Source organism: Kryptolebias marmoratus, linkage group LG21, assembly GCF_001649575.2.
Source record: "Kryptolebias marmoratus isolate JLee-2015 linkage group LG21, ASM164957v2, whole genome shotgun sequence".
Classification (NCBI taxonomy): Eukaryota; Metazoa; Chordata; class Actinopteri; order Cyprinodontiformes; family Rivulidae; genus Kryptolebias; species Kryptolebias marmoratus.
In genome coordinates, this window is record NC_051450.1 from 12,106,427 (window position 1) to 12,175,131 (window position 68,705).

At 37.3% G+C, this 68,705-nt stretch overlaps 2 protein-coding genes across 6 annotated transcripts in view; one reads left to right on the plus strand and one right to left on the minus strand.

Annotated features, from left to right (window-relative positions):
* cdh7a (cadherin 7a) overlaps nt 1-8,936 on the plus strand; it is a 134,913-nt gene extending 125,977 nt beyond the window's left edge. The window contains exon 12 of one of the 2 annotated variants that reach the window (XM_017406800.3): nt 7,045-7,559. In XM_017406800.3, coding sequence (XP_017262289.1) covers nt 7,045-7,559 — 515 coding nt within the window. Of the gene's footprint in view, nt 1-7,044 lie in introns of both variants that reach the window. The other variant, XM_025003884.2, reaches the window with a different exon arrangement.
* Nucleotides 8,937-33,774: 24,838 nt separating this feature from the next.
* Nucleotides 33,775-60,650, minus strand: cdh19 (cadherin 19, type 2). 4 transcript variants are annotated; one of them, XM_017406781.3, is made up of 13 exons: nt 60,383-60,650; nt 53,201-53,577; nt 52,779-53,073; nt 50,671-50,790; nt 48,420-48,587; nt 47,277-47,467; nt 42,999-43,252; nt 41,069-41,205; nt 39,513-39,634; nt 39,075-39,192; nt 36,475-36,726; nt 35,930-35,969; nt 35,193-35,327 (listed from the first exon to the last, which is right to left on the minus strand). In XM_017406781.3, exons 2-12 carry the CDS (start codon nt 53,444-53,446, stop codon nt 35,944-35,946), a joined length of 1,929 nt encoding a protein of 642 aa, XP_017262270.1. In that variant the 5' UTR covers nt 53,447-53,577; nt 60,383-60,650; the 3' UTR covers nt 35,193-35,327; nt 35,930-35,943. The 4 variants fall into 4 exon arrangements, with proteins under 4 accessions (XP_017262268.1, XP_037829183.1, XP_017262270.1 ...); XM_017406780.3 differs by having other exon boundaries at nt 35,930-35,972; XM_017406779.3 differs by lacking the exon at nt 35,930-35,969 and having other exon boundaries at nt 33,775-35,327; nt 60,383-60,647.
* Between the last annotated feature and the right edge of the window lie 8,055 nt (nt 60,651-68,705).

The following is a 68,705-nucleotide window of genomic DNA, read 5'->3' on the forward strand; positions in this document are numbered from 1 at the left end:
AATCTGTTAAATTACAGTTTCTAAATGCCTATAATTCACTCTACACTCTTTTGTCATGTTCTCATTCCTCTGTCCAGATATTTGAACACTATACATGCAGCTAAGCTTTTTTGAAATGGTGGGGGCTGTGCTGTCTGTTGAGTGGGCTATTAGGAGAGTATGAGAGAAACTAAACTCCTGGGAATTAGATGCAGGCAGCTAAAACACTTAAATTAAAATTCATACTCAGTGTTCACTACATCTTATGTGGAAAGACAAGCAATACACTGAGTATATTTAGTATGTCAATATTTTGTCCAAATTTACAATTTAGAATTTTGTTATATTTTAAATGTGGTAAAAGTCGATTCATGAGAAAGTTTTATTCTAAAAGTAAAACTGAAACCAACTGATCATTTTAAACATTTCTCTCACAGCATTTTGATTGGTTGTTGGTCTCCATGAGCCCGCCCTCAGCTCCTCACAAAAGCAGTTCTTTGTTCTGGCCCAGCAAAGAGTTGGTGCTGAGCTCACATTGTTTATTTGGTGCTAGAGCCGGAGCTTACATTGGTGGAAATTTAAAGAGCTGGTGCTAAGTGAGCTCTGGCTTTGGTTTAGCACTGAAACCTATTTGGTGGGAAAGAAAAAAACCCTAAGCCACTAATCCTGGTTGATAGTCTCGGCCCCTGAGCAGATGTTCTGTCAACAGTGTGAAGGATACCGACACAGACATCAAGAAGCTATCTGAATCCTGCAGGAAGCTTCCGGAACCACAGCTAAAGAACAACTTAAATCCAGTAAAACATTGGTTATATGTGAGCTGATTGTGATTGTCTCTTGCAATTCATTGTATTGTCCATTTGCTGCAGCAGACAATGACGTCCCCCGACGAGAGTATTATCTGTCAGGACACCTTCATGTGACCAGACACCTTTGTTTTTTTGCTCACTCGTTTCCAAGTGTATTGTTTTTTGCTCTTCTTGTTGCAAGACATAATTCAGGTTAAATCATAGCTCTTTCAGAAAGTTTGATTTTAACCACTTTAACTTTACAGCAAACAAAGCTGAATGTGTGGATGGGAGGCAGTCGGGGGATTAAAACCTTCACTGTTGATTAGATCAACCAAACTTTCCTCCAATAGTCCAAATGTAAGACTTGTTGTCGCTCTACTAGCTAAACAAACCATTTCCTTAATGGTAAAATGCAGTTGATTTTTATATGCTGAATGGGGTAAGTTGGTTGTTCTATTTCACCATTTGATTTTAAACATTTTTGTCCTAAAAAAAAAAAAGCAAAATACGTTGAGAGGGGTAATTGAAGGTGTGGATGCAGGTGAGTAAATGAGAAAGACAGAACAGGAAGTGAGATGATGCTGGGGCAGATTCTCAGTCATCCAGGATATAGCAAATCCACAAAATAAAATAAACAAAACAACTGGATTTCTATTCTTCAGTTGAAGACTGTTTTTCTTCCCATCTGGGGAGCTTTCTTAAATCAAACTGGAGCATGTGGAGTGCCAAGCTTTAAACTGCATGAGACTCTCCATTTCTTATGTTTCTCAGTTTGAGAGGGGGCTGAAGGAAGCCATTTATGTACGTCAAATGAGGAAAAAACAACTTTAAACAGAGTAAGAGGTCTCAGAAGGTTTCAGTTTTCTAAAACTTAGAATGAAGCTTTACCCAGTCATTTTCTAACTAATTCTCACCTTCATGCATGTGATTAAAATATTTTTTGTGAGCCAGGCAAAGAAAAACCCAAACAACTCTCTGGTGGAAGGAGAGTTAGATTAATCTGCATGTGAATTTTGCTTCCATAAATGCAGCATCTATTGCGGTTTAAATCTTGAAACTCCACACTTTATAGTTTTAAATTTTCAAATTGAGAAAGCTCCACAAATGGGAAGTACAACATCTTCAGCTACAGAATAGAAGTCCAGTCTTTTGTATTTTTTTTTTGTGTGTGTGTATGTGTTTTAGAGGTGACGTGACAAAGTGGAGTCAATATAAGAATAACTGAGAATGTCGAGGGTAAGTGATGAACAACAAGAGAACAGACAAAGAAACTAAAGATGGAAAAAAAACTCTTTGAGATGAAAGGGCACTCAAAAAGCAGCAAATCAAATATAAAACGGGACTGAAACAAATAGAGGAATCAAAGCAAAGGAGACACTCAGCGCAAGTTTAACACATAATTGAAAGTACAAGAAAACATCAGGAAATGAACAAAACATAACTTCAGAACCTATAATGTATGACATAAACAGCCTGCATGGACAAGCATTTTGCTGGTGTTATTATTTTTAGCATGTAAAGAGGAATATATGACCAGAAACACAAACAATTTAATTTAATTTTAACTGCATAAAACAAACAAAATAAAAAAACAAAAATGTTTTTAGTTCTAACCCAAATATATAAAATTATCAAGAAAAAGTTGTTTTGAATATGTTAATTGACTATATCAAATATTTACAAAAAAGTTATTTGCCAAACACATTTTTAAAAAAATTCAATTTGTGTTTTGGCACCAAACATTTGCTTAAAAAACATTTACAAGTTAAAAATGGATCATTTATAACTCATTATTTATATTCATATGCATATTTATACTTGGTCTGACTAGTTCTATACCACCCAAAACTTGAAAACATATAATCATTTAAAACTCTTCTTTTTTTCTTTTTTTGGTTGTTTGATTTTTCTGTTTTTATTATAATCTGTATCACTGGTATTTCAATCAATCAAACTGGCAGGTGCCTGAGCAACAGTTTTATTTGGATGACATTTTAATTTAGCTGTGACAAAAATTTGTTTTATGCAAACATGTGACACCAGAACAGACATCAAAACAAAATACTGTCCGAAAATCATGTTTTACGTTGTACCTTATTAAAATCAGTTGGATAAATAAAAGAAGTCTCCAGGGCTTTTAAAAGCATGAGGGGTTCTTCCTTACTACAAATATGCTCTTCTTCCAATAATTACTATTTAGAACAGCTTTTAAAGTAGTGCGTGGGATTGGTGTGCAAAATGTCAAGATTTTGATTTCTGCTCTCTTGTAAACAAATTAGAGCATCCACATTGGATGTAACCTTAACTTTAGACTTGTAGCCAATTTTTTTTTAAATGTAAGCATTGGTGAAGTGGTTCTTTTCAGAAATTATCCTGAAATATTTTTTTAACTAAAGGGATACATATTGGTAAATGGACTGTACTTATAAAGCGCCTTTCTAGGCCACTCAAAGCGCTTTACAACATAACCTGTGCCCTCATTTACCCATCTACACACATTCATACAGCACTCTACTACATCTCTACAAAGCTAATCTGAATTAATCATTCTATAGAGTCTAATCAGTACTTTAGATCACATTCATACACCAATGGGGCACACATCACAGGCAGTGAGGTTTTCAGTGTTTTGCCCAGGGACACTTTGACATGTGGCATTCTGGTGGAATCAAACCTCTAACTGTCTCATTGGAGAACGACTGCTTTAACTACTGAGCCACAGCCATCCCCCATACTCCCCACCACCTTTTATGGCAAAGTTTTAAATGAAGTTAGAGTTGTATTTTGCTCAAATCTTGTAATCTTGTAACATTGTGAGATTTCATGAGATATATATTAGCACTCCTTTCCATGACCGAGGTATGTGTTGAGGGTGACTCGCAGCTTCTACCTCATCAAACTTTAGCTTAATAGCTGTAAATTTAATTACAATTTAGCCATTTTTTGTGTTGGTTAAGCTCAGTTTGTTATGGTACAATCAGATGGTATCTTGAATTACTCCAAAAGTTACTGAAAGTTTCTTTAAATCAATCCAGTGGTCCATGACATACTTCACTAAGAGACACAGCATTATATCCCACAGGTATTGCTGAAGTTTGGCCAAAATGATTGTAACTCTGTTATTTTTCATCAGGAGATGATCTTAGTTTAAAACTATGGCAATATGTATTCCTTCAAGGAATGCTAGGCCATCAATTTGTCTTCAGTTTTCAAACCATATCAACCATATCAACTATGAACTTCAAATTTTTCTAAGGAACAAAAACAAACCATATAGAAGCTTGCAGTAGCAACAGAAACTTTAGCAGTCTGAGTAAACACAGTCAGCTGCGAGGCAACAGTTCGGTAATGCAACACCAGGCTGAATGTGAGAAACCTTCATAAAGGCCTCCTTCCAGATCAGAGTGTGTCAAAGCTGCTGATTAAAACATCTTTATTAAACTGCACTGCAGCACAGAGACACAGAGGGGGGAGGTGGTTACAAAGTGAGTAAATAATCAGCCCCATGTTCCCCCCACCCACCCTCCAAATCACACGGCACATATAGAAATACTCTAATGAGAAAGTGATGCCTGCTGGTAAGAAAAGGGCAGTAGAGAAAATTCACCTTGTTCACTATTGATTGTGTGGGGTAGATCATTTAAACAATTCAATTACAGCAAAAGCCTTTGTAGCACTGAATTGATCTCCTTTTCTTCTGCTGTTCGTCTGGTTTACATCTTCAGTACATTTGCTCTGGAGTGAAGTGTGGGCTCCTGTCGTGCCGTGGTTGCATTTGCTAAACGGCCAAGGCCGGAAATCATGTCTTACAAAAACCCCCGATACCTGACAGACGCTATTTGTATGCTCGGGCGTCCACCTGCTCAACCTGGAAGGTCGTAACTGGATGTTGTTGGCCCATTTCCAGTCCCTGACGCATTGTGGCTGCCTTCTAGGCATTAAACCCTAAAGAGCTTTGCTGGAATGCATGAGGAATATTCTATTTGGATGTGCCACTTTGTAATTCATTTTGAGAAGCCTTGCTGAATTGAATAGAATTTAGAATGACTAAGGATCCTAAAGTAAAAGGAAACAATCTCCCACAGAAATATTTGGCGTTCTGTCTCATAGCCTTAAAAGTGTTGAGGCTTTCGGGAGTGTCATTAGACTAAAGGGGACCATTCTGGGTTTTTGACAAAAACTGGTGAGTCGTGATATTAGATCTGCTTTTGGACGACGCAAGCAGTCGCCAAACAGCTAACAGAGGCCTGCCCATTCATCTCCTGCAGTTCTTCCATGTGACAGTCTTCTCCCTTCCTTCTCCCCTATTTGCTCCCTTATTAGAGAGTGTGAAGTAGTGTTTGAATTTGGTTCCTGGGCCTCTTTCTCAGCAACCAGCAGTAGCTCAATGAGGAGCAGGAAAAGAAATATGGACCCACGGAACAATATTTCACTGGCACTGGCTTGACATTGATGGATAGAGAATCATTAGACATTTGCCAGTTTGCTTGGGCGTAGAGTTATTTTCAGCAATAATGTATGGGAGAGGGAGCAGAGGCTGGAGGAGGGCTTCTGGTACGATCTCAGAGGCCCATGGATTCCACTTTGGTGGGGTTGTGTACAGATGTAGAAGCAAAACGTGGGCGATGAAAAACACAGGAAGGCACATGACAGTGTATTAGAGCAAAGACTTTTCTTTTCACATTGAGTTTAATTACAAAATTGTTTATGACTTTCAGCATCTGTTTCAACCATTAATCTTTTTGGCATCTGGTTCATTCATTTCAACAACTTAGTTTTAGCTTTTTACATGTTTGTTAATTGATTTTACACAAACTACTTTAGCATCTGGTTCACAGTTAAAACAAATCTACAATCAAAAGCGATTCTTGTTTTATTTTCTTGGAAGGATAATTCAGAGCTTTTGAAGTGGGGTTTGTGGAAAGATTAAAATAGTATTTCACTGGGTGTGTCTGCATTTTGAGCAACCGGTTTTTGAAAATCACAGCTTTAGGCCATGGGCATTATTTTGTTACTCTCGGCCCACATCATAACCACCTCGACTCACTTTGTAGCTACTTTGGCAGCCGCCCCCTTATTTAGGATTTTATCTACTGGTGTATACTTCTAAATTGAAGATAGGACGATTTGGAGCAGTTTGTTTATAGTTAATTTTCATCATTTGTGTTGTTTTTAAACTTGGGCGTTAACCTTGGATGTACAGCCCTTGTGATGGTTTGGAGACATCCGCAACAAAACTGAGATTGGTTCAAGGCAGGTTCTAGATGCCTGTGACAATCATTTTGAGAGAAATTTTGTTGCACAAATGTTTTTAATATGTTCAAAACCTAAAAGACAAGACTGTAAGTATCTGCGGCTCACATGAGGAAATTGAGAACCCCCGCAAACATTTTGAGACATTTTGGAGATTCTTTTGTAAATACATTTCACCAACTCGTTGCCAGTTGTTGTTGCAACCCAGTGAGTTACTATGACCTTTAAGAATAATTATTTACAAATTGTAGACAGCTCTTTGAACAACCTCAGTTTGTAGGAATAAAGTTTATTTCTGACTGGATTGCTGAGTTATTGGCCAAACTGAGTGGGACATCAAAATGGATAACTGTCATCTTAAAACAACTTAATTCTTGTAAATTTCATAATAGTTTGTGCGAAAGCTATTTTATTAATCTTAAACCTTTACTTGGTAATATTGTACTATTTCTGCCCAAATAACTATGTAATGTAAACGTAATGTCAGTGCAACAGTTTATTAAATAGCTTTAGCATAAACCACTATAAAATCTTTGAGATTTGAGTTGTTTTAAGACCAATCCAGTTGGGCTCACTCAGACTAGCTTTTAGTTCGTCAGAATTTCTCCAAACTGAGGTTGTTCAAAAAGCTATTTAAGACATGTAAGATATTAATTATTTATTTCCTGTCTATAGAATCCCTTTTAAAAAGATCTAAGTTTGTGCTTCAAATGGTAATGTTGCCCGAGTTGTAAAAAAACAAAAAGACGTTGCAGACATTTCATAAGCTTCCGTCTAATTCTGAATTGCAAGGATTTGTTTAAACATTTTAAAGCTGAAACCATCCTTTGTTTAAGATTACCATTTTGTGATTTAACTTGTTTTTTTTACTTGAACTCTTTAGAAAAAGAGCTTACTACAAGTATCAATTAGTCCATTACTGTGTTTTCAGCTCTTCCTGCATCATTTCAGCTGACAACACACACAGGGAGTGAACATCATCCATCAGTATTGACTCACGGATCTCTCCCTTTCTCTGCAGTGATGGTTCTGCTAATTGTGACGATGCGCCGGAGAAGGAAGCAGCCCCTCATTCTCGAGGAGGAGAGGGACATCAGAGAGAACATTGTTCGCTACGACGACGAGGGAGGGGGAGAGGAGGACACGGAGGCCTTTGACATGGTCACCCTACGCAACCTCAACGTCGTCAGAGACCCCAGTGTGCGGCGAGACGTCACACCGGACACTCCCACTTACTTTCATTACACCTCAGCTTCTCGCCCGCCTTACAAGTCCCTGCCTGATAACGTGGTGTTTCGGGAGTTTATCTGGGAGCGACTGAAAGATGCTGATGTGGATCCGACAGCTCCCCCGTATGACTCTCTGCAGACGTATGCCTTTGAAGGCAGCGGTTCTGTGGCCGAGTCGCTAAGTTCACTGGAGTCATTAAGTACAGACTCGGATCAGAACTATGACTATCTCAGCAACTGGGGGCCACGCTTTAAAAAGCTGGCCGATCTGTACGGCAACAGTGACAGCAGCAGCGTATTCTCATAGCCCCTAAATGTTTCTCCTAACAATCCTTGAACTTCAAAATACCCGAGTAATGTATTGTCAGAGAAAATGATTTGGTCCGCCTTAGTGCATTGGCGGAAAAAAGATTCAAAGACAACACAAGAGATTGAATGGAAAAACTCTTTGACTTCAAAGATTTTTGGTTTGTTTACCTCCCTGTATGGATTTTCAAAAGCGTGCCATGGTGAGTTTTGACACAGACTTCAAATGTGGCTCGACTGAGGAGGAAGCCTTGTGTGCAAAAGACATTAAAGGTTTCACATTTTGGGCTCGAGTCCAGCCGTTGACTGCAGAATGCATTACATGTTGAAGCTTTTTTTTAATATTATTTTTTATGGCAAGGCACCTGTCCTTTCATTCCAGTGATGGGCACGGGCCCAACACTCTTGCTTTGATGCATTCCTTTGCTATCTTTGTGCTGAAGAACATAAAAAGTTTCTCATGAAATGCTGTCCCTCTGGCAGCTAATCGGTAGTCACTCGGCTGCATATATGAAGTGTAAGAACAATTTATGTTTCTTTTGTTTCTTTCTTTACCTTTTCGGAACAAGGGTAACAACGGGCTGTATTTTCTAAACTTTTACATCCAGAGCCACATTACCCACAGACTCAGTCATACCTCTGAACACTATGTGACGTACACACATAGTGCAGTATAAACAAGTAGTCAGTGTGCAAAGGAAGTGACGTGACTAAAAAAAAAAAAAAAAAACGTTTGACACTCTTTAGTTTGATGTATCTACAGGGTGAAACAAGAAAAAGTATAATTTCTGTTCTTCTCCTAACAACACATTTTGGAGATGTTGCAATGTAGTGCGTGTCTCAGTCTGTTTCTACTTCTGCCTTTCTATTGCCAAGTCCGATGTATCATTTCTCAGCTATAAACTGTCAAGATTTAGTTGTTCTGCTTTTGTAAGAGGCCGGTGGCTCTGCGAACCTGTGCTGCATCAGAAAGCTGCACCGATGGATCTGTCCTTGTTGTGCTGGAGATTCACGCCACTCAGACTCAAGAAAAAAAAAAGAAATATTTGTTTTGTAGGTGGCAGACATTACCGGGGTGAAGTCGCAGTTTGTAAGTAAATTAATTTTTGCTTCTGTAGTTTGCAAAGTCAAGCTTATATTGTAAATTAAAATACAAATAAAACAATGTATGGTTTGAATATTGATGGTAAAAGGACACACTGTATGATAATCATATTGTGGCGATTTTTAAAATGTTTGTTTCTCAGCTTCAAGAAATTATGTTACAGTTGGGTGTGCACATGTGCGACCGACACGTTTTATTATTTATTTTAAAGAGGCAGAACTGTGCAAATGATGTTTTTATCTTTTTGCTGAAAATAAAATTGACATTCAGTTACTTTAAAGGCTGAGGGCTTTTATTTCAGGTAATGTGAACATTACCAAAGAGATGTATGAACAATGTCATATCGAACCACTAACTACAACCAACTTCTACTGTTTACAATCAGTAATCGTATAATTCATAGTACTTTTTATTTATTTATATTCTCATTAGGACAGCTTAAGAAGCCAGAGAAGAAAAGAGGGGCCTTCTGTAGTTAAAAGGCCTGATAAAGACAAAGTGTTTACACTCCGCTGAGGCTCGTGTGGTCATTGCAAGGCTCCATTCGTGGAGTCTTTCGCAAATTAATAGCAGTGTGCAGAAAAAGGAAGCTCCAGTATAGGTTTAAAAACTGCATTTCCTCCATGACTGATCTCCAGCCCCCCAAAATCGATTTTTTGTTTTGTTTTGTTTTGTTTTGAACCATTAGTTATAGTACATGTATATATCACTGTTGTTCACATCTTTACATTCAACAGAGCTTTCAGAGATGATAGACATCTTGGCTTTGGTGTGTATATAGTATCTAAATGCTTGTCTACATTTATTGTTCTCAAACTGTAAAACCCTCTTGTAACATACCTCGAAATTCTGACAAAATCCGAGTCAGTTTACGTCTTAAGCAGTATAAACCAGACATGGATAGAGAAAAGTTAAATCAGGAGTTTGGATCTGTGTTTATAATTGGGTTCTGTGGAAAATATGCAAAAAATAAAGTCTTACCTGTTGTATATAACTGTTTGAACATCCCCAGTTTGGGGAACTAGAGTTTATTTCTGACAGGACTGGTGAGCTAGCTGATTTAAGTGCCTAAGACCAAATTGAATTGCTGCTGTCTTAAAACACCTCTAATCTCCAAAATTTCCTAGTGCATTAGGCAAACACTTTAATGAATCTTTACAGCACAGCTATTTCACATTATTCAGTTTTTTTATAGAGAATTTTGAAGTTGTTTCAAGCACAAAATGCAGCAGCTGCTGTGTTCGCATGAACTATGAATGTTCTGGATTAAAGTTGTTTTAAAATTGTAGCGATCGACTTCCATATTGATTAGTTTTTAGCTCAAAACCTGATTAGAATTATCATGTAATATCTTACATGTTGTAGAGCTATCTACAACATGTGAGATATTAATTCTTCTTTACTTTTTCACATAATCCCTTTTTTATTTCTGAATGGTTGTTTCAAGGCTACTAAATGGAACAAAATGAAACATTGGATGTGTAATTACCCAGTATTAGACAAATACTGCTAATTACTGTGTGTGGTTATTAAAGTGTGATTTTTATTTTTATTTTTTGGGGGTTTTGTTTTCAGTGTTTCCACCATGCAGCAGTACTGAAAACCAAACATTGTTCATAGCAGATTTGCACATCAGCATGAAGAGATTTGTAGCCCAGTCCTGCAGTCAGAACAGCTTGAACTCTGGGTTGAGGTTTAGTTTTGTCTTAATAAATGCTCCACGTTGGTCCTTCGGCAATATTTTTGTTGGAAAATTATCAAGACCCAGCTACTCCAGAACATTACCTTTGTTTCCTTTAGCAGTCCTTTGGAAGAACCCCTCATGGGCTGATGGAAGTTGATGAAAGTTGTGCTCTTTCTTGAGGTTCAGTACACAGAATCCAGACATTATTTTCTTCTTGAACTTACTGGTTTAACTCACAATTTGTTGTTTCATCAATGCTGGCCAGCCATTCTCTTCAAAATGTATTTATGCAGACCCAAGCCATTATATTTCCATTTCTTTTTTCCCCTCAATATTTAGCTTTAAGTGTTTTCCATTTGGAGCAAAGAGCAGGATTGCCATCAATTTACCAGAAAAAGCTTGACTGTAATTTATTTAACTTTATGATAAATGTTAATTAAAGTTGCTCACATATTTTTTCAACACACACCTGTTTAATAATGGATTATTTTGTGGAAAATGTGATTTGTTTTTGGTTAAGTGGCAGAAAAGTTTAATTTTCAAGCAGCAAAGCATCCAGCCACCAACTAATGACAAACACATAGAAATACAATCTTAAAAATGTTATATTAATGTTACAGCATTTATATTCCAAAGAGTTTTGTTTTTACATTTAAAGTTCCAAATTTACAGCCATAAAGCAGAATCTTTAAAGTCATTACATGCTATTTTCAGCTGTGAGAAGAACAAGGGCTCCTATAACATATGGTGTGGCCCTGATCTGAACATCACAGACTCCGTGTGGGATTACACGAGGAGGCAGACACAGCAGATATGATCTAAATCCACAGAAGAATCATGGCTGCTGTTTTCCAGATGTTTGAGAAACTGCAAGTGAACCACCAACAACTGTATATCTGATCGCATTTTATTTATTTATTTTTGTCCTTTTGTTTTTTTGATTTACCAACATGCAAAGTGATCACCAAAAGCTATTCCTGGCATATATTTCTGGTGCCTAAAACACTAGTTTACAGATGGCCCAAAATAAATAATCACAGCTTTTGTATTTCCATCGTGTCCTTTTTTTTTTTTTTCCTTTTCAAGGCTTTTGACAGCTTTTTTTTTTTTTTCATGGCTTGCACAGAAAAGTGGTGTCAGAAAGAAAACAGCTTGCGTCCTGTGCAGTTCTAAGGTTCGTGAATACAACAGACAGTATAATTTACAGTGATGCAAGAGATTGCAATGGACTTGTTTTGCATTTCTGCTTGGTAAATATTCGACTTCATACAGGTAATGACACAGTTTCCGACGCTTTGAACCCAACACAGACAAAACATCGAGGAAAAAAAAAACTTCTTTTTGTGACCAAGGCCATCATGTGCGATGTTCATGAGCAGTTCACTCAAAACTGCAGTATATATTCAATTCTTCTGTATATTAGGGTTATTATACATCACAGCTATCTGTAAAACATATTCAAAATAATTATTTGTAATAACTAAAAGTTCTTGTAGTTCTAATCCAAAAATGGCAATGCTTAAAGTATTCTTATCTAGATACTTAAAGTTAATTTGGACTATAGATCAGTGATTAGAGCAGTGGTCCTCAAATGAGAGAGTTAGAGGTTTGATTCCTCCAGTATGGAGTCACATGTCGAAGTGTCCCTGGGCAAAACACTGAATCCCTTACTGGCTCTGATGTGTGCCCCGTCGGTGGATGAATGCGATTTAAAGCACTGATTAGACTCTATAGAATGATTTATTCAGATTAGCTTTGTAGAGATGTAGAAGAGGACTGCATGAATGTGTGTGTGGATAGGTAAATGAGGGCACAAATTGTGTTGCAAAGTGTTTTGAATAGCCTGGTTGGCTTGAAAGGCGCAATAAAAGTACAGTCCATTTACCTCATTTTGCTTAGAAAACAGATTCTAGAGGGTTAATTATGTTGTTAATTTGCCACAAAAAGCTAGTTTTCTTGTAATAATTAGGTTATTTACTATGCCTTTACACAACCAAAACCTGACATTTCAAGACATCCATAAATTCTTTTTTTTTTTTTAACCGCTTTCTTCTTTCCAGGTAGTAAGAAGAGCTGGTGCCTATCTCCGGTGGTCACTGTGTGAGAGGCCGGGTACACCCTGGACAGGTCGCAAGTCCTTCACAGGGCCCATTTTAGGACAACAGAAGTAATCTAATACCTCAATGAAAACTTTTTTCAATAAAACATAAATAAAAAGAAATACTAAAATATGGACAAAGACATTCTCTACCTCAGTGGGAAGTTAAAGGTAAGCACTGCAAACGATGAAATCAAACATAAAATTATCTTGTGCTCCATCAAATTGTGCAGTTTGAAAGAGTTTGCTCCAGTAGTTTTCCAAAAGTATTGATATGCAATTCTGAAATGCGGATCCACACTCAATGTAAACAAAGCTCTTGGCTAAATCTGCTGAAAACCATGTGGAAGCTTGAGTCACGTGATTGACGTGTAGACTGGCTGTAGTCTTGTGAGGGTTAACAAATATAATGAAATCAGACAAGCATAGACTCTTGGAGAAGAAGTTTAGGTGTAAATATAAGTGTGAATCTGCTGCTAGAAAGAAGAGAAAATAAAAAGGAAAGAAAAAGATTGAATAAGACAAGCTGTCAAGAATAAATAAACTTTTCATTTATTTAATCTTTTTTTTTCTTCAAACATCATCATAAGCATAAGCTTTATTTCACTTTCTATGCCAAGCCTATGTGTGCATTTTTCAACATTCAGATTGTGGGCAACAAACTAAAGTGAAGGCTTTCTTATCATTTTTTCCCCCATCGTCTTTACCTTAGCAATTTTGTTCACATGCTGGTTTTAAAATGAAAAGCAACAAGTCTTGAATGTAGTGACTTTTTGAAAAAAAAAAAAAAAAAAGAAAACCCATGGCCACCACTCTCTCAAGAGAATTGTCATAACACGGCAAGCACTCAATTTTTTTTTAAGCACTGCTGTCTTCTCTGCAGGGAAACGGCAGCTCAAAGGAACAGTGCACACAAACCAACTTCTTTACGAGATACACAGAATTACTGAAACAAATGACCTGTTTGTTAGTTGAAAAAGTTATAAAAACAAAATTTGTACAAATGGGAATTTATATGCCTTAGAAATGTGAACTGAAACTTTAATTAAAAGCAAAGGACCTAGTGGTACATTTACGTTGTGTATTTCTAAGTACATCAAAGCCTGCAAGTTTAACTCATAAATAGGTAGATTCTCACATAAAGTTTCATTGTTTGTAATAGCAAAATATACTTTATTTTTAGAAGTGAGGTTTATCTTTCACTTTTATTCATTTAATATGTATTTATTGGTGCAATACTTTGTGCAAAGTCAAGAAAATCTGGACTTGCATGTATGCTATTTACCTTTTCCCTAGTTATGAATGTATGATCCATTGAGCAAGATCTAAGAAACCCAAAATTACACACATCCAAACTTCATCAGCCATAGTTCCCTAATTCAAAGTACCTGCGGAAGTTGTTTTAGCAAATTACATTTTTTTCATAGTGTGACTAATCTTAATTTTTAGAAGCTGAAGGACTCAACCCATTGAGCTTTGAGGGGCTTCAAAGCCCCTCAAAGCTCAATGGGTTGTACTAGTGTAGCTTTTAACATTGTGTCATATTAAGCAACATCAAGTGCACCTGGATCAGGAACGTTATACATATAGTGTTGGATCAAATCTTCTAAAAATTAGAACAACTAAGCCTTTAATGCAGGTGGATATACTTCTCCAACATCAAAGTTTTTGTTTTTTGTTTACAAAGGCGACAATGGAGGGAATTTTAATAAAGATTTTAGTGATCATATAGTGGGTTGGGTGTGGTAGATCACTCATTTCCTTCATCGAAGTAGAAAGACAGCAGCTCAATCGCAGACCTTTGATGTAAACTTCACCACTGAGAGCATCTGTGACCAAAAGTTGATTCTGATTGACCAGCTGTCAATCAAAATCAGCAGTGAGTGTCTTAAACGCCAGCTGTCTGGTGCACTTACAAGCAATCAGGGACATTCTGTTATCAGGCGCTCGATCTGGACCTCGGCTGATTGCTTGTGTTGGCCCCGGCGCCTCAACTGTGGAGGCCCCAGCCGGCTCCGAACACTTCACTCAATTCTTATCATAACTGTGAATCATCAACAAATTGCCCTGACAAAGAGGGAGCCATTTTCAGAGACTCTTAGCGAGATGAGGAACACGCTTTCCCTTAGATTGCCTCCTGGAACATCACTAATAGAGTTTGACCTCCTGGCTGCATGTTAAAGAAATCGTTCCCTGCAGTTTTTTTTTCTTCTTCTTTTCTTTTCTTTTTCCACATGCAATGCAGACTTCTCAGATCATTTTTCATGCAGTTACTTTATTCTATAACACATTTCCTGTTGCTAACAGCACAGTTTCTTTAATTACATTTTTCTGCAGTTATAAACTTTGAGGAAGTAATTAAGATAACAAATAATGGGATAAACAACAGTAAACAGTCATACATTTTAGCAGGTTTTATGAAACATATAAAATACTCTCCTTTTTAGTGCAGAGGCAGAAAAATCTATTGAAATATGGGCTTATCTTTGCGCTGAAGGGAAACTAGGTCTTTGCATATTTATGGTTTTGGGTGAATATTCATTTCTGCAATTGCCCAGAATGAAACAAAACTCCAAAGAAAGTCAGGGCAAAACTAAATAATCTGCAATCTGTCCATCCAGAAGTGCTGGTTAGTGGTTAAAATATGTGGCTCCAGGTCCGTCATCAACTGGATGACTCTTCAATGGTTCTTTGAAAATAAGAAATAAAAAAAGAGGGGATGAGAGGAGGATCAAAGGTTGTTGCAACACCATGTTTTATTCTCTGTCTCTCTCTGCAGCTCTCACGGTTTTTCCTGCCTTCAGCAAAAGAAATGTCAGACCTCAGGTTTGTGTACTCCAAAGTTTCACTAAAATTAGACTGGTCCCAGACCTGGGCAATATAAATAATTCTCTTGAGAGGTTTGGTGTGAGTGGGAGTGCAACAACTTGCTCCTCGAGCGCCTGGGGAACAGGAAGGAGGGGAGAAAGTAGGTCACAGTGGCAAGATTATGGTAATATAGAAAAAAAGAGAACTGTAGAGAAAAAAAAAGTCATTGTATAATGATTCAAAATTGTTGTGTAATGTGACCGATACATTAAAATAGGTGTTCAGAACTAGGCAAAGTTGTGCAAAGGCAAGGGAGAAAAAGTGAAACACTATTAACAATCAATGCTTTGTTTTTTTAAAGGTCAAGCACAAAAAGATATTTGTAACAATCCAACTCTTGGTCTTCATAATCCCATCTGGTCTTGTGTGAAATACTAAGCAGTCTAGCTGTGCAGATGGACACAAAATGTGCAGCTTTCTTCTGACACCCAGCTCTATCTTCAGAGTCATGGATTTCACTGAGGTTTTTTTTTATGTCTGCAGCACATTTGTGTCTCTTTCGTAAGCGGGTGGACTGACTGTTATTGCCCACACTTAGATAACTGATTTTTTTTTTTTTTTTCATTAAGGTGAGAAAATAGGTGCCTTTTTTTCCCTTAGGTTAATAAGTGACATGTTTGTAAAGATGTGTACTTTTTTGTGTTGTAAAACAGAATTTTTATGTTTCTCTCCTATGTATTTTCCATCATTGTTGTAAAAGCTGACCAAGTACCGGTGCTGGAGTTACAGATAGTGTTTTGTCTACCAAAGGGATTCTAGTGCAAAAACAGAGTTGCTGCTAGAGAGAGTTATGACTGGTTTCACCAAAAAGAAAGAAAATTAATAAAATTATATTTTACACAGCTAGCAAGTATTTGTCCAATCATTCTTGCAAACAAATGTCTAAAGCCAGTACCTCACTGGGCTGCGACCGATGGCAACTAGGAAGTGGACAGCCCTTGTGAAAGTCTACAAAATGTCTTGAAAGGTTCCAGGGATTTGTAGTTTCTTTGCCTGTGTCACTGAGAGAGCAATCCTGTCATTTGAGGTTTCCAAAATAATTTAAAAATTTGAGTAAGAAATTTTCTCTCAAAGTAGTCACAGAGTCGTCTCAATTTTGTCATGGGCAACTTAAGAGTGTGTAAAGGTAGTGTAGCCAAAAGGGTCAAAAGGTGAACAGAAAAATCATCATCATCATCATTATCATCATCATCAGCCATCCATTTCAGTTTCTTGTCATGCTTTTAATTTGTTCTTCTGACAAACTTCTCTCCCCGGCTTCTTCTTCTTCTGTGATGTTTTATGGCGGTTGGCAAACAACGGAAGGTGTGCATTACCGCCACCTACTGATATGGAGTGTGGTTCGTGATGGTCTATATATTCTCTCCCCGGCTTCCAAAACACACCGTTTTTATAGCCACCTGTGCTTGAGTGGACTAAGCCACAATGAAACAGGTCAAGCAACAAACATCTCAACAGAAAAACAAGAATAAAATATTTAATCTAATTTACAAACTCATCAACATAATGAAATGGTCTGCAAAATAAACTATGTAATACAAGATAAAGAAAAACAAAGCAATACTCAAAAGAAAACCCTCTAATTGGTAGAACCCAGCCAGGTAATCAATGACATCATCCAGCCATTTAAGCAGGAAATACTGGGCCGGCCCCTCCCATACTCCTGCCCTGCTGCAGATCTACAAGGACAAACAATGGTGAGTAAAAGGAAAAACAAATACCATAAATATACTTTGAAACAAAAGGAACAAATTCAACCAATGGTCCAGAAGTAATAGCTTTAACCTAAACATAAATAGATGGAAACTGCAACATAATGCTAACACAAACAAACCCGGGATAGTAAGTGAAGCAAAATTGCAAAATAATGTTTAAATCTAAGCATTCTAACCAACTAGAGAAAGTAAGTGAATCATAAATAAAAATAAGGGACAAGTTATAAACACAAACTGAACCACTTGTCACAGTATGCTAGAGCTGGATTTTGACACCTGCACAGGAGCCCAAAAAAAGAAGATCAATAATAAATAATTAAAAACTTGCCAAATCTGACTATCTTTATTTTAAAAATTTACTCCGGGCAATTGTAAATTCGAAAAAAGAAGAAAAGAAACTGGTGGTGATATTTGATTCGAATTTTAACCTTGAGAAACAGATTAGTTCAGTAGTAAAGAATTCCTCTTTTTAAATTGAAGCTTTTATCTAAACTGAAATCATTTTTATCATTTAATGACTTTGAACGGCTGATTCACATGTTTATTACATCCCAGCTGGATTACTGTAACTCTCTGTATGTTAGTGTTTGCCAAGCTGGCCTCTCACGGCTGCAGTTAGTTCTGCAGTTCATCTTTAAACACAAACAAAACAGCCTGAATTTCTCTCCCCGGTGCTGGCTTCCATTCATTGGCTCCCTGGTCGTTTTAGAATTGATTTTAAAGTTTTATTGATGGCCTATAAGGCCCGGAATGGGCAGCTGCTGTATACCTGTCTGACCTCCTGCAGCCTTATGTGCCCTCAAGGTCCCTTAGATCTAATGATCATTAGCTTTTAGTTGTCCTGAGGTCCAGGCTGGTCCACAGAGGTGATCAGGTCTTTAGTTGCCTCCCATGGTCCAGGCTGGTCCACAGAGAGGATTGGGTCTTTTTAGTTGTAACTCATAAACTATGGAACCAGCTCCCTCTTTATACCAGACAGGCATCAAATCTTGGTGTTTTTAAGTCTCATCTTAAACCACATCTGTACTCACTGGCTTTTAATTCAGCATAAGAGCTGAGATTTTATCAGTTTTATTTTATGATTTGTCCTAATTGTATTGTTTTTAATTTTTCTGCTTGTTTTTTTTTTTGTTTTGTGGATTCTTGTGTTTGTTTCTTTGCTGTTTTGTGGGCAGCACTGTGGCCAACAGCAGTTTTTTTTTAAATGTGCAATATAAATAAATTTGATCTGATTTGATTTTGATTTCACAGGTTAAATCAAAATAAGGGCTAAATGTAAGATAGCAACAATATAGAAAGAACCCCACAGAGCACTTTATTTTATTTATTTTATTCATTTTTTTAATTTTCTGTCTTCTTGTAGCCACGGTGACTTCAAATAGCAAAAACTTGTAGATAATTTTTTTTCATAGAATCTCACATCTATTGCAGTCCACTTTTCCCCAATAGGCTTTAACACTTATAAAGAATTAGTCTTTTTAGATGCCTAAGTCTAAAAAAAACAAACACTGAGTAATTGCAAGAGTAAAAATGGGGTGGATTCTATAATTGACAAATACTTCTTAACATACAACCCTCCCCATCCCAAAAAAAAAAAAAACAACAACAACTGGACATTCAATTTTTATAAAGATCCAGCCTGTTTTCATGTATTTCCGGTCATTTTTACCAAAACTCCCCGTTAAACAAGCAACTGTGGAACCGATGCAAATAAGCATCAGTACCCTGATGAATTAAAGTAATTAGAAAATGATGCACTGAAGCCCTCTCTGGTGATGATTGGCATAAACATGTCAGGGTACCATCAGCATTAATGAGCCATAATCGACACAGGCCTAATTAGCAGCGCTTTGTACTTTTACGTAGGTTTATCATCATTAGCCAAGCCTGGCTTGATATAGCTCTGAAAATGTGGGGAGCATAAATGTTTGTTCGACATGTAGACATGGAAAATAGTTACATGCTACAACTGCCTCAGTGGTGAAGTGTTTCTCCAGGCCTACACCTCCCATCAGCAGGGGCCTCGGGGCTAATTAGATCTCAAAAGACTCTGGAACATGTAGAAGGGAATATACATATTTAAATAAACATCACTGTGGGTTTGGGAGGTAACTTAGCTCATTTACACATTCAAATCGGGATGAGTCATAAATCATCTATCAATGGGACCATTACAGCCCATCAACAGTGTTTTATCACCAATTCTGCACATATTAGTACCATCAGTGTTTACATCTGTCAGTCTAATTTTATTGAATTGTTTGCAAAACAGTATCTGAGACATGTTTCTATTCACCGCAGGTAATTTTTTATTTTTTTAAAGTTTGGTATTTTTTCCATGCCGATTCAAAGATGTTTGTCTAACATTATTCTCAGAAATATTCATCGATCATGTCTACTGCTCTCCTCCAATTTGCATTATTTAGCCAAGATAACCTAAGCACACAGTCAACCTTCTGCTTAATAATTCACAGGCTGATTTCTCTTTGTATTATGGAGGCGGAAGCACACAGGGTTTGTTTTCCCAATAAAACCAAATGGCATAATGAGATGATGGAATTATCCTGGTTGTATTTAATTGAGTTTGACCAGATCCTTGCTAGGTGTCTGTCTAATCTCCCCTCAGCACTGTAGTCTCACTCCCAGGGAAACGGGGAGGCCGATAAACTTTGAAGCTTACGCCGCTGCACCCTTTGCATTATGCATGAGGCAGGGACTAGAGCATCTTCAAATGGCTTGTCATTTCCTTTTACCCTCCATCACAATGGCCATATGCTGCACATACTATAGAGGGGAGGATGGGGGGAAAGCAATCTGCAGGTAAATCTACCCAAACAGGAACACATACATACTAAGAGATACATTCACACTGTAAACCCACTCAAGGGGATTTGTACAAGAGGGAAAGCATTGGAATTTAAAAACCTGCAGTGGCATATTTCTTTTTTTTTTTCTTCCATTCAAGACCAACTTCCTCCCACAGTTTTCACCCCACACAGCTACAGCTGAAGGTAGCCCCGTTGTCTTTCCGAAGTCCTTTGAAAAGTTGTGAAAAGACAAAGCAAAGGGGAACAATCAAAAGGTTTTTTTTGGAAAAGGTAACGATTGCACTTAGTTTTCACGGGGAACATGAGACGGCAAACTCTTCCAGTGAAGTGCAGTTAATTTTTACTACTTCTCAAAACAAAGTGTGGAGGCGTGATCATTGTTCGAGTGTATGTTGCATGGTTTTCAGCTCCTCGGTTCTTCTCTCTGATCCATGACGTTTTGTCAGCTCACCCCAGAGTCCTCTCAACCAGTGTTCCACAAGATATTTGTGTTTACAGAGTTTGTTTGCGTGACAAAACCACACAAGGCACGTCCCTCGAAGGTAATTGGGATTGCCGTCATTTGGCCTCCCTAATGTGTGCCATTCAGCATTAACATATCATTAGCTCTTTCTGGGACCATTCAGTCAGAAAATTAGAGGTCTCTGAAGACCCACGGCTCCATCAGTAAGGCAAAACTGGTTGACACCTTCACTTTGTAGTTCTCAGGAGGGAGAAGTAGAATAAAGATATGCGTGGGTGTAAGAATGGGATTTCTTGATTGTATTAATTTCTAAAACATTGGGCTTGATGGAATGAAATTCTTAGCAAATACAGCTGACATTTATTTGTTGACCTTCACCTTGAAGTAAAAAGATGGTGCCGACAGATTGTGGAACGTGATAAAATTACACAAATGGTTCCTGAGGGCAGAGATGGATTCTCCAACAACAACATCAGCCTTAAAATGATTCATTAAAGGCTGTTGTACAAAGCCTGTCCTTGTGGAATGGTTGGGATGAACGCCACTGACTTGATATCTAATGACAAAACATCTGGCAGATAGTTCCAACACTGTGATGGAATTACTGAAGCTAAAGCATTTAGTCTTCGTAATACCTTGTTTTGACACCTATAATGGCATGAAGTCTAGCTTTCATTTGTTGTTCATGCAAAAACACTAAATAGTAAGCTGCTTTAGAGTAAAGCACCTCCTCTCCAGGGTAATTAGAGGTTAAAATAAGATCTAAATAGAGATACAAGTGTAAAGCAACACAAATAACTCTCCAGCTGTTTTCCTCTCATCTTCTTCATACACACGATACACATTTGAAAGATGAAAACTGAAAATAGTCTAGCTTCAGAGTTCTTGGCTTCACTTTTCATTTGCAAATGAGAGTTTTCTGCCATAATTAGCAAGCTTGGAAAGTATTACATCACTGTTTGCAAGAAAGTTTCATTTGTTTCCATATATATGCCCTATGCATGATTTTATCTACATTTTTGGCTGAAATTAAAAATAAAACAAGATAATTTAGATATAATTTGCATTCATGTTATTGCATGTGCCTTTTTTAGTAAAATTTTCAGAAAGAAATTATTTGGTATACATCTGTAACTGATTGATAAATGTAAATATATATATATGAAATTGACAACTCTTCGTTTCACCTCAAACTTGCATTGTGGCTTTGATTTAATACATATGTTCATATAAAAACAAAAGAAAACTTTCTGTCACACCAACAAATAACATTTCCAGAAATCTTTTATTGAGACACATAAAACATAGATTCCTTTGTTTTGTAACAAATCACGCACATGCACAAACAAAAGAAATTGCAGTTATCCTTCTTTGTAATGGTGCACAGGTTTGGCATTAGTCTCTGTTAGAGCTCTGTTAAACTGTTTTAAAACCGCACAAACACAAACCCAAAGGCACTAGATGGTATTCATGAGCTTGGTGCTCCATAAAAACACCAACTGTAAATGCAGAATGCCTGAAAATCCACATCCCCAAACATTACTAATGCACCATTTTGGTGCAGACTCTTGAAGCGTGCAATCCGTTCAAAAACACATTTGAAGAAAATCTTCATAAAATAAAATAATAAAAAGCCATAAGGATTCTTCACCGGAGGTGATAAAATCTCACCAAAAACACAACTTTCCCTGCTAGGTAAGCTGCTGGTGCAAATAAAGCATTACTGTCCTTCTCCCTCAGTGCCAGGAAACTACAGCACATAAAACAGCAGATGTACTGTCGCTGAACTACTACTGAATCATGTGGCTTTAGCTTTTATATTGCTTATGTGAGTTTGTCTTATTTAAAACACTTGAGAACAACAATTTTGAAATCTCAACAAAGTGTTTAAAATATGGATAGACAGAAAAATCTCTTAAAGACAGTCTGATAATTGGTTTGCTGTAGTGCTGCAACTACTTAACCAGACCGTGATGATAACAGGAAAAGCACCGGAAAATATCCACATAATCTTTGACAACTGACAAAGTTTAGATTGTTGACATTAAATATCATATAAATACAGTAAATGGAGCATTATTCAGTAATATTATTCTGGCAGCCTCCGTGTTTTTATTATCGTCTTGCATTATTGATAACACCTTTACCCCCTCCCCCATCCAAACAAAAAAAAAACCCAAAACAAAACAAAACAAAAGAAGCTACACAGGGTTTCTCATAAAAACCAACCATTAAAAAAAAACATTAAAGTTGCCGCATGGCTAGCAGCTAAATAAAGCAGTCTGTCCAAGGGGGACAAGTGTGTGTCCCTGATGGGCATATCGACACGAACAAACAGTAAATATTTTCTAATAGATGGACATTAAAAAGTCACTGTTCATTGGTAAAGGCTGTCTAAACCTCGGTGGTGTGTGTTTCAAATTCAGCAGACAGAGAGAAGCCGATCCAATTCCCTGCGTCCTGCAGGACACAGATCTGCATTTCCTCTGCACTTTGATGAAGCAGCAGCCAAGCTGTCCGCCTCCATTAACAGTGCCTCTGATTTTTACACCACGCTCTGACAACCCAGTGCGTCTGTGTGTGTGTGTGTGTGTCTGTGGGTGCATATTGTAAATATGCTTTAGCCCATGTGCCTGTTGTGCAGGTCTTGGAATGCTGATATTTCTTTGTGGCATGGAGCTTCAGGTATCACCAGAAAAGTCTGTGTTTATTTTTACAGTCTGTGGGCAGTTTTAGCTCTTAAAGGTTAGGGAGAAAAAAATATGTGCATCCGACTCAGTTACTGTCAGCAGTAATTCTAACATATACACAGTGTATTTAAAGATCCTGGTTGTGACATGTTTTGAAATCTGCTCTATATCTTCTGGAACACGTTACTAAAGTTTCACATGCTTTACTTTATTTCCAGGACTATTCTAAGCATTTGTCAGACATATCACTGTATGCCTCTATAACTAATTAACTTTTAGAGTCAACCCAGTTCAAGATGGCCACCACAGCTAAGTGTTGTTTTTCTTTTGGCTGTGGGGGACCACAGCCAGTGAACTAGCACAAGTGATTTACTAATTGTTTTACACTGGATGCTGTTCTTGACACGACCTGGGCTCGACCCACAGCCTCAGGATTAGGAGACGTGGAACTGACCACCAAGGTAAGACTCCACACACACACAGCTGATTAAACTTACCAAACACAATAAAAAGGTTACATGTTAGTCAGTTTTACAGATATTGAGCCACATTTAATAGCTGACCATCATCTCCATCTATTCTGAGTCCTAACAGATCATAAGAGAACACTGTTTGAAACTTTGGCATTCCTACATTCATTTTACAAATGTCTTGAAGCTTTAGATTGCATGACTTTGGGCAAATCCCATTTCTATTCTCCACCTTACTCTTAGGTCTACTCTTACGTTTTGTGCGGTCATTCTGCAGGGTAGGGGCGTCCCAATTTTTTGTCATTGTAATAGGAGGGAGAAGTTGTTTGTGTGGCCCTACAACCAGAATTTTTTTCAGCAGCACACTTTAAACAACAAAGGAAGAGCTGAGGAAGAGAGAAATAAAAACTAGCATTCCCCTATTAAAACTTTTTTTGCTGTAATAACCATTATGTCTAGTTCAATATGTATTCCGATTTATTTTATTTAGCCTCAATGTTGATTATCTTTAATAAGCATAAAACATAGCAGTTTAATTTCACAAAGCCCATTATATTGTCTAGATTGGTGTATTATGATACTATTAGGAATATAATGGTACATGTATTTCTACTGTGACAGTTTAGTACTGACGTTTGTCATGAATTGTAGAAGTACACTGCATTTTGCTGCCATGACGAAACAGAAGCAGATGAACATACTACTGTATCTAAACACTCTGCAAAGCAGATATCCAAGCTATTTGTGCATTTTTTTCAACTGTTCCTGATATCAAGCATCTTTGTCTCGCACTAGAGCTCACCCCACTAAGAAGCTAGGTGGTGATGTTTCATGTTTTATTTATTTTGAATTTTCATATGAGGGAGATGTTATTCATTTCTCTTTTGTCTTATTTTGCATCAACTTTAGGTCAAGCTAACTGAAACGAACAGTTTTTTGTTTTGTTTTCTTGTAATATTTTCTTAATCCAAGAACAAAATACCTTTCTCAAGTTTGTCAAACTTTCTGTTTGACACTGATTACAGTTTAGACTGGATAAAAAAGGCAGCACAATGTGACTTTTTATCTTATAGTGAAGTCACCAGTTGACAAATCCTGTTTTGATGTGCATCACTTTTTACTTTAGACCCTCCCCACTAGCAAAGGAGCTTTGTTTACCTGTCTCTGGTTCTGGAAGAGTTGTGTAGTCTGATTAAAACAAACAAACAAAAAAAACACTAGCATTTAGTTCCTCCATTGTACCAAACTGTGACCCCCACATTATTTTGCTGAAATTATTTTACTGTCGTAATAATCATTGTAGTGTCTAATTTGGTGTATTACAGTGTATTATGACTGATGTCTCTGTCAATCCTTCCTTAGAATCATATAAAAACACAACAAATGTTTCCAGCTTGATAAATAGTTACTTGTCGTTTATAGGCATATTGATGTCACGTTTATTTACGTGAAGACATATCGGCAACAAGTGATGGCATATTGGCTTCTTGAAGGGCTGTCCAGTTTTGTAGAGGATTTTTTTTACCTGCTCCTTGTGACTTTGAATTAAGGGCCAAAGGGTGAGAGTAACACTAGAAAGTAAAATTTAGCCTTTAACACATTTTTCTTCAATGTACAGTAAGAAAAGAAAAGTCCCAGTAAAAAGGCAATATTTTAACCTTCAGTTACAGACGGAAACTTAACTCCCTGCAGCACTGCATCAGCTTGAGACTGGGTGCATTAAAACAACACATGGCAGTATTTTCATTGTGCTGTCATCTCTTAATACACATGTTATTAGCCTGAGACAAGGACACCGTTGTGTAAACCAGCGCTGGTAGTACTTTCTAGGTCACATCATTCTAACACTGTTTCAAAATGAACATGGCTGCTGGCTCAAATACTCAGACTTAAGGGTCTGTTAAATGCCAGGCAGCCTTGTAACGTCACTAAACAGTGATCCATGCAGCTTGAAGGGCAAGGCAAAAAAAAGTAGAAATATGGCTTTTTTTTTTTTACCACCTCGATGACATGTGCACACAGGATGGTTAACAAAAATAAATTGGTCCAAAATTGCCCAATAAGTTCAGACGCGGTTGTAATGTGGCTTAAATTGCATGCCCTTTCAGTCAGTGGAACAAACCTCCTCAATGTCAGCGTGCTCTCCCCACATGTTGAACGCTTAGTTTGCCATGCAGTGCAAGATCCCCGGGCCTATTTAGTATTCACTCACTCGAGTTTCCTAAAGGTTACCAAACCTAATTAGACATTTATGCAGGATCTTCAAAGGTCCCTCCGTTATTAATGATGTGCTACTTCTGAGGACTGCATCGATGGCTTTTTTTTTTTTTCTTTAACTCGAGGAGCAAGCTCCTCACAATATGCGCATACACAATAGAGATACACAGACATTCAAAGTGCAAGATGACTAGCTGGGAGTAATTACTGAAATGTCTTAGAGATCTGCACTGAAATGCATGTACACAGGGTCAAAATCATCAATAAATGGACACTCTTGATGAGCCCACTGTAACACTGACTTCATCTGAGACTGGTAAAAGTGATAGGTTCATGTTTACAGAATGGAAAGCAGCTAAGCCACAGTCATTGCATAACACTCAAGGCTGCACTGTACTTTTAATTTCACCCAGTATTGACTAACTACAGACATATTCAGGCCTTTTGGCAAATGTAGTTATATGACAATTTAAGGTAAATTTACATACAACTGTCCTGTTATTAAATGCCTATTAAGCATGACCTGAAAAAAATGTTTAAAATTCTTATTAGGTCCAATGACACTTAATAAAACAATTTAATGATCTGAAATTAATTTCCTGGGAGGGGTTGTCAAATGGTTGTGATGAGAGTTCTTATGCAGGTTTGACAAATTTGGAACTTGTTTTTTCATTTACCAGGTCTAGATAATTATAAGAGTCTGGAATTTCGAAAAAAAAAATTGTATTCCCCAATTTTATTTTATTTTTCTGAGTTTTGATAAGTAGCACCTGAGAGGTGGGGGACACCCTGGACAAATCACAAGTCTATCACAGGGACACATGAAGATGAAGAAGATGAGACAAACAACCATTCACGCTCTCATTCACACTTAGGGACAATTTAGAGTTACCAATTAACCCAACATGCATGTTCTTCTTCTGTAGGAGGACACCAAAGTACCCAGAGTAAACCTACCTGTGCACAGGGAGAACACGTAAACTCCCCCAAGACTTGCAACCTTCTTGCTTGGAGACGACAGCTCTAACCACTTAACCGTTGTGCCGCACAAGAACAAAAACAAATAATGTATAAAAGGAAAATAATGTGTTTTGGACTCGGAAATGATTTATTCATTAAACTACTTGTATCAGTGATATAAATTTCTCATGAATATTTCTTGAGAGTCAATGTCTGCATGCTCATGAGTATCTAACTGGACTTAAACACAGCTAGAATCAACCAAATAGATATAAACTCAGAAATAAAAAGTACAGGTTTTGGCTTTGGTAATGGGAGACAAGGGTTTCTAAAGCCATTATCTCACCGGGCTTTGACTGTTGGAGATTAGTTGGCCACTAAAATTGGAGGATTTTAAGAAAATGGGCAAACATTTAATTACAGTCTCATTAAAATCAGAAAGCCGTACAACCACCAGTGAGATACTGGCTAAACCTGATCATTCTCAATGCCTTGCAAGAATTATGAACTAGTGAACTAACCTATGTACTCTGAACCCCCAAAGAAGTGATATTCTATGTATATATAGGTTTTTTTTAATCTCTCTGGGTAAACAACTTTATACAGTAGGTGATATTTTTAGAATTTAACCAGAACTTGGAATATCTTCATTCTGTCTCATTTAGTTCAGTATTGTGACAAACACAGAGTAATTATCTAGTAATTATGAAAAATGTTTACATCTAGTTTTAGTCATGTATTAGAAAACCAAAGCGGACAAGACACCCATGAAAAATATTCAATTTCCATTCATTATTTACCTTTGGATTTTAATCAATTATGAATGACAGCTAATTAGAGATCTGCAGGGGCCATCGCTTTCTGTAGTGTCAACGTCACCTAAATGTTCCGCGTGTCATGGAGGTTGGACATTGACAAAAAACCTTTCACCACTTTACAGATTTAGGTGTCTTTTTTGCTGAGGAGACTTCACTAATCATCTGTGAAGGGATGTGTAGCGTGCGCATATTTGTGTGAGTGTGTGCGTGCGCGAGCGAGGCGTTCGCGTGTTTGATAATAATAAGGCAAGTGAAAATGAAGAGGAGCTTAACTGTGTAAGTCATTTCTCATTTCCTTGCTTCAGTGCCTGTCAGAAGAAAGCCCCGCGTTTTTGAATGATGGAGCAGACAACAAAAAGTGAACAACAAACCCTGTGGCTGTGAGGACGAAAATGGGGGGAGAACAAGAAAGAAAGAAAGTGCAAAGCATACTTCGAAAAAAAAATGACAGAGTTATTTTAAAGAAATGACCAACCCAACAAACAAAGCCAAATCCCAATATCAATACCTTGATAATACCACTGAACATGCCCTGAAAGTGAAACATAATAGAGGGGGAAAAAAATCACCTGTACAGTTGGCACTCGTACAGTTTTAGAAGGACCTTTCAAGGGGCTGATTTAATGTGAGAGCATCAATCCTTTTGCTGCACAGGGCCTTGACAGCAAGTGAAAGTAATCTCTTCTTTATTAATGGGACTTTTCACTTTGGACCCAGGGCCTTTGGTATTCCATAATAGTAGTTTCATACTATAGACCTAAGGAAAGAACAATATGAAATCAGATCAAGTGGATGTGTTATGAATTATAAGCATAAAATATTTCTTTGTAAATTCAGCAGCACCCGTTTAGGAGAGAGGGAGGGAGGGAGGGAGGGAAGATATGCAAAGCTAAACTCGGAAAATAGCTTACACAGGGAATATTTTCAGACTTTTAAAATGTGCCGTGGAAGGTCTGGGAAGAGTAAACCCCCCTTTTACACATTCGTTAAGTGTAAAAAATGAATTTTTATTTAACTTCAAAGCAAAAAATAGTTCTTTTTTACCTTTGGCTTACTTACAGCTTACATTTGCTCGAGCCAAAAGTTCTTTCCTCACTTTTGGACCTTTTAAGAAGCAAAGGCACAGTCTGAGGTGAAACCATCTTCCAAATTCAGAGAACATGGAAAAATTCTCAAACAAACCTGAAAAGAAACCCAACAAACTATTACCATGTGTACACTCTTACTTTAGCTTACCTCAGAAAGTTATATGATTTAAAGACCCCCTCAGAACTGCTTATCTGTGTTGGTGTGTGTGTTCATTTGTCTGTAGCTTCAGCCACACGTCTCATGAACCACTGGAAGAATTTTAGTGAAATTTGAAGCATAATTATTGGATGAACAGCTACAACTGATTGGACTCAACCCAGTCCAAGATGGCCAGCACAGGTAATAGATATTAGCCAACACAAAAGTAGCTATAACTCAGTCCGTTTTACAGATATTGGGCTAAAATGTGATGTGGCAGTAGCTGACACTGAACACAACATAAGCAATAATAGACGTCACAAGAACGGACAATACTGCATGAGATTGTGCATAACATCATTTACAGTGTTTGATCAAACTGATTATATCTCTGCTCCTGGATTTTAGTTTAAAAGTCTGGTGTTAAAGGTGGTGGCAAAATGCATTTCTTCAAAGAATGCTAAGCCTTTTAATTTTTTTTTGTATTAAGTTTACTTTATTGAACATATAAACACATTTAAATTAAAATAGTTTAAAAAAAATCACTGTCATTTTGCAGTTTCTTTTGGATAAATTTTTGTTCTGTTTCATAATAACATCAACATATTCTGTCTAAATTATAATCTGAATTGCTTTCTGCCACTCTTTAGAAGTAGATAAAAGCAGTGTTGTCTCCACCTTGCAGTCAACGAGTATTTCAAGCTTAAAATCTCCCTAAGCAGACCTGTAATCAGCAGTGCTCCAAACATTGGTACCAGTAATTTATTTTAAATAGTTCAAATTTTTCATATTTACATTCCGTGTAATTCTGACATTTGTTTCTTGATACCTGATATTTTTTAAATGAGTACTTAATGTGAAAATGCTGTAGCACTGACTTGTTTGAATTATATCGATGAAAACCACAAGCAAATAAATTAAAAATAGCTTTCCAAAAGGAATGCACATCAACCACCACCTTTCCATACTGAATGGAGTTGACTCCAAAAGTTAATTAGTTGTAGATTTACTTTGCATTATTAGTTTCATTAAAATCTATTCAAATAACTACATTGATTCTGACTGCAATTGGAGTTTGTGTCTTACATACTGAGCAAAGAATTATTTTTATTCTGTGCAAAGTGTTTTTTGATAGATTTTTTTTTCTTTTTTTGCACTTTCTTAATCATTCGACAAGTGGTTAATAATGCGTTTTTGTTATTTTATTAACTTAAAGCACACATTTCTTACTGTTTCACACAGAGTTCTGACTTATTTATTTCCTGTTAAAACAGTAAATCAGTAAAAGGGTCTTAATAATGTGTTTGATGCTTACAGACTACAAACAACAACAAAACAAGAGTTAAATAGTGTTCCTTAAATCTTAACACATTAAAGTATGCATAATTCTTAAAGCACATTTGCTGTTAGATCTGACTCCACACATGCTGGGGTGAAAAGTCTAATTAAGTGTAAAACCTCACACACAGAAAGTTTCTGCTGGTGTCATATTTCCTACATTACAGAGAGTTTGACTGCTAATTACTCTAATGTTTATTCATGATGATCTTTATGCCTTTCTCCTAATTTAAAAAAAATAATACATATATTTATAATTCCACTGATATTCATTGTAACATTATTGTGTTCCCAAAACTAAAACCAAAACACCAAAACATAGGTTCATCAATGGGTTGCTCGTCTTTTGTGTGGATTTTACACATCTGTCTAATTCACACAGATCTCGCAAAAGAAGACCTACACCTCAAATTTTGCTTTCAATCAAACATTATCTGTGCACTGGTGCACATTTGCCCACATTTAAATGAGGTATTATCGATGCATTTGAGTAAAACCCACCCATATTTATGAAATTAATTGTGACGGCAAGAAACGTCCTATTCTGGAAGACCAGCAGTGTTTGCAACATGCAGTTAGCATGATATATTTCCAATCTCCTATATACTGGTTGCATTTCAGGAAAAGAAACTGAGGAAGTGTAGCAATCTGCTATCTTGCTACCTTCACAAAAAAGAGGACAGGCATTTCAGGAAAGGTATAATTCATCTCGGTGGTGAAATTCTGGAAATCTGAACAGTTTGCAGAATGATCAAGTTTCTTGGAGTCTTGTTCACGAGTGATGGTAGGATGGAGCGGGAAAAGGATGGACGGATCAAGGCTTGTCTGCAGTAATGAGGGTGTTGGTTCGGTCTGTCCGGGTAAAGAAGGAGCTGAGCCAAAAGACAAAGCTCCCAATTTACTGGTATGTCTTCATTCTAGCCTTCACTTATGGTCTTGAGGTATGGATCATGGCCGAAAGAATGAGACCCTGAGTAAAAGCAGCTGAAATGGGCTTTTTCAGTAAGGTGGTCCGGCTCAGCCTTAAAGATAAGGTGAGGTGGTCTGTAATCAGAGGGAGCTCAGAGTAGAGCCACTGCTCTTCCTCATAGAAAGGAGTCAGTTGAGGTGGTATGAGCATCTGATTAGGATGCTCCCTGGGTACCTCCCTCTGGTGGTTTCCAAGCACATTCCACTAGGAGGAGACCCTGGGGCAGACCCAGAACTCACAGAAGGGATTATGTATTCTCTCTGGACTGGGTACACCTTGGGATCCCCCAGAAGGAGCTGCAGGGTGTTGCTGGGGAAAAGGATGTCTGGCTCTCCCAAACCTGTTGCCTCTGCGACCCAACCATGGATAAGCAGCAGAAAATGGATGAATGGAGGAACAGTATTTTCATTCATAGATAGTTGCAAAACAAATGACAAGCTTGTGATGTGGTAAAGGTATTCAACTGGTAGCTGTTTCAAATGTCCAAAGTTATGCTTTCATTTAGAAAATAGGCTGCTTTTTTCATGCTATTTGCTGTTCAAGTCCAACAGTGCAGTTGTTAATTTGAAAGAAATACAAAATGTGATGCAGAGAACACACAATGCAAAATGCAATAGTAGCCAGTATCACATTAAATCTGTAAAGCACAATTTTTTCTTTATAAATTATTAATTGAGTATAATTAACTGCTGAAAAAAAGCACAGATAAGTATTGATTATTCAATCTACCATTAAGAAATGGTTACCTGATCATTAATTAATTACCAAATCATTAGCTTTTTAATAAAACTATCATGGCAAGTTTGCCATTAGATAATGGTTAATTAGCAAGTAGTCATTTATTTATTCCTCATTAGTTTATACTGTGATAAGTTATCTTTTTTTGGCCCCTATTGTAGTGTTACCAACATTGGATCTATTATTACTAATTTTAATTAGTACATTAAAGTCTATATGAGCAGCCATTCAACATCATTGAACACACATACTTAAACAGTTTCATACAATTTTGAATTTTGTTCAGATTTTAATCTTTAAATTCTAAAGTGATGTTCACATTACCAAATACCATATGAATCATTTGTTCCTTCTTGAGCCAAACCTGAAGGCATACATGTTCCTAATGAAAGGAGAAATGGCTCTCCAAATCCTTTCAGACATCTTTTCAATCAGCTCACTGTCTGGCAAATGAGAGTCCCTGCTAAAGACCCTCTAGTGTGCGTTGTGGCGCTGTGTGATGAGTTTGGCTGTGGGTTTGAAAAGACGAGCTGAATCTAAAAACCCGTGTGAGAGAGCTGAGGACAGGGACAGTTGACAGAGTGAAATCCTTCACGTTGCTGTAATGGGTATAATTACACAAAGAAAAGGGCTGTTAGGTTAAATTACCCGTAATATTCACCATGGATAATGGCAGAAATTCAGAAGGTTAAATGACACCAGCAGCTGAATGACTTCTGACATTAAGGTGCTATTGAAAAAAAGAATTATAACAGAGCTTTTGCAGGCAAGTCCAATGCATGTTGGATGGTGAAGATTGGTTTGAAAAGACTTTTAAAAAGGGCTTTTTTTGTGAACACCTGTGTCTTTAGAAGCCATTGTGAGACAATAATTTAGTCTGAAAAGCTCTGGACGAATAGATTGTTTCCAACAGAGAAAGTCATTTGAAGCTCACTTTGAGTCGCAGGGATGTCTGGATGTGTCCTGCTGAGTGCTGCAGAACTCATACAAGTTACCACAGCAGGAAACGCTGAATAAATTCATGCAATTAGTTGTTTTCATCACCTTTTTTCATTTTTCTTCCTCTCAAAACAAGCTTGTGTATTATTATTTTGTTCTTCTTCGGTGAGAACTATATTCTCTGTGGTTCAAGTTCTGACCTTCACAGCCAACAAACAGCCCAATTAGTGGATGAGTAGGGGAAGGGGCCTGGCCCTGATCACCTCACAATTACCGCAAGTCATCCCACAAGCAACCGCCCACACTGCTTGTACTGTTTGTCTAATGATCATGAAGAAGGAAGAGAGAAACATTGTATTATTCCTGATATTATACTTACCTTGTTCCAGTTATGGACAGTTCCACTTCCTTCATACATCTTGAATCAAGTGAACTTTTCCTTCTTTCTCAACCTTAATCAGTCCCAATGCTTATGTGCCCTCGTGATTGATGATGTTCAACATGAGTGGTCTAATGGGCTCTCAGAAAGCCCTATCATTCTAGATAATATGTTAAAAACATGACGTTTGACAAGCAAATTCTATGAACTGTATACATTTTAATTTAAATAAGCATAAATGTAGTCAAAGTTCAATGTATAAAATACATTGATTTATAGCTTCATAAATTTCAATTGAAATACAGACAAAACACAGACTGTTACAACCCAAATATAAAACAGCACATGATAATATTTATGTTATCGCCGGTCTCTGAAAGTAACAATTGGTCAATCATGTTTTTGCCCTTATATGTGTTTGTCAGTCACTTTTACAGATATTGCACTAAGACTTGGTGTGGCAGTCGCTGAGAGTCATTTACAATACGTACTCCAAATTGGTGGGAGATCTTTGCTTAAAACTTCAGCCTTAACTGTTGCTGTCAACCCTATTTGTCTGTTAGCAAAATATCTCATGAGCCACAATATGGATTTTAATGAAAATTGCAGAAACTGATTATAGGATGTATATCTACAATTGATTAGCTTTTAAAGTCAATGCAATTCAAGTTGGCTGCCACATTTAATCAATTTTAGCCAACACAAAAATGGCTTTATCGTAGTCATTGTTACAGATATCAAGCTACAGAGAGATGCCACAGCTAATGAACATAAGCCAACAATGACTATAACTCAGTGAATTTTACAAAAAATGAGTATAAGGTTTGACCTAAATGGCAGTGGTGAATACATTTCTCAATTTAAGATGATCTTAGTTTAACACTCTGACAGGAAAGACAGCAGGTGATATGCATTCCTCCAAGGATTGCATTGAATTATAAATAAAATCAAAAAATACAATTTAGGCCACTAACCACAGTTAATGTTGTCTAATATGAGGAACTGACACACTTATCACTTGAATGCGACATTAAATGAGAATTCATCTTTAGGAACAGTTACCATGAGGTGCTGTGAAAAAGTAAAACGAGGAGTCACTGAGATTGTGTTTCTTCTCTGCTTAAAAGGCACTTCAGACTGTTCTCAACAGCCCATTTTCCAGCTGCAGCAGGGAGCCTTTTTCAGCAGAGTCTTGTACAGTAAAGTTGCTGTGCACTTACTGCTCAGTGCAACACAACAGTCAGAAAAAAAGGCTTCAAGCTGAACGAACGGTCTCAAAGCTAATAAGCTGAGGAGTTCTAATATTGCTCTCAAGACTTCTCGGAGAACAAAATAGGAGGAGAGGGAAAGTAGACCTGACAGAATATGAATGATCATGCTGCTCCACGTCGTTTTAATGTGCATAAAGACAACTGTTGCTCACATGTTTTTTTTAATAGCTTAAAAAAACATGTCAGTAATGTTCAATTTGAGCTACTTTCAAAAAGTAAAAATTCAGAAAAACATGCAGAAAAGTTATTAGAATATGTTCCAAATAGTACTAAACCACAGTTGTGAAGGGCCATGATTATAAAAGCATTATTTCTAATGCAGGCTCTGTATTTTAAAGTCCATTTAATTAGATGCCAGAGACAATAAGGACTTTTCTTTGGTCAAAAGGTCTGAACTATACTTAACACATAGTTTTCTGCTTTTTCACCTCAAATAATAATAATAAAAATAATTTAAAAAAGAGAAAGTTTTAAAAGATTGTGTCCTCCTCTCCTCCACCATACCAAGGAGTGAGTCTCATTAAATAGGGTCTGGGATTGCACGCAGGTTGCTCTAGTTCGAGCTCCAGAGATGAAGAGTCCAATGAGCTGAGGGACCCTGAGGGGGACCCTGACCCTTCATATGCGTAAGTCCGGAGGCAATCAAACGGTGGAACATAAGGATCCTGATCAGCTTCTGCCAGTCTGTCCAGGATAAACTGCCTGAAGACCTCGTCCTCTGGGCCAATGAGGTGTGACTCTCGGAGGGACATCCGTATGCTGGCCCTGACATCCTCCCGTCGCAGCCTCCTCTCCTTTCTCTTGGGATGGGGCCGCAGCGGCACGACGGGCTGGCAGAAGTCCAAGTCAGCTCCTCCTCGTCCTTTTTCTCCGTAATAAAGCACCTTCTGTGACACGGTTCCCGACAGCTCCAGCTCCTTCACCTCCACGCCCATCTCCTCCTGCTGTTTACGCCTGTGTCGCCTCACCATCAGCATTAGAACTGACAGCACTGCAGACACAACACAGTAGGAGATCATTACATTTAAACAACGGGGCACGAGCAACAACAACAAAAAAAAAAACCCAAAACATACGGCGCCTGATGGAGCACGCATGCAGATTGTTCAAGTGCACTGAAAATAACAGTGTACCATAACTTGTGCAACGATCAAAATGAGGGAAATTTGGGGCATAAACTTGATTCTTTAATTTCAGCTCACATAGAAAATCTGCATTCTTAAACTGCTCCATTTGATACAGACAACTAAAAGAATGTTTATCTTTTTCTGCTATATTTTACGGGTTCTTGCCCTCTGAGTGTTAGCATAGCAGGTTTTGTCATTAATCTTTCATGTGATGGGCAAAGGGAGGACACAAAGCAGCTAAGGTCATAATAAAGCTCTTCACTATGCAGGCCCATCAATGTCCCAGGATGGCATTGGTACTGATGTATTGCAACCAATACACTCATTACCTGACATCATTGCTCTGCAAGCTTTGAGCATTGTAATTGTGCGTTAAAGGCTCGCCGATGAGTTTTAAAAAGGCAGGTTTGAATTAAAGTGTGAATTTGTTAATGAAAACCCTGCTGTTTAGCACACACTCACGTACTTGCCAAATTGTTGTTAGGTGGAGGTGCTTTTGATCACATCTGCTGAAAAAAAACTTCATATTAAACAAGATTTCAATGAAATTGCAGTCTGATTTATTGACAACAGGTGTTTTACTATATTATTACAGTTTAACCGTGGAATTATATTATTATTACGAAAGCCCAAGTGTCAAACCCTGAACATTGGGGGTCACTGAAATGCATATTTGAGGGGCCGTCCATAAGGAAAGTTTTTTTTAGCCTTCTATCACAATGATAATTTAGGACCCTCAAAATATTAGGTTTTTAAAAAGAGGTCCCAGGTTGAAAAAAATCCTGAAATGCAACTGCATTTTTGTGTAGAATGTCAAGCAGCACTGTTACAACAAAAAATAATTAACCAAACACAAATTTCTTTACTCTTTGTGATGTGTTTACATTTAATTTCTCCTTTTTAGCAACCACGAGGTTCTGTCAGACTCAGAGACAACTTTAAAAGCAGATTAAAACTACAAGAATGCCAAACCTTTATTGATACATGTCATGAAACATGTTTCCCTCTTACCTGTGAGTGCAGCCAGACAAACTAGGATCCCTAACAAGGTTTGCATGCTGACACTCATGGTCAGAGCGAGGGCCTCCACCCCTCCTGTGGGACAATGGCCAGCAGGCTGACAGCTACACACGCCGATGGTCAACGTGGTGGTGCTGGACAGAGCCGGAGAGCCGCTATCTGCCACCACCACAGGGAGGAGGTACTTGGTCTGATCTTTGCGTGTGAAAGTACTCCTGCGGGCCACGATGCCAGCTGTATTGTCTAAAAGGACCAAGAGTGAAAGGTGCATTTGTCAGTAAGCTTACAGCAAACATGAGCCCTACTGTGTGGGTTAAAAATAGAAAAAAATAACAAGTAAAACTGACACACTTAATGTGATTTAGATCCTGATAGAAGCTCCCTCTCTGGCCTAACACCTTTAAAATCAGTGTGCAGAAGAAAATTTGAAAAAATTTGTTTCAGTTTCCACTGTTAGATTTCATCAAGGCACTGAACAATAACTTCTCTGGAGAAAAATAAGCCTTGTCGCATATAAAAATATGTTTTATTAAATGCATTTCTATTTGATTCATTATTCATTTTCCTGTTGCTGACTCGACTGGGGAGCCTGCTTGGCTAACCACCCATACTCTGCAGCTCAGTGCATTTCAGTCTAACTGATTTTAACACATTAAAACATGCTCCAAAGCTTCTCAGAGATGTTGTCTCTATATTTGCCATTATTTATCATAAGCTTTTAAAAAGCATAAACTGCCCACTGGTTGCTAAAGCAAACACCTGATAGGCTGTCAGGCACAGAAACGGCAACCTACTCACCGAAAAATGTCCTAAAGTATAATTTAAATGTATGTTTATGTAATCGAGCAAAAATATCCTATAGTATTCTTTTTTTTACAAGTGTTCATACAGAGTGTTTTTTAACTGCTGGTCTCAAGTAATTTTGCAGTCACCATACAGGAATAAATATATTTTGATGTACAGTAATTTTGTGTTGGCCCTTTAGCCTAAAGCCTTTATTTTGAAACTTCAGTGAAATTTAAAATTACAAAATTTGCTCCAAAATAAATAAGGCTAAAGATTATTTTATGCTAAGGGTCACCCAAGAGCTGGTTCACTACATATAAAGCCAAAATTGTTTAATTTGTGAACATGTTTGTGGCTCAATAAGAAACCATTAAGTGCAATTTCGGTTATTGTTTTTTAATTCATTGTATTTTTTACCCCTTTGTTAAAATTTGAATCAAATTGTTTTAGTGTAAAATTTCTTTCTTTTTTCTTTTTTTTTTTAAATAGTTTGGTCATTTGTAGTTTAGCAAAATGTGGAAATAAGGGCAAAAACCTGATTATTCTCTGTCCAAAGCAGAAACATGTATCTGCAGCATCTCTACTGCTGCAGGTACATGTTGTGCTATGTGCACATCATATTAGAGTAAAAATGTTCTAACATGAAATACTTTGACTTTGAGCTAACACTTGCAAATGTACCAGTACGCTATTAATCAGTTTGCTTTTTAAAAGAAATATCTGATTGTGTGCGGGGGAGTAGGCAGGACTTAAAACCGCACAGTACACAGACTGGTTCCAAAGTTCCAACATGGCAGCTCCCATAAATTAGGTCCTGCTGGCTTTAATACCAAACAATAAGAGAGGCTATGGACATTTGGTCTAGTATTATAATATATGCTATTAAACATGAAATACCTAATTACAATTAAATGAGCTAGAAAAATTCATATTTAAAGCTACAGTAGTAAGGCAAAAACTAAGCAAATCAACAAGAGTCAACACCTAAAAATGTACCCAAAGTACTTTTTTTCTGTATGTAAAGTCCTGTTTCTTTGAATGGAGGGGGCAAAACTTAAAACTTGCTCTGGGCCAATGCTGTGGAGACACTGTTCCTCTTTTAGCTTCAATTTTCAGGATCCCATACAGGGTTCTTTATTATAATATATGTTGGTAGTTAACAGGTAATCGAGTAGCTTGTTATTAAAATAAATGTTGTTTTTATTTTCCACCAGATATGGTTTGTTTGAAACAGACTGCAAAACTTTGTCTTTCTTTACAATCCGATCAAGGTAAATTACAAGCAGAGGAAAATAAAATAGACTGAGGGATACGAGAGACCTTGTACAACCCTAGAGAGATGAATGGACTGTGAAATAATTCCAGTAGATGCAGATTCAAGGGGGAAAAAAAGAGGGCAGAAAGCTCAATAAGTTGTGAAATCTTAATAAACCAATGACATCTTTGTGAACCTGTGCTATCCTCCCAAAAGGTCGATAGAAAACTTTCAGTACAAGAACCCAGGCTTTATGTTTCTCCCTTACATTTAATTTAATGCTATATAAGCTTGGTGATGGCTCTACATCTATTTTATTGTGTGAGTCTCTTTATGGAATGAAAGAAGCCTTGGGAATAAAATGTAAAACATTTCTTGAATAGAGAGATGCCCACAAAGCAAATAATTGTATTTTGCAATAGGCTAAACAATGTTTACTGATTGGATTAGGCTATTTTAACTTGAGTGCACAAAAAAAGGCTTTGGTTTGTACAAAATGTATAAGTGTTAACAAATGTGCTGTAAGCTATGATATGCAATTGAATGTAACCTTGATTATCTCTGATGGTGAAGTTTGGGTTAATGTGCTCCTCAGGCACCATAGAGAAGTAGATGTGGTGTCCTTCCACCGGATCGTCTGGATCAACCGCACTGAGAAGCTGAATGAGCTCAAGAGACACAAACAGAGGCAAAGCAAAACTTTAAGCACAACAATCGATCCAGTTTAATGGATTTCCACATGCCGATTTTATTTCCTTAAAAAACAGCGCTTGATTTCAGCAGCTGCTGATGTGACACGTGCACCTGCTCTCCAGTAATCAAATATTTCTTGACGCTTCATTGTTTAAAGGACTGCGCGTATTAACAGAATTGCTGTGGTGCAATAAAGTAGCCCACATTACGAGAGCATTTACAGGCGAAATCTTATGTACATTTTGACACTTCTCTGGCGTAAATCATCAACATGAGGACAACATAATGTACATACTTCTCCAGCCTGCGTGCCCTCACAGATATATGGCTGGTAATCCCTGGCAAGCCTCGGCATGTTGTCGTTTACGTCCAGCACTTTGATGAACACCACCACAGTGGAGGATAAATGGTTCTGTGCTGCGGTAGTGAAGACAGGCATTTGCTGAAGTCCACTGGGTGCATGTATCACAGATGCTTTGTGAAAGCCATGTCAAAATAACACTTAAGACTGATAAATGTTTCCCATTCCCACATCGCTTATGCCAAAACAAGACCAAAACAACGTCACTGAATTAATTGATAACAGTGCTTTGAAATCAGTGCATTTTGGATCGAATTTGACAGCTTGCCTCATTCTATAACCTTTGCTTCTCACTAAACTCTCTTAGAACATTCTGTTAAAATTATTTTACCACACAGCTAAAAAAAGAACAATTGTCAAATAAAAATGAAGTCTGAAAAAAATGTATATCATCGACCAATATTCCTGCCATAGTTTTGAACTAATATCATCTTATGATGAGATACAATAGAATTACAGCTGCTTTAGTCAAGCCTTGTAAATTACATTATGCATGATGCCATGCAATATTGCAAGATCTTGTGAAATGTATTAGTGCTCAGAGTACATGTTGTGCATGACTGTCAGCTACTACCACAGCAAATTCAAGCTCAATATCTGTAAAGCTGGCCAAGTTATATCCATTTTTGTGTTGATTATAGTTGATTAGCTGTGGCAGCAATCTTGAATTGGATTGACTCCAAAAGTTATTCAGTTATAGATGTATATCCAATAATTGCTTTTCCAAAGTTTTATTAAAATCCATGCAGTGGTTCATAATATATTTTGCTAACAGACAGACAGAGTTGACTCCAAGCTCTTAGAGCTTGTATGTAATGAGCTCTTAAAATCTGTTAATGTTGGCGATGACTCTCAGCTACCACGACACCAGATTTGATGTTGATATCTGTAAAACTGACTGAATTATTGTCGTTTTTGAAGGTCAGTTGGTTGTGGCAGCCATCTTCAATGGGATTAACTCCAAAATCTAATCAGTTGTAGGCACTGAATGATTACTTTCTGCAAGTTTAAATAAAATTCTTCCAGTTGTTCGAAAAATATCTTTGTTATAGAAAGACACATAAACATGCATGCTCCCACATCGGCCCACCTATCACCTTTTACCAGCTGCTGATAAAAGAACAAAACAAACAAAAAAGAAAAACAGTTTTTAAAATCTGATTCCAAGCTATGTGGGAGAGCTTCTCAAATACAATCAAGCTTGAATATAACCTTTAATATGTAAATGTGCAACTATGTAAAATCACAAAGGGTTTTTGTTATAAATCATTAGCATGTGACATATGTGACATGTGCAGCAGATTTAGTTTCAGTCCTAACACCTTGTTAGGACTTCCTGCTCTAAACAAGCTTGTTATCACCACATTGTTCAAACATTTATATAAATATATATTTTATATACAAGCATTTAATGTGGATGAGGGTGAATGTGCTGTAGCCATATCAACAAGATCCAAATAACAAAAAAAAAAAGAAAAAAAGCTTCTTACTCGTTTCCTTGGCTTCCACAGTCATGTTGTGCCACTCTGTAGTCTCCCGGTCCAAAGCTTTAGCAACAGCTATGGTTCCTTTGTTTGGGTCTATTTTGAAAGCTTTTGTGGCATCAGTCCTTTTGTCAATTGAGTATCTGGAAGAAAAGATTTACAGAAAGGCACATTTCGCAGGGAAAGTTGTTTTCTGGGCAAACGACACATTGCAATACCACGGGGACATTAATTAGGCAAACTGCTCACATTTTTTTTTAATCTTGTGAGATATCCAACAAAGCAAAAGTGACAACAACATGGTGGAAACACAGCACCTTACACTGATTGCCCAGACTTTAGTACGCACCAGTGTACATAAACTTTTTGTTTTAACTTCTAGTCTGACCACACCACTTTTATTTTGTTTTTTATCTGTCATGCACAGGGAAATACAGCCAACAAACCTGTAGATGGATTGATGCAGCCTTTACATGATAAAAATGTATTTTTAAAAATGTTATCAGCTTCAAACATCCAAAGCAGGTTCTTTTAGAACAACAAAAAAAATAACCTTTAACACTTGAAAGCTACTTAAGAGCTATTGAAGTAGGGATCTTTAGAAAAGGTCATCAGCAATTATTGTTTTACCTGTTGTAGATATCTCTTTGAGCAACCTCAGTTTGAAGAAATAAAGTTTAATTTTGACCGGACTGATGAGCTAATGGCTAGTCTGTGCAGGGCCAAGACCAAAATGAATTACTGCCATCTGAAAATGACTCCAGTTTAATTAGTAAGGCAATACCATTGTCAGCTTTGGATCACAAGGTTATTCCTGTAGAAATATAATATTTCTGCCAGAAGAATTTGTCTGTAATCATTTGATTTTTCTTTAAAAAATACTCTCTGGTTCCATCTCTCCGGTCAGTGAATTAAAGTTTACTCACCCTAAGTCCTGATGGAAAAAAAACATTCCAATGAAACAGAGTCTGCTATTTGGGGCTCTTTATGTTCCTCTGTTTTCACCAGTCCAATTGATTGAATTGATTGAATTTCGAAGGGGAGGGATGCACACATTTTGGCAGTAAAGCTGAGGTCCCATGTGACCATAATTTCACCTTTTTAATCATCAGATATTTATAAATCACTGCCCATTCTTAATTTCTTCATACTAAGATTGCTGAAAGCGCTATCTAAAACAGTAAGATATTTATTGTTTATGACTGTATGACTTCAAAAAAATCTCTTTAAGTCACTTCAACACCACAGGGAAGCAAAGTAATCAAGTGAAGACATATTTGTGTGCTAATTTGTTGATAGGAGCACAGTAAATAAAGCAATTTGACCACAGCAAATGTAATCACGTTTACTAGAAACGTGGAAACTCCTAAAATGTCAGCCTGAATTTATTAACCAATGAGACGCTGTCACCAGAGGGACAGTAATAGACGCTACGCTGAGGATGATATGCAGCACCTGCCACTCTTAAGCTCTGCTGAGATGGACTACAGGCACCAGTTGTAAGGCTGTCTCCTCTGCAACGTGCCCCACTTGCAAATGACTGCAAATCTCAATTCCATATGCCACCTCGTATGGCGCTTTATTACATTCACACGTCCCAGCGACGTCGCTTTGTGATAATACCACGCCAATAGATAGAAAAGCCTGTGAGGTGTGAAAAAAAATTGTCATGATTTATTCAGGAGGGCTCATTTCCCACTAAAGTAATATGAGATAAATATGACCATGTATGGGATATCCAGAGATCAAGGGTAAAAATGGATGCGCCGAGGCAGTAACACTATTTGAAATGGAATGATTTTTCACCCCGTGGAGGAAGCTGTCGCAGGGTGTTCCACCCACGCCAGCTTGGGTTTCTTCCTCGTCATTATCATGCTGGTTGTTGTACTCTGGATGGCAGATGCCATTTTTCCTGGTTGTCGACGGCTCACATTACCTGATGGGACTGTTGTCTGTGTCAGTGTCTCTGGCGCTAACGTTGCCGACCACCGTTCCCACAGCTGCATTTTCAGGAACCTCCCACTCGTAGAGCGGCGAGAGGAAGACAGGTGGCTCGTTCACGTTCTCCACAACAACTCGGAGCGTCGTCCTGTCCCTGAACTCCTCCAGAGGCAGGAACCGGGTGTCCACGTGATCGTTGGCTGCCTCTGCGGCCATGACATACTGCCTCTTAACTTCATAGTCTAAAGGCTGTAAAACAAAAACAACAAGAAAAAAAGCCTTTAACATTTCACAATTATACAACACTTTATCATCACTAATGTAACAACTTTTTAGTTACATTTACACAGCATGAAACTTAGAAATAATTACAGTAAGACATGATGAGGAATAGTGTTAAATTTGTTCTGTGATTGTCAATAAGCAGCCAGCTGTGAGCACACACTTAAATAATGCTGTTATGATGCTAGTAATAGGAAAACAGCATGCTAACAATTACTTCACTCACTAAAATGAAGCAGGGACAAAGTCAGTATTTACTTTTCTACTTTATTACATCTAGATAACAAAAAAATATCTCATAATTGTCAAATGTAAAACATCATTTATTCTTCATATGAGGAACAAATTGTAGATTTATTTGTATATTTTGACATAAATATACAAATGATAAAAGAAATGTAAGTGTTCAGGTTGATTTATTTCTTCTGTTTATAAAAATCTGTCTTCCATGGGTAGAAAATAGTTTATTAAGTCATGTACTGTTTCAAGAAATGCAGAACATTGAAGACTGTTTAGGTACCGTCTACAGCTGAAGGGTTATATTAAACATACGGGTGATTAACTCCCACTGAACATTACTGGGGTAGTAAACGTCTTCATAGATTTCAACAGTTTTATTGTGTGACAGTGCTAATTCTGGTATTGTTTTGCTAGTCCTTCCATTTGCTGGACCAAATGGATATTTTTTATTCTTTTACCTGTGAAAACATGACCACTCAGAGACTGTATCCATTTACTTTTGAACCTACATCCTCTTAGATATGAAGCTTTGATGAAAGGCAACACAGTATCAGCCTTTGGCCCAACCATTACTCCGCCTAAATGAATTGTTTTCTGTCAAAAATCTGTCATTGTTCTGTGTGAATCTTTTGCTGCTCTGTTTCTATTTGTAAGTTTTCAAGCAACTTGAGGGTGTTTAGGCAGTAACTGTGTCCTGCCAAGATGTCACATGAAAGTGCTGCTGGTCTATTTTTGGGCTTTGCCTTTTGGTTACCAAAACTTGTGACTTCTTGGGCTGCTGTCACCTTTTTTGTTTTCTTTCTTTTTTTAAACCAAAGAAAGAAAGTTGCTGGTGTCTTATTTTATTTCTTTAGTTTCCCTTTTAGCCCCGTAACCTTCTAACTTTCCTTCTTTTTGCAAAATAACTCTGCAACAATAGGAAGCGCTTTGGATATTTACGGATTATGATTTTTCTGGTCATTTACCCACCACTGAAAAAAGACATGTACTAGTCAAGAGTATTTAAGTGTTGGCTTTAAATGTAAACTTTTTATGAGCCATTGCAGGAATGGTCCATTAGATGACCGAAATGGACTGCAGTAAAAAAAATTGATGTGTGCACTTGTTTAATTAAAAAATGTTCCCTGCCTAAAGCCTCATGACAAATGTTTTTAAACTTTTGGGAACACACCGATTGCTTCCAAGTATTTCCCAGATATAATTCAAGAATTTTGTCCTAATTGTCTTATTAAGTCACGGCACAAAAGTTAAGGGTAGATATGGGTAGGACATGACTGAAAAAAAAAATAACTTATTCGTTTTTGGCAAGATCATAAATTATTCTATATAGCTCTCAAAAAGCAACAAACTGTTTCCTAACATCACAGATACTCATTCTTAATGACATTTTGTTTACTGATATTGCTTATCAACTACCAACTGAACTAAAACTGATTGAAAACCAGTATTTTTTATTCTATAATTTGTGTTGCTAGATTTTTAAAAAGGCGACAGTCGGATTTGTTTGCTTCCAGAAAAATGTTTTTGTGCTTACATGCAATTATAAAAAAAAAACTGCACGTTAAAAAAAATCTTTTTTAACTTTTTAAATGAATATATGATGAAAGATTGACCTTATCGTGTCTCAGAACCCAGTGATTCAACCACTTTCAGATTTCTGGCAGTGTTTCTTTTAAAAGAAACAAGTGAAGAGTTGAATGAAAAAAAGGCCTAAAACAGGAAGCTGGCTGGTGGGAGAAAAAGTGCTTTTATTGACTTTTATCTGAGGGACTTGTCCACTTGTAAGGAAACTCCACACAATAAGGCCCTGTTTGAGCTTTGAACCTTGGACCTCCTTGCTGCGAGGCAACAGTGCTAAGCTCCACCATGTACACACATTCTGCAAAGTTTATTTATAAATGATCTTAAACAGCAACTTGTAATGCTAATGTCTGCATGAACAAATCATCATTGCAGAATGAAACATTAATGTTGACACTAAAACTAAATTAAGAGATGTAGTGTTTATATGAGTCAACGCATTTCACCAACATAGACGCTTTTTGTTTTTTTGGATGACGGCTGGGGGGTAGGGTGGGTTGAACACTTTTGAGAACGTTGCAAACGCAACAACAAATAGCTCTCCCTTTCCCTATTGTGCATAACTAAAAACCACTGAAGTGAAGTTTTATAACTCAGTGAATTCTGTCCTTTTTCCAAAAAACATGATCGTGGACTACTTAAGGTACCAAAGTCTACTGAAAAAGCCTTTCAGACTCTATAACAGTTTATGAGAATACTGATCATTTTAATTAATTTAACAATATAAACATCAAGCAGCAGGTGAAGCTTTTTAATTACTGCACCTGGGTAGCTGAAAGTAGGACCTTAATGGATGTTTCTATCAATAATTAGCTTTTTTGGGGGGGGGGGGGGTTAAGTGTTTATTTGTTTCATTCTGGTATAAAAAAGAAAAAAAGTTTATGAAAAGTAAAATGTTTACTGTACAAAAAAAACTACAGTTTCTGTGACTTCTTCCAAGCTTTTTTCTTTCAATTTTTCAGCTAAAGAATTAAGATGAAAAACACTGAAAATATGATTCAGTCTTTGACAAGACATGTGCTGCAGTGTCACTCTGATTAAACCAGCATGCACCTTGTTCCCGGTGTTAAAGTGCTCACTTACAGCTGGTTCAACTCTTTTAACTCACTCTTTACTGGATTTCATCAGCTTTTTTGATCATTTGCCGAGTTTCTGCAAAGTAGATTAGGAGTCTATGTTTTGATTTGCCTCACTGGCTGACTGTCACCTGTGGGTGGAAGAAAAACAGATCCTGCTAAATGAGGACAAACTATGCAACCCGAGCTTGTTTAGACAGCAAAAATCCTCATTTGGATCAAGCCTTGAAAACAACTATGCTTCAGCAACAAGCCCTAAAAAACACAGTCTATCAATATTTGTGTCTTTTAACTCTGCCACCGCCTCAACAAGTTGCTTCTAATAAGTGAACTGAGCTACAAATTAGATATGGATACAAACATAATTATCACCTGCTGTTAACAGGGAAAGGAAGATACTGTTTTTGCCTGTGTGTGTGTGTGTTACTAGAATACCTCATGAACCACTCATCAGAAATTATTGAAACATGTAGAAAGTAATTGTTTGATGGACATCAACAACTAATCAATGTTTGGAGTCAGCCCAATGTAGCTAAGTGACATGCAAAATCAGACAAATTGCAACAACTTAGTCAATTTTAGAGATATTGACTGAAATTTTGGTGTGGCAGTAGCAGAGACTAATCCCCCAACACGTAGTCTGAGCTCTAACAAAGTGAGCACAATGTTTGTTTAAAACTTTACTATATACTATTTAGAGGCAAATTTGTCTGTTACATAGCAAAGTATCTGGATGGATTTTAATGAAACTATATTGTACATCTACAGCTGATTAACATTTGAATTCAGTCTAGTTTAGGATGGCTCCCACGTGTAATTAACCCTAGCAAACACGTAAATGGCTATAACTCAGCCAAAGTTAGATTTTGAGCTAAAATTTGGTACATTAGTAGTTGACTGTTATTCATAACACACAATCTGAGCAATGACATGCTGTGATAACAAATGGGATTAGGCATAACATTGATTTCAAAGTTTTAATAAAAACTTTGTTAGTTCTCATCATAAGATTATTTTGGATTAAATCTCTGGCAGGGAAGTGCAGTATGCATTCCTTTAAAGATTGCTAGGCCTTTAAGTTTAAATGTATTCACCTTGGCAAGCAGAACCACTCCTTCCTGCGTCACTGGGTCTGTTTTGATGATAAAAGTGGAACTTCCCTCCAGGTCATCCTTCAGGCTGTAAGTCATTCTGGCATTGATGCCAATGTCTCCGTCCTCTGCCATAATTCTGCCCACTGTGGTGCCCACCGCTGCGTTTTCAGGGACAGCAAATGTGTACGTAACTGAGGAAAGACGAATGTTTTAGAAATCGATCTGAGTGTGAAGTAGACGTTTGGACTATGATATAAAAAAGTACAAAAATCTGGGTAACTAACTAACTTTCTCCACTAAATTACTGTATGCCACAATAAACTGTTAGTACCTATAGTCAAGAGATACTGTGGAGGTGTAAAGTGATAAGAAAGGGAGAATATTGTGGTGGAGGGTCAATTTGTGTCAGTCACAGATAAGTTGTGGCAAACCACATATAATCCCAGCCTAACTCTATAAGAAGATGGGAAAATGTGATTGTGTCTTTGAGTGACTCCTTGTTTGGATGGCTGCCACTTTGGGGAGGAATTCAACAGGCAAAAAAGAAAGCGCTGCTGGTAATAATTTGCAATTATGTGACAAAGCAGAGGGCACAGTTCAAAGTGAAGTGCGGCCATCCAATATTTATGGGGCCTTTCCACCGAACATAGATGGGACACAAGCACCTGCAATGAATGTGAATGTTACATTAATAGTTAAAAGCTTCATCCTTGCTGTCTCTCTGCAACCGAATTGATTTCTTCCCACTGCATTCGTTTAGCAAGGTTTATCGTTGAGAAGGCTCGGTTTGTTTCCAAAGGTCATGACAAATGTCCTTTCATGTGTGAATGATTAAATTCATCCAGCGTGTGGCACATGAGCGTGTGCGCACGCAGACGAGCGGAGCGTCCCGATCTCCTCTCCCGCCTCTTTTCGCTCTCGCGCTCATTCTTCGACTGTCTGCTTTTTAATTTTGGCTGCACAGCTGAACGCAGCGCTGGAAGCAAGAGCCACCCACTCGAAGCAGAAAAGCGTGATCAAATAAATACCTTGTAGGTGTAATATTAAACATGTCCTGGATGTCTGCAACACTTTGTAGACTTTCATTGATTCTCTAACTGTGTGTTCGGCCTAGCATCTCTGAGAGTTGTGTAAGGAACCCACGTTGCTGAAATGTGGGTCCATTGTCGTTGACATCAGTCAAACTGACGGTAACTGTGGTGGAGGAGGAGTAACCGCCGCTGAGGCCCAGCATATCCTTCACCTGCACCACCACCAGATACTCAACTTTGGCCTCACGGTCCATGTCAGGCCAAGATGTAACAATAATCCCTGAAAGGAACGAAGAAACGCAGTGAGGAAAAGCACAAAAAGGAGATTTGGGTTCATTATAAAGGCAAGAGTAACTGTGGGTGGTTTTCTGTGTATATGTTTTTAATAAGCGAATGTAAGAAAAACAAAATTGCCTAAAGCAGTCTTTAAGAGCACCACGCACAACAAGCATTAAGTTTTCAAATTTAATCAGGTCCAAATTAAATGTTAAGAGGGCTCTGAGATGACTTAATGCTTCTTCTGTCTGGCCAAAATAAAGACTGCATTTATCAGTAAAAAGTAAACAATTTCAGAACCCTGATTATTTTTTTATTTGTATGCCTTTGGGGTCAACATATTAACCACTGAATCATCTGATTTTACAATTACATGAAATTTACCTTTTAAAAGCCATTGGATAATGAAATATCAAATCAGTTAACCACTGACTTGAAGCTCCTGACCTTTCCTGAAGTTTAATGGGTTGTAAATATAAAATGTCTTTTAATTTGTCAAAATAACTTTATTTTCTGATAAAACTGATGACCTATCAACTAATCTAACCTGGGTCAAGACTAAAGTGAACAAACAACTCCAAGTCCAAAAGAAGTCATGGCAGTTATAACACAAACATTTTTTTTTTGATAAAACTTTACATCAGTGTCAGTTTGATATCACAATGTTATTTTGGCAAAATTAATGTGAAGGCCTATACGTGCCCCATCAAAAGTGCTACAGCTGCCGCCATTTGCATTTGCAAACAACTAGATAATTCTATGTAAATAAACATGAAATGCAAAACTGAAGATGGTTTAAAGGCTTATAAAGTTGCCTTTATGTGAACTCCTATAAAACAGCAGCAATCCATGTTGGTCTTGGCCCTGCTTAGGCCTGCCTTTAGCTTGTCAGTCTGATTGAAATAAACTTCTCCAAACAGAAGCTGATCAGTTTCCAGTTGTTCATAACCTTTACCCAATCACAAATTCAAAAGATTGAAACTATTGCTGTAATGACTTTTCATGTATGTATTTATTTCTAAATATGACTGATTTCTTTTTGGCTGATATTACAGATCCATTAAGTAGAAAGCCAACCACCTATTGGTCTCACTTATTCTAAAATCCATTATTTTACTTTAAAAGTAAACATTACATTTTTAGTAAAGTAAAACCTCTAAAGCTTGAAGTGGATGGCTTAAAAAAATGTGTGCTATCTGCTGAAAGGCAGCCAGTCAAATTCAGGGACACAGTTGGTTCTTATGTTTTAATGCCAAATGTTATAATTGTTTTGTTCGCTTCGAGTTTTTAACCTCAAATTTTAGGATTGTTGCTGTTTTTTTATATAACTTTACTGATGTTTAGATGTTATTTTTAACATTGAATAATGACTTTACTCTGTAGCACTTTGTAGCTCTATAGAATACATTTAATTTAATTTAATTTATTGCTAGGTAACTGGGTAACTGTGTCTCTTAATTGACATTAATACCTTATTTAAAAAATCCAAGATAATAGCATGATATGTCACTATCAGCTGTCTCACATTCTTAGTATGATACACATATAATAAACAAATGTGTATATTCAAAGTTAAAGTTGTTTTTAACTTTTTATGAACTTTAAAACTTGACAGTGGAAAAAAGGGAGTGAAATACCAGACATATCCTCACAGGTCGTCTGAAGCCATTAGCAAACCAACTTGTAGACATTTAGTCAACTGCTGCTGCTCAATAGCAACTTACAATGGGCTGTCTGGAAAGTCAGATTTGTCTTTTTACATATTGCATCCATTTACATTTAAAAAAAAGTTTAACGTCAGTGGTGCCCTTTCTGAGCCATTCACAGTTAAGTTCAACAATGTGTGTGGGAGGTGCTGTGACTAACCTTTGCACTACAACTGAATATGCACATTCATAGGAATACTGTACGTTCATGGGCAATAAATGAACCATTTGTTCATTAATCATGTACTAAAAAGTAACAGAACCTGATAAAATTATTAAACTTTCAAACTAAGAGAAACTGAGTCCAAGAAAAAAAAAAAATCAACATCTTGAAGTGAGAAATAAAATCCATTATGCACACCGGTAATCATTAGGTCATACCCGTTTTTGGTTCGACTGAGAAGTAGGGCTCCCCCTGCAGGATGGAGTAGAGGAGCTTGGCGTTGTTCCCGAACATGGGATCATCCGCATCTGTGGCTGTCACCTGGGCCACTGTGGTCCCTGTGGGGGCAGGGAGCGCATTGCACTGTCAGAGTACACTCAGGCAGCAGTTCCAGTCGACAGGGAAATAAAGTGATTATGCCACAGTCCCGCAGGGTCTGTCTGTCTGACTCAGGAGGGGGTGGGGAGCAGTGGAAAAATGGAAAAGCAGAGAGAGTGAGGCTGAGAGAGAGTAGAGGAAGGATGTTGACAAAAGGAAAATGGGGGTGGGGAACCGCGTTGTCCTTTCACAACAGTGCAGGTGTGTGTGACAACCTTTCCACCCCTATAGCGACTATCTTTCTATCCCCTCGATTCAGTTTTATTTCTCTATTTTTCACACTTGTTACCCCCCACCTTTTCCATGCTGACCATATCCTTGCCCTCACCTTGCTTTCTAAAATCTCTCTTTTTTCTTCTCACGCCTCCTCTGTGTCTCATTCTTCCTTCCAAGTCAGTGGTCTGTCTTTCATTCACAGGCATGGATTTACTGCTGCTTTTCTTATTTTCAGATGCCCCCACTCCAACCTTCCCCTCTAACTTCCACTCTCCTAGTCAAATACATCATGATTTATTATGAGTGAGATATTAATCTGCAAAAGCAGATTACATATAAATTGAAATGGTAATGTCTGTGTTACAAAAGGGCATTGGTTATAATAACGTTATTTAAGAGCTCTATCAATAAAGGCATCCGAGCTGTGATGCAGAATCCAATACTTTTAACTTCCTGAATGAGGACGGATGATAGACACTCATAAAGTTTTCTGTTGGATTCAGTTGGAGTTCAATTTATATATATTTTGTAAAGGAGCTGCAAGGTTGGATACTTCTTGTCATTTTGGACACAAGAAATGCTAAAAACTCACAAACATCATGGCTGAATGAAATAAACAAACAATAATTAGTTCATTTGTTTGACCATTAAAAACCAAAATGAAGTGTAAGACCTGAGTACATCTTCTGTGTTTCAATCTCTTTTTGATTTTTCTCTTCCATTTCTTTTTTGGTTAGATTTAGTACTTCATCATAGATTTTCTGATTTACTGGGTCGTCCATCTTGCACAATTATCGAAATGTGCTAAACTCAATGCATACCCAAAATAAACTTCAAATGAAATTGTGGGTGATGTTGAAAATGTTCCAACTTCGTGTGGATCTGCTCAAATAATCAATTTATTATAAGACTGTGCTGGCTGCAAGCCATTGGGACTTTGCCAAACTTTGAGTGATTTCTCACCAAGACTTTGGTGCAATTTTTGTGTCCTTGAGGTTCCTGTGTGATAAAGTATCTAATTGAAGGTAACAACAATCTCCTCACACAGTATTTTCCTAAAATATCCATGTTTTGTCATCTCTGTTCATGGTTTAATTTGCAATCTTTTTTGGTGAAGAGAATTTTTATTGGCATGCATGCTGTTGCTGGTGTTCACAGTTTGTGTAGTCAGAATTCTGACCTGCATGTGGCAATTCTCAGTTGGACAGGTACAGATGATGAGATTTTTGTCATACAGACCTTTCGGTTGAGTGAATGAGGAAGCATGAATTCTGTTTAGGTCCAGTATAGAACATATTATAAATTGTTTTTTTTTTGAATAGGTCTAGTTTATGGCTTTTTTAGTATATTTATTCTGGGGCAATGTGTATTTACCAACTTTTAAATCCATCCATCCGTTCCTTTTCTCCCCTTTTCCATGCACGGTTGCAGGGAGCTGGTGCCAATCTCCAGCATCATAGGGTGAGAAGTGGGGTTTACCCTGGACAGGTTGCAAAACCATCACTGGGCCACATAGAGATGACAGACAACCATTCATGCTCTCACTCACACCTTGTGATAATTTAGAGTTACTAATAAACTTATTAGTTTATGTGAGGTCTTAAAGTTGAATTCAATGTAGCAAAGTGAAGAAATGTCTTTTAAAGCATATTTTCCTGTTTATTACTCTAATTACAGATCATTTAGTTGAACTGCATGAAATCTGTGTATTTTCAGCACTTTGACAACATACCAACTGGACTCATCTCAGGGATGCTGGACACATAAGGCTCGTTCTGGAACCGAGGCATGTTGTCATTGATATCTTGCACTTTGATAATAAACTCTGATTGGGGCTCCTCGGGCTCGTTGGTCCTCCTGTTAATAGCCTGGGCTTGAAGGACATAGAAGGCCTTTTCTTCACGGTCCAACTTCTTCAGTGTCCGGATCTCACCTGTATACTCGTCTATCTCAAACAGATCTCCAGCACCTTCACCTGATAAAATGTACTTGATGGAAAATTCTCCTCGGTCAGAGTCAGATTTGAGCTACAAAAACAGAAGGAAGGGAACTGGCGTTAAGAAATGTTGTTACCCACATGTAACTAGAAAACATGCTATTTCAAAGAGAAGCATCTCGTCAAGGACATGGCGAACATTCAATGTGAAGCTTTACCTGGCCGATAACATGGGAAGTGGGATCTTCCTCCGGGACAAACAGTTCTTTCCAGATCCAACCTCTCTTCAGGCGATGGTGCATAAAAGTAGACCTCTGGGCCAATTGTTGGCCATCCAGATCCTGTGGATCTCTCATGTCACTTAGCAGCCCAGCAGGAATCATAAAAAAGACTGTCACCACAGCCAAAACACTCAGGTGGCTCATTTTCAGAATCCATGTGTGCATTTCCTCTACACTTCCCATGGTCAGTGGACCTTTATCAGGTGTCCCCAATTCAGTGTTGTTAATTCTTTATTTACCAGCACAGCAATCACGATCCTAGCATGGCTGCATCCCTTCTTGTCCGGATGTTTTTTGTTTGCATGTCCATAGCTCTGAAACAAAGGTAACAATTTAATTAAATTTAAACTGAGTTATTCAAGCTGTGTACAGAGATTACAAAACAGAACTGAAATTTAGTGAGTTAGTGAGTGACTTTTATACAAAAGAAAACTACAGGCAAGTTTTCCTCTTTTTTCACAGCACAGATAAGATATATTTTTAAAGCTCTGTATGTTAGGTAAAATGTTATATAATTTAATAAGCATTTAAGACATTTAATTACATATTTACAAACTGTAGTTCATATTTGTCACAGTATAGGTCATATAATCATACTGAACTCATAACTGTAACAACCAATAAAACAATTTAAGGTTTAAACAGTTAGTAGAAAGCAATATATAAACAAAAGTTATGAAGATAAAATTAATTTAAAAATGTCAACTTAGTTATAGGGTAAATCTGAAAACAACTGATTAAAATTTGATACGAAATGTAAAATATTAACATGCCATACTTTCTTCTCATTTACTGAAATGCAAAAAATGTGAGCTTAAACAGACATGAGCAATCAATTACATCAAATTAAGCTCACTGCAACATGTATGAGCAAGAATATGGATAAAGAAAGCTGCCACCAAAATGCATTATATAATAAAGTTTGATTATTCCATTTTGTGTACTAGCAGCTGAAAACAGTGTCCTGCTTTATATTTAGACAAAGCCCTGTATTGTGTTTCAAGGGGGATGGGAGGATGCAGAGCCAGAGCCCCATTCCTTAAGGATGACACTGCACTCTGTAGCTGACTAATGAAGACTTCTAATTAGATCAATGTCTCCCCAGACATGGAAAACAGAGACACACGTACCGCTGACAAACTATGAGTCAAATCGATGCACCAATTATAATGTGCAGCAAGATCAGGGTCAAGAGTGCGAGGACAAGAAAAGTCAGGACGAACAGCAAATTTGATAGGCACATGCATATACTGTGATGTCTAAGGGTTGGTGAACTCTTCTTATTTTCCTAAATATAGTATAAAATACTTTAATTTTTACCAATTTATTTTCAACAAGCAAATAGGAGAAAATACAGTGTATGCTAACTGCTGTTTCATTTACTCATTAAGGAAAACCTTTATAAATTTGTGAGTGGTGATGGTTTCAGTATCTGGTGAGACTAATGTGCAGCAATAACTACAAATAACAATTTTTAGTAACTGTTAACAAGTTCTGCATATTTGATTGGAAAATAGCACCTATAGCTTTGTACAGAAGAGTTTCAACTTTGTTATTGTTTCACATATGATCCACACATTGTATTGTTCCACAACATTTTTTTCTAACCTAGGCCAAAACTTTGACTTGGCTATTTAAAAATAAAATTGAATAATATTTGAATTTGAGATTTGGTGTAATGAGTGTAAGGTGGGAGATAGGGTAGGGGGTCTTTCCATCTCAGTACCCAGTGGGACAAACACAAAGGGAAGTCCATAAATGTACTTGTTATCAGGTTACCTTTGGCCAAAGGTCAATGAGCAATTTTGTATTTATCGGACCATGCAAATCAATGTATACCCAAACAAATAGGGAAGCTGAACTAGAAATGCCTGGCAGAGGGCCATCTACAACTAGATCTACAACTCACGCCTTCGGGAGAGTTCTTCATCAAATCTGATGTGGACGCTGAAGTCATGAAAACTGAACAGGCCTTCTTTAAATCTTACACTGAAGAGGCAGTAATTAGAAGCTGTGGCCAAAAGGTTGCTGGTGCTCGTCTTGGAATCAACTAAAAAGGCCTGCTGAGGGACACCGGTGGTGAGACAACCCGTCAAGCAGAAGAAAGAAGTCCTTAGGGCTTGGCTGTTCCAGGAGTCTCCTGACATAGCTGTCAAATAATGAGTGGCCAAAAGGGGCACAGCTTTAATGAATACAAATGCAAATATTTGGCTGTGGGAGAAATTTGGGGAGGCCATGAAAAAAAAAGAAAATTGGTGGCCATTTGTCAGGACCCAAATTCAGGCACATAGGAGGCAGTAATAACTTAACAGAAAGCGAACAAAAAGAGAACTAGCAGAATTAGAGACAGCTGAATATGGAGTGGAATCCAAGATTCACCGAGGACATCTAGGTGCTAAAATATTAAAAATATGACAAGACAGAATGAGCAAAAATATTCTAGAAATAAGAAAAGCAAACAGGAATTGACCTAAAACATAAAACTAAAGCAAAGTTCTCAAAAACATGACAACAATACAGTGGCAATGTTCTCCATTGCATTAAACAACTCTTTGGTGGCTGAACTCCAGAGGTGGGCTGAAATTGTCCTGAGATACTAAAGGCTAAGGAGTTTTTTAGGGCTCTCATGGTTGACAGAAACATTGACCCTCTACTTAATTTAGTATCAATATGTCCCTGTCAAAGACTATCTTGTTCTTGTGATTATTTATTGGGGTATTATTAATAAACTGTATTTCTTCCTTTCAAGGAAAATCCCTTTTTGTCTCTGAGTTAAGTTTCAGAGACTCTACGTGAGACACTGCGGTTTGTAAATGTGTGTTTCCACAAAGAAGAGGTTAGCTGAGACCATTCTTGCAATCCCGACTGCAACATCCTCATTGAAAATTAGAAAAGCACTCAGATGTATTGTTCCCATTGCAGTTGACAGCAGCCATAGCTTATCATTATCTGACACTACAGCAGAATGATTTGATGCCAACTGAAAACACATTGAACCTTTTTCCAATGTACTAAAAGGGTACTTGTTGGTAGGTGGTGGAATTTTCTTCACTACTCTAAGAAGGGCTTCAAAATTGCTTAAGAAAACCCCTACATAATATTGTATAGCTCTTTAATAAAATAGTAAATTATATACTGTATCAGGATTCCTTTTTTGTCAAGAGGTGAAAGTCACAACAGCAATATTTTTAATCAGTTTCAAATAGGTTTTTGACATTGCAATGTAAACACACAACATATAAAGTTAATTAGTCAATACTTTCATCCAGAGTACATCACAGCAGCACAAGTCTGTGCAGTTTTCCATGACTTGCCGCAATAGAAAAAAACAATATTCTGCAGTAAGTTGTCAACACAGTTAGAGCAGCTGCAGTATTAATGCTTTAACACTTCATAATGTTCATATTTAATCTTGTAAGAGTAAATTAGCTGTCAAGATTCATTTGTAATGAGCTGGTAAAATCAATTACCAATCCAGAATTTACTCCTTATATTAAATTTTGATACAGAACACGAATATTGGTTTGTCCCTACGTACGTCTTCACAGACCATATTCATATCTCTGAGCGTTGTAGAGTGACACTCCAATTAGTGGCCAGTGAATCGTGAGCTGCTGTTGTCTTTCGTAGGACTGCCAAGCATGTGCCCACACCGAATGCCTTGAGCCAAAACCCAGACAACAGCCCTCAATGATGTTACCCAGAGCAACGGCCAACATGCCAAGGGATTTGCCTCAAATTCCTTCTGGGGATATCATCTTTTAGAGTGAGGATGAAATTGTGCACAGGTCAACAGATGTTTAGTTGTCAACTTAACAAGTTGGTACCTTTCTTGGATGAGTGATGAAATTGTGTATAAGTAAAGGAAATGCAGACAAAAAAAACATTTCAGCAAAAGGTCTGTAAATAGGGAACATGTTTTGCTGCAAGGAAATGTGTATGTGTGACAGCTATTTTGATAGTATTTAATAATAACAGTGGTTCTGCCAGACTTTTATTTTAAAAGGACCAAATGTATTTGTTGAATAAAATCACTTACCTGAGTGAAAATTATCAGAAAAAAACAGAGATATTAAAAACATAAATATTAATTTTTCTCTATGGTAAATTTAACTTTCAAAAGAAATTCTCATTGTACGTGACATGCAGTACATGCAGAGTGGCCTGTGCTTGACAGCCATTCATTATCTCTAATAGGCCTTCCCCCCATTTCCAGCCATCCTCGTGTAGCCAATATGTACCAAGCCCTGCTCTACCACATGACAGAATGACAATGAGCTCCAGTCTCACAATGTTAAGCACTAGATGCGCTGAGACCGTCCCATCATTTTTCTACTTGTCTTCTAGCTAATAAAATGCAGCTCTTTTTGTAGAGATGGATCCAGGATGCTATTAAAAGGCATCTAATGTGCTAACACAAATGTTGGAGCACAGCAATAATGAAAAAAGAAGCTCCCTTTTGACACTGGAGGTGACACGTCAATATTAATCCACACAGCTGACAGTGTGGATATTAATATTTTTATAAAAATGGTGACCTAACAGGATAGTTTAGATTTTTAGTAGAGGAGTTCTGTGGAAAGGTTGTGAACAATGGTATTTTACTTGTTTTAGGTAGCTCTTTGAAATGCCTCACTTTGGAAAAATAAAGAGTAGTTCTGAAATAGAGAGGAAATACAATTTAATTCTGACCAGAAGATGAGTTAACGGCAAATTCAAATTGATTGCTGACAGCTTGAAACAACTAAAATCTCAAAGGTTTCTTCAAGGTTTTCACAAACATTTTATAAATTTTTAGACTGACGTCAATTTGACACAACACGATTACTGTAGCAGAAATATTGTGATTTTTCCAACAGGAAGTTGCAAATAACCTTGAAAATAATCAATGCTAAGTAAAGAACTGCGGAACAAAAGGGTATTATAAAGGTAAAATGGGGTTTGTATGAACTTTGGTCTTGGCCCTGCTTGTATTAACTGATAGCTTTACAGTCCAGTCAGAACTAATTTCCATTACTTGTCCAAACTGAGTTTGTTTAAGGAGCTGTCTGCAGCAGGTAAGATATTAATTGTTCACAATCTTTTCCACGTAACCCCACTTAAAACGATTTGGTCTGCCTTTAAATCATACAAAACTGATGCTTACAAACATGACAATAAATCTAAATATAGATTCGGTCCTGTTATTTAATTCCAGCGATTAAAATGTTGAAGTAAATTGCATCTGCCAAGCATCACTTCTTAAAGACCATGCTTGTAAGACAAAATGTCCTTAATTGGCCATATGGGAGTCTTTCGGGGAGCTTGCCGTTTACTGTTCAGCTTCGTAAAACAATAACTCTGACATGCTGTCATGCAGCTTGTGTTTCCTAATTCAGGGCCTCAAATGAGTCAAGGCTGAGCCAGAACAACAGGGGAATGTCAAGCCATTGTGTACTTGTTTGTAAGTAATTTGTTTGATATTATTATGAACACAAGAGGTAATCATTTCTGCTTCACAAAATGTCATGAATTTCTGCTGACATTAATAAGCATTAGCGCTACATCCTATTATTTGCCTCAGTTTGGTTTCAAGAAAAATGATGCATGGCCCTTATGATGGTATTAGTGAAGAATAAAGATCAGATCAGTGAATATTGATGTTTTATGAAAAAGACGATACACTTTGAAAATAAAAGTGGGGGTTGAAATCATTTAAACACTAACTGAAATAATGCAGAGGTGGCATATGAACTGATGAGGATAAAGAGACATCTAAATTTCAAAATTCTTTAGACTACATTGGTCTTTTCAGTTCCAACTTTATTTTTACTAGCTGAGGAGACAAATACTTGGAGTTTTGAAAGCCAATAAATTTGACCTCCAGCTTTACAGTAAATAATGTTAACATGCTCAGTGTCACTCTAGCCTAGAGTTTTTTGTTGTTTTTTCACTTAACTACATTAAAGTCTAGAGAAAGAATATTCTTTCTTGATCTTATTTATATACAGCACAGTGCAAAAATTGAGGTCATCCCTCATTTACCTTTGCCAGGGAGGTATATGGTTTCAGTAGAGTTTGTTTATTTGTTTGTCTGTGCACGTGATTACTCAAAAAGTAATGAACGGATTTTGATGAAATTTTCAGGAATTGTTGAGGTTGTCACGAAAAACAAATGATTAACTTCGGATGGTGATCGGTATCGCGATCCAGCTCCTACAGTTTTTTAAAGACCCTATCACCTAGGAGGAGGTTTGCGTTCTCCGAGTGCTTCTAGTATTTTCATACTTTGCTTCCAAGGAGTCAGACTTACTTGTAACCTTTTAAAGTGGTCTTGATCAATAGCTCTTCAGGATTTTTTGCAGGTCTTTTGTAGTTTTTCTTTGGACTGTGTCTATTTATTTTACTCATTTTCAGTCTAGTATCTGACCACTTTCAGCAGAATATTTATTAATTTGTTAAGCCACATAATTGACCTATGAATCATTCAGACATAAAAAGAATAGAGCTCTTCAGTTCTAGGGATGAATCGGGGTTGTGTCTAAACAGAGAATTTTCTATGTACTTATAACTTGTTAAATAAAGCTTTAAACAAATGAACAAAACATGGAAAAGCATCCGACTGCACTTAATGACTTTGACCATAGATAGAAACACAAATTACCCCAACCCTTGCAGTGAGTGAGCCTCCAGTTCATTATAACTCATAAGATAACTCAAGCCCAGACTAGCAAACTGCTTTAAACAGAGTTTTGTTTAAAATTAATTTGTCTTGAGTTCAGTCATAGTTAGCAGATAATGATGAACCTTTATGACACTTATCATTTGCTTAATCGCCCTATAGCATTAAAACAATGCATCATACGCCTAGTAATGTAACAGTCATCTGGAAGGTTATAATGTCAGTCAAGATATAATTACTTCACTGTTTTAAATTCTTAACGATTTTAATGTCTAACATAAGTGAATACAGCATGCACACAGTGAATAAAGCATGAAAATATTAGGAGCTCTTCTTTTAAACAGGAATGTTATCCTTGTGTTTATGCTTCAAGCTCTGTTGGTTTCTGACTCCTTCTATACATCCTCTGCTAACAATTATAAAACTACTTACATGGCAAAGTCCACCACCACACCCACCTTTTTGTGTGATTCTGTTATCCTCCAAGTAAGATCACCGAAGAAACACAATCTGCTTAACTAAATATCCTGGTACTAAGAAGCAATCCAGCCACCACAATAACAAAAGCAAACACTTGTGGTTCCCTCACAATGTGTAATCCCATCCACCGGCAACCTCTCCTTTCGCTTCTTCTTCTTGTCTCCCTGTTTTTGTCCTCCTGAAACTTTCCAAGGAAGAACAAACACAGGCTCTATTGTCCGGGACTCACATCTGAATATTGCAGAACACTCGGGGCCTTCATTGCCATTCAAATAGTCACAGCCCAGACTTACAAATGGTTTTCTATCTGTGTTTTTTCTTTTTTTCTCCTGTCTCTGTGAACAATCCTTTGCTTATTAGAGTAAAGCTAGAGAGCTGAGCAGATGGTAATTCATCCACTGTAAGGTCACCATTTTTGCTAGTGATAGGACAGCAGCAGTCTGTTTTTTGACATTCAAATCGGAGGGAGCATGCTGTTCCTGCCAGCTCCTTCCTGGGTTGGTGTAGTTTCAAGTGACCCCTCGTGACTCAGAATTGCGAAAGAATTCAAAAATTGTTTGTCCTTCAAATTTTCCTAGTTATTTACATGATCTGCGATAACGAAGTAAATAAAGGATAAAAGTCAACCAAGCTGCACACCAGATCACCGTTTGGAATGTGAAGGCAGAAAATAGTTTGCCAATGTGTTTTTTTTCTTCTTCTTCTTCTTCTTCCTCAGTCAAATCGTGCCTTTACAGAAATTGGAAATGCTACTTCATCTAATGGCAGGGCTGGTTCTAAATCAGTTTCTCTTTTGTGCCTTCATCTCTGTCATAAATCTTGAATCCATGTCTTTCTGCCTTCAGGGTTACATTCTGAATTTGAATGCAGGCCTTTTACTGTCTCTGTACTAGAGGATTTTGACATGCTGCTATTACATTTCTTGATATTACTAGTTTTCCTTCACTGCATTACATGATCTGACTTTTCTTTTCTATTGCTGCACACAAAGATGTTCTAACTCATCTTATAATTTAAGAACATGTGAGCTACTGCTTTCTTCCTGGTTTCCATATCAGAATCACAACGTTTATATTTACAAAGAGGTTGTGATGTGTAAAATGTTAGCAACAACACATTGTAAAGGCAAATGGAACTATGTTTCTTTACATAGAACTACAAAGAATTCAAGGATTTTCGTTTTAAAGCTTTTTTAAATATGGAAAAAAAATCTCTGTGGTCTTTACTAAAACAACTTGTTTAAATGATATAAAAATTTAGAAAAAATATTCATGTATATTTTTATGACAAAGCAAATATACTTTTGGAACAAAAAAAGATTTATCTGTGCTGGGTCATCATCTTTCAGTTAAAGTTTGTTTGAATTCACTCTTAATTAGTTAATTTATTAATTCATTCATTAACCACTAATGGACAAATCTTATATGAACACATACATTATTTATGTTACTTTTAGTCTTTCCCATCCCAACCTGACTTCGCCCCAGTGGACAAAGCAGGACTATAATAACATCGTTTCCTGAGAAGAACTTGCCTGCATAAAGCTTTAACCTCAACCCAACAAGCACCTTTGAGATGAAGTTGAATGGCAATTGTGCCCCAGAACTTCTTGTCCAACACCAGTGCCTGATTTCATCAATGCTCCAAAGGATGAATGGGCACAAATTTCCACAAAATGACTCCAAAATCTTGTTGAAAAAGCCTTCCAAGAAGAGGGGCAGCTGTTAAAGCTGCAAAAGGGAGCCCAATTCCATACAGTCCCTGTTGTTGTGACATCTGATGCGGTCAAATACTTTTGTCTATATAATGTATTTCAAATTCACAGTATTTACTAATATAAAAGGTATTTTTAAAATTGCATTTATTGTGAAAACTAATGTAAGTTTCCAGTAGTTTTAGGTGTATAGACAATTTGAAACATTTCACCCTCCAGAAAATCACCCTACAAGTAATTGTCGTCCCTTCAGTTACCAAGAGTTAAAAGTTTGACATTCTTAAGTCATGTTTGATTTGAGAACCCAATTACCTTTTAAAAAAAATACCACAAGGCCCCTCGTTATGTGCTCCCCGTATACATTCTAACCTCAGAGGGCTAATTACGTCCCAAAACAATGCTAATGGATTCCATCATTAGAAAGCTCAAAAAGGGCCATGCTAGCACTGTCGGTGTAAATGTCTCCAAAGTGACCACGGCAGCCTTCTCTTGGTGCTTTGTGACAGGGTGGAATTTGTTATTTCGGAGCTTGAGATTAGTTCCCTGTGTGAACACCACTCCCATTCTGATTCCATATCAAACAAAGAAATGTCAGGACCTGCACTGTGACATTTAAAACCCCCATTGTAGACCTTGTCTAATTGAGCCTCCCTCATTATAATGATGAAGTGTGGGTAGACCACGGAGAGAGAAAAAACACCCGAAATGAAAGCTGTAGTTTAGAATTATTTACATTTTTTTTTCTCTGAACGCAGCAGCAGATCTAACTATCTCTCTGTCTCCAGTGACATTTTAGTGCTGTCAAATAATGGGCACAGAGTAACGGTCAGCATATTCCAAAGAAGATAAAGGTAAGTCTGGTTAAATAAACATTCTCCAGGATGTCATGCTGTATAAATAATGTGAGCTATAATTGTGATATACGGCTTGCTTATATCTCATATTATTCTCTATCAGTGAGGACATCTTTCTTGTAGAAGGAGCCACAAAAACCCAGTAATGTAGCTCTGACATTAACCTGATAATTTTTCACATTTTCCGCACTATTCTGCTCCTCTGACAAATGCCTTTTAATATCTTGCTGAAAACATAGTATTTCCCATCAAACATAAAAGTTCACAGAGGAGATGGAGTACTGAACCGTTCAACTTTGTCATGTTAGAGGCAGATGTGTCCTTCACAGCTTATGTACATATTTCTGAATTGTCTCTGTGTAATTGGAGGGAGAATAAAGTGTCATTGGCATTCTGCTCAGTCCACTGTGGTGAATCTGATGAGGATGTCACATTAAAAATGCATGTTCTTTATACTTTCTCTGGCCTTTGTCTTAGACACTTATGACAAATAAGGACGGAGCCGATGCTACCCGAGGTGGATCTCTGTATTCGAAAGGAAACATCAGCATCATCTCTCAGTGTCTGCCTCCTCCACAAAAGAGGAGCACTTGTCATACGCTTGTTGGTTGGAAAATGAAAGTGGGACCAAAAAGTTTCAAGGACTTAAGTTTTATTCTAAAAGAAAAATCCTACAAAATTACAGTGTTTTTTTTATTAAGATTACTTCTTAATACTTTGTCAATTCTCTTTAAAAGTTGAAGTAAACAAGTGTTTGTAATAGTTTATATTTTGGGTTATGTTCTTGTTAGTATTTGTAGTGTTGATGTTTTGTCTTCTTCAATGTCAGTCAGTTGTATTATATAGTCTCTAAACCTATTTGGTGAGTTGTCATAATGTCGAGCTGCAGGTATGACTCACAAGTGCTGATATGGGAATCAAGACAAAAGTAAAAAGTTCAAGGTTTTTAATTACAAAATTTAGAATGTGAAACAGAGAGCAAAGCAGGTGATTTCTAGGTGTCGTCACTAAAGAGAGTTTGAAACACAAATATTATTAGAACTTGTAAAGTATTGTTTGCCTTTGTTTATGTTCCAGAAGTGAGGAGTGAGGGAACGGTAGAAGGTGGGCAGGCAGGTAAGTAGTTAAATGGACTGTATTTATATAGCACCTTTCTAGGCAATCAGGCGACTCAAAGCACTTTACAACATGATCCACACAAATTCATACAGCACTGAATCTCTACAAAGATGATCTGAATAAATCATTCTGTGGAGACTAATCTGTGCTTTAAACTTCATTTAGATACTGATGGGGCCCACATTGGAGGCAGTGAGGGGTTCATTGTCTTGTCCAGGGACACTTCAACATGTGACTCCTGCCATGAATTATACCTCCATCTCTCTCATTGGAAGACAACTGCTCTAACCACTGAGCCACAGCTGCCCATAGTTGATAAGTATACATTTTTTTAACAGGAATTGATAAGCCTTGTGTGATCATCCAAACTAAGGAGGTCCAGGTCTTCTGTAGTCATGAGCAGAAGGGCAGGCCAACAGTCTAGCCACACACACTGAAGGTAAAACTAACAAGAAACAAAGGATCACAGGTAAGTAACACAATTTCAAGGAACACTAGTCAAAACATAAACAGTATGAATGTGTGGCTGCTAGTATGTTGAGGTAATGGCTTGGTTGGGCATTGAATGATGGCCTGAGCTAATCTTAAATTACACTATTAGAGGAGGTAATTGGACACAGGTGAGCCAGCTTGAACAGGGTGTGAGTAGGAACCAGGAAGTGCAATGCAGCAAATCAGCCTGCCCACAGGTCAGCTGAGACGAGAAGGGAGGAGAAAAAACTAAAACGAGGAAGAGAGCCTGGAACAGGCTGGAATCCTAACATGAGTGTTAAGAATATAGCAGCATCATGATTGTCTTCACACTGAAAGAGTTTTTTTCAAATTTACCACAAATCAGCTATGTTAGGTTGTGGAGAGAGTAGTGGTGGTCATCATTTAGTGTGCAGGGGACATAAAATAGGCTAAGATAGACTTAGATGATAAACAGATGCTAGATAACGCTGCTGGTAGAAGAAATGCTGTTTTGTAATTGGTGCGTAGGATATGGTTGGACAACATTTTCAATCAACCAAGAGACCCCAAATACTTTTTTTGACAAAAGATAACTATTACAACTAGAAAAAGTTATTTTATCATATATTATTGTATAAATTAAAAGCCAAAAGTTAAAACTCTGTGAATGTTCAAAGAAATTGCTGTACAAAGGTACATTTCAGCAGGAAAAAAGAGAATAATCAGCTTATAATTTGAACAAAGTATCTGTTTTTCAAGTATCAAGAGAAAAGTATAAAGTTTAGAAAACAAACAACTCATCTGCCACTTTACATACAGGGTCAATCTAAATAAAAAAAAGATTTAACAAAATTTTTTTTTCTTCCCAGGTTCAACAACCTGAGAAAATTTAATGAGTAACAAATCCAAAAGAGCCCTTATTTTATGCTTTTGGATTTGTTACAAATCTGATTCATAATTCACCCAACATATTGAAAAACTATGTTTGTTTGCCAAGCCCAGCTCTCAAAACAACGATGAAATAAATAAACCTAATTTCTGTTTGATTATAAACTCTGAACCTCCTCTCCTGGTATTGATTAAATCCTCAAAAAATATTTTTGCACATCAAAATGCCACATTTAGAAATATCCAAGCTATCCAATTATAAAGATTTAACAAGCTCAGAAAAAAAACTGTTAAAAATGTTTTCAAAAAATCCTCAGTTGCTGTGGTTTAAAAGCTGATAGTGATTAAAATGCTACATGATGATATTTATTTCGTGCAATAGTTGACTAAATCCAAAGTCTGATATACAAGTCGCTGTAGTGACAAAGCCATATTTAATTTAATGTCAGCAAAATTTCATCTTTTGAACTGACAGGATTTCTCAAAGGATACACCCAAGAAGTGAACAGGCTCCTCACTGTTCTTGAGGGAAATATAGTTTTAAGTTAAGCGTGTGGTATCCATCACGCTGATGAAATGCATAATTAATTCTCATCATTTTTCGTATTCCTCCTCTAACCCTGACCACGAAGATGAAAAGTACAAGTTGAGCTCCTAAGTCAGCAGGTTGGGTCGGTGTCTGTTGTAGTTTTCTCACTCCGTGGCAAAAGAAATGCACGCAAGATGATAAATCAGCAAGGTTAAAAAAGTATTTACACAAATAAGTTGAAAACAATCGATCCGGTGCGTCACACTGTTGTACCCTTCGGAATGTGGTTCTCTTGGAAGAATGCACAACTCCCCTGGCCGGGGTTCATTTGAGACGCAGACTGTGTCTGATTGATCAATGAGAACCACTGCCGAGCCATCAATCTAACAGGAGCAGAATAGGAAAAAGGGAACATTAACATGTATAAGCTGCCGTGTCCCGACAATGTCCTCTACCTTAAGTTGGTGGGAAAACAGCTACCTCTGGGGACATGAATGAAAGTGGGAAGTCTAAGACCTATGATAGGAATACGTTATTTAAGGACAACATGATGTCAATATCTCAACTTACTTTTGATCTCATCTCTGTCAGAACAGAGGCCCCTGTATCCTCATCTCTTTATTTCACAAAGAAGCACCTACCATAAAGCTGTGGGTAGTTCTACATACAGCTTTTCTCTGAATTGTGTAAAACTTGAGTATCACCTTCAAGTACCCCCCAGGTAATTATCATTGTAAGCTGCTAATGAAAGCATAAAATTTCAGGCGCCTTTCGGGCCACCTTCCTGCTGTTGTACTTTAAGGCAAATGGGTGATTAATGTGTGATTTGTGCTAGTATTGCTGGTAGACAGCTGTTCTATACTGCAGCAAAAATCGGGTGAAGCAGCTATAGAAGTGCTTGTCAAGGTCCTTTTTTTGTCTGAGAACTGTTACCATGAAAGGGGTAACGTCTTGTACTTGAGGATCTCTCAACAAGCACTTTTTAAAAAGAACCACTGACCATCTGTGTAGTGTGAAACTACATTGTGACGTATGGTCCCGCTCAAACTCCACTCTTTAATTAGGTTTAAGAAAGAGTAGAGCTAAAACTTTGTGACTATTCCGTAGGTTTGCATCATTTTCTGCTGTCTAAATCTGTGAAAGACTGTTCAAAATATAACACCGTTAGAGCACCACTGCATTAATTTCTAAGCTGTCTTTAGAGCTCTTATCCATGAAGATGCTGGTCACTTGACTAATTTATGTTTGAAAGCAATAAATATTGTCAAGTCCTTAATTCCTATCTGTTCAGTTCAAAATTTGGCAGATGTCACAAAAACTGTTTTCATTTTCTGAGTGTTTAGTTTCTTCTTCTGACTGGCGCCTAAAGTGAAGTGGGGTTTTGTAGAAAGGTTATGAACAATTATTATACAGGTTGTACGTTTTTAAACAAACTCAGTTTGGAGAAGAGGTTTTAGATTCATTATTATATTATATTATATGAAACTTAAACAGAAACAGGATTATCTAAGTTGTATCTGTGTTTTAGTAACTATAAGTAAAGTTCTTTTATTAAATACCTTGTACAGAATAAAAAAAATATGTTTAAAATGTCACTTTGGCATCTTTTTCTTTTTCTTCAAAGTTAACTTCAAAGGTTAAGCATAGAATTTCACTGAGACAATTCAATCTCTTGTTAAAGCCTTGAGGAGCTCATGTTAGTGTATTGGAAGTTAAACTGCTTGGCAAAAGGCATCTTGACAAAAGCTGACAAGTGGTGAGAACAGCATGTCTTGTTAGCTTTTGCCACCCTCATTTTTGCAGCTAATCTTGGAGGTTGAGTAGGTGACATTTCAGTTGCTTCGCCAACCATTCTGTCAGTTTTACGACCTGAAAAAAGTAGCATCGTATTGCACTTCATACAGAAGAGCCTTATCGTAGTCTGAGTAAGCAGCTAATTTGCAGATATGAGTTAATGTGTAGATATAAGTCTGAGTGTCCTAAAAATAAAACTAGTTTCTAAATTTCTACTGATTCAGACCTTATTTTTATAAGCTGCTAAATATCTACAGGGCAAACAAATGTCAGCTCAGGGGTCAGACACTGTAGGCTTAAATAATGATATTCGGATTCCAGCAGGATTGGTGTTCATAACGTCCGGTAATACTCAGATTATTCATTCAGTCCTGCTGTCATAGCTAATCTCTGTCCTCAAGGCACTTCAGCAGTAATTCATCCAGTAAAAAAAATCCCTGTCCATGTCATTATGAATTGTTAAAGGATTAGCAAATATTTTAAAATAGTTTTAGGGATTTATGGGATACATGTGTGTTTCACTAGGGCAGGAAAGCTTTACTCAGTCAATTGTACCAGTTCCGTTTTTGACGAAAAAAAGGAAAGGTGGCAAAACTGCTTCATGCTCTATTAAACTGGTTGTATTTTACTGACATTAATGAACAAGTGCTCCCATTTTCTTTAAGTAAATCAGATATCACGAGTTCTTCCTTGGTTTCCACTCAGATCTTTTGAAGTAGGGTTCTGTGGATTTATTATTTGTAGGTAGTTCTTGAGCAACTTCAGTTTCAAGAAACTGAGATTTATTTTTTGTCTTGGTTTGTGTGCTAATGGTTCATCGAAGCAGGGCCAAAACCAAAATGAAGTGCTACCATCTTTATGCAGTTCTATCTCTCTCTCTCTCTATATATATATATATATATATATATATAAATTCCCTTCTCACCCTCCGCGGGTGGTCTTTGTTTCAT

Coding starts and splice junctions, on each gene's coding strand:
- cdh19 (XM_017406779.3), bottom strand. CDS start 53,446: ATGGGAAGTGTAGAGGAAATGCACACATGGATTCTGAAAATGAGCCAC. Junction 39,635..41,068: donor TGTGGAAGCCAAGGAAACGA/GTAAGAAGCTTT, acceptor TCACTACCGCAG/CACAGAACCATTTATCCTCC. Junction 36,727..39,074: donor CACCATCAGAGATAATCAAG/GTTACATTCAAT, acceptor TGGTCCTTTTAG/ACAATACAGCTGGCATCGTG.